Source organism: Triticum aestivum, chromosome 4A (assembly GCF_018294505.1).
Source record: "Triticum aestivum cultivar Chinese Spring chromosome 4A, IWGSC CS RefSeq v2.1, whole genome shotgun sequence".
NCBI lineage: Eukaryota > Viridiplantae > Streptophyta > Magnoliopsida > Poales > Poaceae > Triticum > Triticum aestivum.
Window position 1 is genome coordinate 748,399,557 of NC_057803.1, and position 70,873 is coordinate 748,470,429.

Here is a 70,873-nt window from a genome sequence, read left to right on the forward strand (position 1 = left end):
CATGGCAATGGGCACGGTTGGGTTACCCACATCCGTATTGATGAGAATCCCGGAATAAGGGGAACACGATCTCTGCTTCGACAAGACATGCCAAGGAAACTGCTTCGCTAAACGCGTGGAGATGGTATAATAAAAACGATTCAAGTAAAGGCTTGGTTGTGGTGTGACGTCACGCCACAAAATACGTCAGCAGATTGAACTTGTGTAAATATTATTCTCTCTACGGTGGTATGTGGAATTTATTTTGCAGAGCCGGACACTATCCTGGTGTTCACAATCTTCTATAAATTATTCGGAGGAGGAACCCTCCTTGCAATGCCGAAGACAATATGCGCGCCGGACTCATCGTCATTGAAGCCTGGTTCAGGGGCTATTGAGGGAGTCCTGGACTAGGGGGTGTCCGGATAGCCAAACTATCATCATCGGCCGGACTCCAGGACTATGAAGATACAAGATTGAAGACTTCGTCCCGTGTCCGGATGGGACTTTCCTTGGCGTGGAAGGCAAGCTTGGCGATATGGATATGTAGATCTCCTACTATTGTAACCGACTCTGTGTAACCCTAGCCCTCTCCGGTGTCTATATAAACCGGATGGCTTTAGTCCATAGGACGAAGAACAATCATACCATAGGCTAGCTTCTAGGGTTTAGCCTCCTTGATCTCGTGGTAGATCTACTCTTTTAATACCCACATCATCAATATCAATCAAGCAGGACGTAGGGTTTTACCTCCATCAAGAGGGCCCGAACCTGGGTAAAACATCGTGTCCCTTGTCTCCTGTTACCATCCGCCTAGACGCACAATTTGGGACCCCCTACCCGAGATCCGCCGGTTTTGACACCGACAATGTGACTCCAACACCAATTAGTGAGGAATCTAATGATGATGATCATGTAACTTCAGATCAAGTTACTACCGAACCTCGTAGGTCAACCAGAGTGAGATCCGCACCAGAGTGGTATGGTAATCCTATTATGGAGGTCATGTTTTTTGACCATGATGAATGTACGAACTATGCGGAAGCGATGATGAGCCTAGATTCCACGAAATGGCCTGAGGCCATGAAATCTGAGATAGGATCCATGTATGAGAACAAAGTGTGGACTTTGGCTGACTTGCCCGATGATTGGCAAGCCATAGAAAATAAATGGATCTTCAAGAGGAAGACGGACGCTGATAGTAGTGTTACTATCTACAAAGCTAGACTTGTTGAAAAAGGTTTTTGACAAAGTTCAAGGTGTTGACTACGATGAGATTTTCTCACATGTAGCGATGCTTAAGTCTGTCCGAATCATGTTAGCAAGTTGCCACATTTTATGAAATCTGGCAAATGGATGTCAAAACTGCATTCCTTAATGGATTTCATAAAAGAAGATGTATATGATGTAACAAGAAGGTTTTGTCGATCCTAAAGGTGCTAACAAAATGTGCAAACTCCAGCGATCCATCTATGGAGTGGTGCAAGCATCTCAGAGTTGGAATATACGCTTTGATAAATTGATCAAAGCATATAGTTTTATACAGACTTGCGGTGAAGCCTATATTTACAAGAAAGTGAGTGGGAGCACTACTGCCTTTCTAATAAGTATATGTGAATGACATATTGTTGATCAGAAATGATGTAAAATTTTCTGGAAAGCATAAAGGAGTATTTGAAAGGAGTTCTTCAAAGAAAGACCTCAGTGAAGCTGCTTACATATTGAGCATCAAGATCTATAGAGATAGATCAAAATGCTTGATAAGATTTTCAATGAGTATGTACCTTGACAAAATTTTGAATTAGTTCAAGATGGAACGGTCAAAGAAGGAGTTCTTGCCTGTGTTGCAAAGATGTGAAGTTGAGTAAAGACTCAAACCCGACCACAGCAAAAAATAGAAAGAGAATGAAAAATCATTCCCTATGCCTCAGTCATAGTTTCTATAAAGTATGCTATGCTGTGTACCAGACCTATTGTGTACCTCACCAAGAGTTTGGCAAGAGGGTGCAATAGTGATCTATGAGTAGATCACTGGACAGTGGTCAAAAGTATCCTCAGTGGAATAAGGAAATATTTCTCGGTTATGGATGTGATAAAGAGTTCATCATAAAGAGTTGCGTCGATGCAAGCTTTGACACCGATCTGGATGACTCTAAGTCTCGATCTAGATACATATTGAAAGTGGGAGCTATTAGCTAGAGTAGCTCCGTGCAGAGCATTGTAGACATAGAAATTTGCAAAATACTTATGGATCTGAATGTGACAGACCCGTTGACTGAAATTATCTCACAAGCAAAAAATATCACACCTTACTACTCTTCGGGTGTTAATCACATAGCGATGTGAACTAGATTACTGACTCTAGTAAACCCTTTGGGTGTTGGTCACATGTCTATGTGAACTATGGGTGGTAACCACATAAAGATGTGAACTATTGATATTAAATCATATGGCGATGTGAACTAGATTATTGACTCTAGTGCAAGTGGGAAACTGAAGGAAATATGCCCTAGAGGCAATAATAAAGTTATTATTTATTTCCTTATTTCATGATAAATGTTTATTATTCATGCTAGAATTGTATTAAGCGGAAACTTGATACATGTGTGAATACATAGACAAAATAGAATGTCACTAGTATGCCTCTACTTGACTAGCTCGTTGAATCAAAGATGGTTAAGTTTCCTAGCCATAGACATGAGTTATCCTTTGATTAACGGGATCATGTCATTAGGAGAATGATGTGATTGACTTGACCCATTCCATTAGCTTAGCACTTGATCATTTAGTATGTTGCTATTGCTTTCTTCATGACTTATACATGTTCCTATAACTATGAGATTATGCAACTCCCGTTTACCGGAGGAACACTTTGTGTGCTACCAAACGTCACAACGTAACTGGGTGATTATAAAGGTTCTCTACAGGTATCTCCAAAGGTACTTGTTGGGTTGGTGTATTTCGAGATTAGGATGTGTCACTCCGATTGTCGGAGAGGTATCTCTAGGCCCACTCGGTAATGCACATCACTATAAGCCTTGCAAGCATTGTAACTAATGAATTAGTTGCTGGATGATGTATTACGAAACGAGTAAAGAGACTTGCCGGTAATGAGATTGAACTAGGTATTGAGATACCGACGATTGAATCTCGGGCAAGAAATATACCGATGACAAAGGGAACAATGTATGTTGTTATGCGGTTTGACCGATAAAGATCTTCGTAGAATATGTGGGAGCCAATATGAGCATCCAGGTTTCGCTATTGGTTATTGACCGGAGACGTGTCTCGGTCATGTCTACATAGTTCTCGAACCCGTAGGGTCCGCACGCTTAAAGTTCGATGACGGTTATATCATGAGTTTGTGTGTTTTGATGTACCGAAGGTAGTTCGGAGTCCCGGATGTGATCACGGACATGACGATGAGTCTCGAAATGGTCGAGACATAAATATCAATATATTGGACGACTATATTTGGACACCAGAATGGTTCCGGGTGAGATCGGGATAATACCGGAGCACCGGGAGGTTATCGACCCCCCCCCCCCCGGAGGTATATGGGCCTTAATGGGCTTTAGTGGAAAGGAGGGAAAAGGAGCAAGGTAGGGGGCACCCCCCAGCCCAATACGAATTGGGAGGGCGGCCGGCCCCCCTTTCCTTCCTCCCTCCTTCCTCTTCCTTCCCTCTCCCTCTCCAAATAGGAAAAGGAGGAGTCCTACTCCCGGTGGGAGTAGGACTCCCCCCTTGGGCGCGCCTCCTCCTCCTGGCCGGTCCTCTCCTCCCCTCCTTTATATACGGAGGAGGGGGGCACCCCATAGACACAACAATTAATCTCTTGGATCTCTTAGCCGTGTGCGGTGCCCCCCTCCACCGTAATCCACTTCGATAATATTGTAGCGGTGGTTAGGCGAAGCCCTGCGTCGGTAGCAACATCATCATCGTCACCACACCGTCGTGCTGATGGAACTCTCCCTCAAAGCTCGGCTGGATCAGAGTTCGAGGGACGTCATCGAGTTGAACGTGTGCTGAACTCGGAGGTGCCGTGCGTTCGGTACTTGATCGGTCGGATCGTGAAGACGTACGACTACATCAACCGAGTGCTAACGCTTCCGCTTTCGGTCTACGAGGGTACGTGGACACACTCTCCCCTCTCGTTGCTATGCACCATGATGATCTTGTGTGTGCGTAGGAAATTTTTTGAAATTACTATGTTCCCCAACACCATGTGCATCCGCGGACGCCAAACTGGATCACTTATCGATCTTTGGGTTTAGCGCCCAGACATCTTCCAGCATTCACCCTTGGGCAATGTGCTAAATTCGTTAGAAATTTGTCCTTGGCAGGGGACTCACAGCCGAATTATGTCCGGTTCAAACTGGAGGCTGATGACGAAGGAGAATTTCGCTTTCCACCCAGCACCCACTTTGTAGCCACTATCGAAGACTTAACCAACGCACTTGACTATGACTCCGAAGACATCGATGGTATGGACGACGATGCCGGAGACGAGGAGGTCCAAAACCCACCGAACACTGGATGATGGACGGCCACCTCGTCATATGACGTCTACATGGTAGATACGCTGAAGAATAATAGCGGCGATGATAAGGAAAACCCAGCAAAGGAGGACCCTCCCAAAATACAACCAAAGCGCCGGCATCAGCGGCGCCGCTCTAAATCCCGCCGCGGCAGGGACAGCAACACCGGCATAGGCGACGACAACACTCCGGATGGTGCCGAAGACACAGAAGAACCCGATGAACAAACTGCTGAACAAGACAATCGAGAGTCAGGGCACGCCAGCCCTGACGAACAGGCCATAGAAGAAGACTCGGAGGACGGTAGTTACCATCCGCCCTCCGAGGATGAGGAAATCCTTGGCAATGAAGATTTTATCGTGCCTGATGAACCCCTCGAGCAGGAGCGCTTCAAGCGCCAGCTAATAGCCACCGCAAGGAGCTTGAAAAAGAAACAACAGCAACTTCAAGCTGACCAAGATATACTTGTCGACAAATGGACTGATGTTCTGGCAGCAGAAGAATACGGCCTTAGACGCTCAGCCAAGAGCTACCCAAAGCGAAGGTTGCTACCTCAGTTTGATGAAGAGGCGCCGGAGCCCATACCTTCCTTGCATAACGCGGCCAACCGAACATTACGCGGTCGGGACAGTGCGGCGGATCGACCACCTCGTGGTCGGGATAGAGCGGCAATTCAAGCCAAACAGTCCGCCCCGCCGCCACGGAAAAATGGAGATAAAACAGTTCGGGGTCATACATACGACCTCCGGCAAACCCTGGGCAGTAGAGCAGGACATACAAGATCGATCTACGGATCGAGAGGTCATGCCTTGACACATGACAACGTCTATCTGAAAGCACAAGTGCTCCCTAGGTGATTTTTGTAATTAATGTCAACATATCTCTTGTTGGACTAACACTTTTACCTAGTATATTTTTAGATAAGTTCAAAAATGAAGTGGCATGAACTAAAGGATGTGGAACCCCTTCAAGATGCTAAGGACAAATGATTGGCTCAAGCTTCAAGCTCAAGACTCTACATCTTATATTTTAGTGATCCAAGATCACATTTAGTCTATAGGAAAAGCCAATACTATCAAGGAGGGATGAGGTGTTGCTTAATGAGTCTCTTGCTTCATAGTGCTTAGTGATATGCTCCAAAACCCTCAACTACTTTCCCACATCCACATATTACCTAAACCTAAAGTCCAACACGGCCCCACCTATTCTTTCTATCCGGCGCCACCGAGTTCAGATGTCATAGCCACTGCCACAAACCCTAAGCAAATCGGTCTCACCGATAGGGATCTCGGTCTCACCGAGATGGGATTGTAATCTCTCTATGTATGTCCATTATCAAAATCGTTCTTACCAAGTTTGAGTAATCGGTCCTACCGAGATTACAATGCAAACTCTATGTTTCCTTTTTGTAACATTTTGGTCCCACCAAGATGAGCGAATCGGTCACACCGAGTTTGCCTGACCAACTCTCTGGTTAGCTTATTACCAAAATTGTTCTCACCGAGTTTGTGTAATCGGTCTCACCGAGATTACGTTATGCCCTAACCCTAACCATATCGGTCCTACCGAGTTGCATGTCGGTCCCACCGAAAACCCTAACGGTAACATTGTTTACTAAATTGGTCTGACCGAGTTTGTTGATTCGGTCCCACCGAGATTTGTAAATTGTGTGTAACGGTTAGATTTTGTGTGGAGGCTATATATACCCCTCCACCTCCTCTTCATTCGTTGAGAGAGCCATCAGAACAAACCTACTTCCAACTTACCATTTCTGAGAGAGAACCACCTACTCATGTGTTGAGACCAAGATATTCCATTCCTACCATATGAATCTTGATCTCTAGCCTTCCCCAAGTTGCTTTACACTCAAATCTTCTTTCCACCAAATCAAAATCCTGTGAGAGAGAGTTGAGTGTTGGGGAGACTATCATTTGAAGCACAAGAGCAAGGAGTTCATCATCAACACACCATTTGTTACTTCTTGGAGAGTGGTGTCTCCTAGATTGGCTAGGTGTCACTTGGGAGCCTCCGACAAGATTGTGGAGTTGAACCAAGGAGTTTGTAAGGGAAAGGAGATCGCCTACTTCGTGAAGATCTACCGCTAGTGAGGCAAGTCCTTCGTGAGCGATGGCCATGGTGGGATAGACAAGGTTGCTTCTTTGTGGACCCTTTTTGGGTGGAGCCCTCCGTGGACTCGCGCAGTCGTTACCCTTCGTGGGTTGAAGTCTCCATCAACATGGATGTATGATAGCACCACCTATCGGAACCACGGCTCAAAAATCACCGTGTCTCCAAATTGCGTTTGAATCCTCCAATCCCTTCCCTTTACATTCTTGCAAGTTGCATGCTTTACTTTCCACTGCTCATATACTCTTTGCATGCTTGCTTGATATGTATTGTGATTATTAAATTTGTGCCAAAACTCCACTTAAACTTGAGTAAATTAAAAACTGCTACTTTTAGCACCTAGTGTCTAATCACCCCCCCCCCCTCTAGACACCTCTTCTCGATCCTTTCACTATCTATTCGGACGTGACAAACCTAATCACGCTCGAGCCGATAACAATAGACGGACTCCACCGGAGCTACGTAGTGACGCGGCCCCCTACAGAGGCACCGCACACCCTCTTTGCTTCACTGATAAAGTAATGGACCATGAATTCCCCGAAGGGTTCAATCCCGTCAATATTGAATAATACGATGGAACAACCGATCCCGCGGTATGGATCGAGAATTTTATTCTCCACAATCACATGGCCCGCGGAGATGACCTCCATGCTATCAAATACCTCCCACTAAAACTCAAAGGGCCAGCTCGGCACTGGTTAAATAGCATGCCTGAAAATTCTATAAGCAACTGGGAGGACTTGGAAGAAGCCTTTCTCGACAACTTCCAAGGTACATATGTCCGACCGCCGGACGCTGATGACTTAAGCCACATAGTTCAACAGCCCGGGGAGTTAGCCAGGAAATTCTGGACTAGGTTCCTAACTAAAAAACAGATCGTCAATTGTCCGGATGCAGAAGCCCTATCGGCCTTTAAACATATCATCTGTGACGAATGGCTCGCCCGCCACCTCGGCCAGGAAAAGACGAAATCTATGGCCACCCTCATGGCCCTCATGACCCGCTTTTGTGCGGGTGAGGACAGCTGGCTGGCTTGTAGTAAAAATACGACCAGCAAGGCAGCCCCCTCTGAGGCCAAAAACAACAACAGCAAACTCCGACGCAGCAGACACAAACGCCGAAGCAATGGCGATAGCACCGATGAAACTGCTGTAAACGCCGGATTCAGCGGCTCCAAGTCCGGTCAGCAGAAAAAGGTGTATCAAAGAAGCAATCAGGGACCATCTAGCATGGACCACATACTCGACCGCTCGTGCCAAATTCACGGCACCCCGCACAAACCAGCCAATCATACCAACAGAGACTGCTGGGTTTTTAAGCAAGCCAGCAAGTTAAACACTGAGAATAAGGAAAAGGGATCGCAGAGCAAGGAAGATGACGAGGAGCCCCTGCAGCCAATCACAGGGGGACAGAAGAAGTTTCCCCCTCAAGTCAAAACGGTGAACATTATGTACGCTATACACATCCCCAAAAGGAAGCGCAAGCGCGCACTAAGGTACATTTATGCGATAGAGCCAGTCGCCCCAAAATTCAACCCATGGTTATCATGCCCGATCACTTTTGATCGTCGGGATCATCCGACCAGTATCCGGCACTGCGGTTCAGCTGCACTAGTTCTTGACCCAATCATTGATGGATTTCACTTGACACGCGTCCTTATGGACGGAGGCAGCAGCCTCAACCTGCTTTATCAGGATACAACGCAAAAAATGGGCATCAATCCATCACGGATCAAGCCCACAAAGACCACCTTCAAGGGAGTCATACCAGGTGTCGAGGCCCGCTGCATGGGCGTAATCACGCTATAAGTTGTCTTCGGGTCTCCGGACAATTTCCGAAGTGAGGAATTAATCTTCGACATCGTCCCCTTTTGAGCGACTATCACGCACTACTCAAACGAACCGCGTTCGCTCGATTCAATGCAGTGCCACGCTATGCCTCTCTTAAGCTCAAAATGCCCGGTCCACGCAGCAGCATCACGGTCAACGGAAATACGGAACGTTCCCTCCGTACAGAGGAGCACGCCGACGCCCTAGCAGCAAAAGTACAGAATGGCCTTCTCAAGCAGAACCGTAATCCGGCTGCCGAGCCACTCGACACTGTTAAGAAGGTCCGAATTACGCTGCAACAGGACAGCTTGGCTCGTCAAGAGCTCAATTAGCAATTTGGCCTCCGTCCCAGCCCCGATCAGGCAGTGGCATTTGTACCACGCGTACATAATTATGCACTAGAAATCCCATGGGCATCGACGGAGGCACAACTAACTTGCAGTCCACAGTTCGGCTTGACCAATCCCGGACACACATATACTGTCAATTTTTTTTCCTTTTCCAGGTTTACTTAGGCCTTTTTCAAACGGCCCGACCACCGATCCTGTTAAAGGACACAAAGACCAAGGAGGCAAGGGGCTTTGATGTACAAGGGAATCCCCAGGTGGTCTCTGCTAACGATTGCTATACCTGTTTTACATAACCGCATGCAGCTCGCTCTTGGTCATGGCATGTTAAAATAGCCTTATTTGCTTATCGCATTTCTTGTATAAGTACGCCTTAACGTATTCATCACATTACAATGGCAACATCAGCTTATTACTTGATTTTCTCCTGGACTTTGTACTTATTACTCATCGAACCCGTACACTCTGGTACGTATCACTTCGCCAGGGGCTTCATCACGCCCCGTAGTACGGCAATCAAGTCCGAACACTTTTTACAGTACGGTTCGGCACCCCAAACTTACAGCGTTATATGCATCGGCTCTAAATCATGTCTTTGGTCAATAGTTGGATTGCCTGGCTCCTGTGCTTACTACCTTACGTTCCGCTATATCGGCTAGGGTAGTAAAGGGAGAATTACTGCGATTTTGTCCTGGCTCTTCCAGACGAGCTCCTCAGTAGAGAAAGCCGAAAACTGACTGTCATGATGCAGCGAGAGCTGGTCAGCTGTTCGGGAGGATTCAAATCCTTAGAGATTTTTTTTCTGCTTTATGTGAGGAATCGGTTTTTATCCGATCAGGCGTGTATAGCACCCCTAGCTCGGTCTTCCGAATACCAGGGGCTTCGCCAAGATTCTTATTGTCAAACCCCTATGGCTACGTGAGGGCGATAAAAGCCGTATAGTCTGATTGCCTTGTTCGTCGCGATAAACACCTCCTTTAAGGACCAGAATGTGGAGTAAAGAGTGTTTAGGTTTATCCCGAACACCCCCGTAGTATCGACATGGGGCAGAAGCCGACGACTGGTTAACCCTCAGATTACATAAACGGCCGCACAGGAGGTCAAATTTTAAGAGTCACAAGCATAACGACTTGTTTCATGTTACAAGACAGGATAACATGAATGTTTTCAGGGGAATATAACATCCCTCGCACATTGCTCTGCCACAAGGCAGGATCCCTCCAGGACACCATCAAAATACAGCTCGGGTCACCGATGCTCCTTGCCCTCAAGCGGTCCTTCGGTCATCAGCTTCTTGGCATCCATCTTCACCGAGTGCATCTTGACGCGGGCGAAGGCCATCCGTGCACCTTCAATGCAGACCGACCGCTTTATAACTTCAAGCCGCGGGCAGGCACTAACAAGCCGCTTCACAAGTCCGAAGTAGCTGCTGGGCATTCGCTCGGCAGGCCACAGCCGGACTGTTAGGTCCTTCATGGCTAGCTCGATCGCTTTGTGCAGCTCGACCAGCTGTTTCAGCTGGTCGCTAAAGGGCACCGGATGTTCTGGTCCGAAGTATTGGGACCAGAACAGTTTCTCCGAAGAGATCCCTTCTTCGGCTCAATAGAACTCGGCAGCATCCAATATGTTGCGCGGTAAATCCGTGAACACCCCTGGAGAGCCCCCAACTCGGGTAAGTAAAAGGAATGTTTCCTTAACATACTTGCTTTGCATAATGAAAGCCTTACCCGCCTCGATCTTCTTGGCTGCCTGGATTTCCTGGAGGGCGCTCTGGGCATCTTGTGCGCTCTGGCGGGCCTTCGCAAGTTCGGACGCTTGCGTCTTAGAATCACGCTCGAGTGACTCGTACTTTTTGACGGCATCTTGGAGCTCTTGCTGGACCTCGCCGACCCGGGCCTCGTGCTTCTCGCATGCGGCGCGCTCCTTGGCCGCTTTGTCCTCAGCCTCGGCCAATGCCTTCTTGAGGGCCGCCACCTCGGTCGTGGCCCCTAACAAAGTTCATGACGCTTTAGTCCGCACGAAACATTCATTCTTCATAAAATATATGCGTAGGTTACTGCATACCTTGGTTGTCGTCAAGCTGCTTCTTTACCTAGCCGAGCTCTTCATTGGCCCGCTCCAGGCTCCGCTTCAGGCCGGAGACCTCCGCAGTATGAGCGGTAGCAGCCAGCAGCGATGCCTGCTTATTTAATATACATATTATGTTAGACTCCTGCAAAAATTGTTTTGATCCTCTGTTTGGCTTTTTTCTTTCCGAACACCGAACAGAGCATCAGGGGCTACTGTCTACACTGTGAAATTGTTTCTACGATTATTACCTCAAAGCCTGTTAGAAGGCTAGCACAGGCCTCGGTCAGTCCGCTTTTGGCGGACTGAACCTTTTCGATCACCGTACCCATAAGGGCACGGTGTTCATCCACAATGGAGGCGCCTCGCAGCGCTTCCAGTAGATTAATGGTGCCTCTGGTTGGACGGAGGTCACCGGCGGAACAGGCACACCTTCTCCTTTTGGGGAAGGCCGTTTACTGAATTCCGCAACCGTGTAGGTCTCCGGAATGGTATCCGGATGAGTGCCGAATGGAACTTGGACCCCATCACCAGTCCCCAGGGGGGCTTTTTTCCCATGTGTCCGGCGGCCGAGGAGTCATCCTTGGCCGCCACCCTGATGATCTCTGGAACCTCCCCCGGCCTAGGATGATCCTTTGGGACACCACCTCGTCATCACCCTTGAGCGAGACAGAGTGAGCGAGTGGCAGTGACATGCTAGCCATCTCATTTGAGTCTAGCGAACCCTCTGTTGAGGATCGCGGGGAGTTATCACGGGCCAAACTACAATGGCACGGATTAAACATATTAACATTGCAAAGCGGAAGGACTGAGCATCTGATGTGCATAAGATTTGGGGTTACTTACGAGGCAGCCCGAGGCTTGGTCCGGGGCATTCGCTCCGGACTGCTATCGACATCCCACTCGGAGTTATCCGCAAGGGAGTCCTTCCTCTTCTTAGGTGCCTTCGCCTCCAAATTTGCGGCGGCCCCCCTTTTCTTCCTTCCCCCCTCGGGAGGGGAGCTACTTTCTTCCTCCTCCTCGCCATCGTCTTTGGCGGCCGAAGAGTCTGTCTCGTCTTCGGACGACATGTCCGAAGCGCCCTTTCAGCGAGCCACTCCTGGTCCCTTTGGCCGTCTTCTTGGCCTTCTTCTCCGGCACATCATAAGGCGCCGGAAATAGCATCCTCGTCGGGAGTGGGGTTTCTTCATCTTCGGGTAGCGGAGCTGGACAATTAATCCGCTCTGCTACGTCGGTCCAGGCCTAAAAGAAATTGATAGGGAGGCTTAGACTCCTTCCTCAAGATATACTCGTAAAGGTTATAGCTTGAAATCAGGTGAGAACTTACCGAATTAGCCTAGTGCTTTAAGCTGAGCCCACGATCCTCGGTCGTAGGCGGTGGTGTCTCGCCGGCTTTGAAGAGCACTTTCCAGATGTCTTCGTGCGTCGTGCCGAAGAGCTCCAGCACCATCTGGTGCTTGGCCGGGTCGAACTCCCACAAATAGCAGCTCTGGTGTTGGCACGGAAGGATCCGGCGAATGAGCATGACCTGAATCACGTTGACAAGTTTGATCTTCTTAGTTATCATGTTCTGGATGCACGTCTGGAGCCCAGTTAGCTCGTTCGCGGAACCCTAGGTTAGGCCCTTCTCTTGCCAGGAGGTGAGCTGCATCGGAACTCCGGATCGGAATTCGAGGGTCGCCGCCCAGTTGGTGTCGCGCGGCTCAGTGATGTAGAACCACCCCGACTGCCACCCCTTCACCGTCTCTACAAAGGAGCCTTCGAGCTAGGTGACATTGGGCATCTTGCCCACCATGGCACCTCCACACTCTGCTTGTTAACCGCTCACCACCTTCGGCTTCACATTGAAGGTCTTCAGCCACAGGCCGAAGTGAGGTGGGATGCGGAGAAAGGCCTCGCACACGACTATAAATGCCGAGATGTTGAGGATAAAGTTGGGGGCTAGATCATGGAAGTCTAGCCCATAGTAAAACATCAGTCCGCAGACAAACTGGTGGAGAGGGAATCCCAGCCCGCGGACGAAATGCGCGAGGAACGCCACCCTCTCATGAGGCTCGGGGGTGGGGATGATCTGCCCTTTGGCCGGGAGTCGATGAACGATCTCCTTGGCCAGGTATCCGGCCTCTCGGAGTTCCTTGATATCTCTCTTCTTGACGGAGGAGGCCATCCACTTGCCTCCAGCTCCGGATCCGGGCATGGTTGGAGCGCTTTCTCGGGCGGGGAAGGCTAGAGCTTGGGCGCTAGAGCTCGAGAATGGATGGGCAGAGGAAGAAGAAGGCGTAGGTGAACGAGGGTGAATCCTTATCCCCTTATAAAGGCCGCGAATGTCAAACGCCTCCCCGCTCTCCCTAAAACTCGCCTATTCCCAAGGGCTGTGTAAACAGCACGGTTGGTTTACCCACACCCGTATTGATGAAAATCCCGCAATAAGGGGACACGATCTCTGCTTCGACAAGACGTGCCAATGGCAACCGCGTCTCGAAACGTGGAACGGCAGAACAAAACGGTCCGAAATTATGACCGGATAGGCGTGGTGTCACGTTGTAAAAAGTCGTCAGCGGATTGGACCCGTGAAATATTATATTCTCTCTGCGGTTGTGTGTGGTGTGTGTTACAGGTTCGGGTACAATCATCACGTCCGGAGACTATCTTGGAGTTCGGAAAGAAGGGAACCCGCCTTGCAATGTCGAAGACAAATCTGCGTGCCGGACTCCTCGCCATTGAAGTCAGGTTCAGCGGCTACGGAGGGAGTCCTGGACTAAGGGGTCCTCGGGCGTCCGGCCTGTTAACCATGGGCCGGACTGATGGGCTGTAAAGATACGAAGACCGAAGACTGCACCCGTGTCCGGATGGGACTCTCCTTGGCATGGAAGGCAAGCTTGGCGACCAAATGTGTAGATTCTTTTCCTTTGTAACCGACCTTGTGTAACCCTAGATCTCCCTGGTGTCTATATAAACCGGAGGACTTAGTCCGGAAAGGAGATATTCATTACCATAGTCATACAGGCTAGACTTCTAGGGTTTAGCCATTATGATCTCGTGGTAGATCAACTCTTGTAATACTTATATTTATCAAGATCAATCAAGCAGGAAGTAGGGTATTACCTCCATAGAGAGGGCCCGAACCTGGGTAAACATCGTGTCCCCTGTCTCCTGTTACCATCGACCTTAGACGCACAGTTCGGGACCCCCTACCCGAGATCCGTCGGTTTTGACACTGACACTCCCATTGACCGGCGGGCCCGGGGAGAGGAGTAGGCGCGCGCACGCATCCGTCTCGTGTCCGTGTCGAACCAAATCCGGCTCAAAATTGGGCCGGTAATGGGTCGCCCGCGGACGAAAACGGACACGCGTCCGTTTGGGTCGGCGCGTTGGGCCGACTTTTCTGTCCACGCCGATCCAAACGGACGGCGGCGGGCGAAATGGGTCGTCCCATTGGAGTTGCTCTTACAGCGCATTAGCCGCGACGCCGAAACGTTTTTTATTTTTATTTTTGAAACTTCTAAATACTTATTTAAAAAAAGGACCCATCATATGTTCTTTTTTTGGAACTTTCAAAAGCGTATTTCACGTTTTGGAAAACACCAGGCTCCATGGTGACCGGAATGGCACAACCGGGAAGGGGGGATTATCATGGTAGGTAGCCCACATTAAGCCACCAATTAGGTCATTAAACCATATATCATCATTAGTTTAAGATGTAGGCGTGTACAGACAGAGATCCATGACAATACATGATGGCACCACAAGTGAGAAGGGCGTATATTGCATGGACGGGGATCGCCGGTCGGCCAGTGGCCGCAATCTCGGCGACGATCACAACGGTGTCCTTTCTTTCGAAGCAAATATAAAACACGAGCTAGGGAACAAATGATGGTTGCCACCCTGCATGCATCATGCATGTGAAATGTGATCGACCCGACCTGGCCCCAGTACAGTACGTAGTAGCCTCTGTTATTCTCTTAAATGGATGGACGGGCGTACGCCTCCCTTCTGGTCATGGACACCGCCACATGCTTATCGCATTTTACTAAGCCAACTAGTGGGATTTTTCTTAGCTGCTACGTACATTGTTCGAAGAAGACACTGGCTCTGCATCTGCATTTCTGCACGCATATATATAATTGAGTTGGGGGCCCAACATGGATGCATGATAGCTACTCCCTCTGTAAACTAATATAAGAGCGTTTAGACCACTATTTAGTGGTCTAAACGCTCTTATATTAGTTTACAGAGGGAGTACTTAGTTAGCTACGTGCCTGCGTGCACGACAGAGGTCTGTGGGGTTGGTGATAGATCGATCGACGGAGGAGGATCCTGCAGGCAGCTGAATGCGTGGGTGATGGCCACACCAACGACGGAGGTTGATTCGTACTACTAGTACTCCTTGGCTGCGTGCCTACCTACCTGTCCACGATCGAGGAGGTACGTCTTGCCTTGCCATGGAGTGTGGTGACGCCGAGATTATTTGGAGGTTCGGTCGGCAAGGGAAACTCCTCCGGCCTCTCCAACTCTCCTGCCTACAGTCGTGCTAATCGCTCAAAGACTTTCGCCCCATTTTATAAATAAATAAAACGGTCCATACAATCATACTAATTCAAACAACAAATTACTAGGGAAAACAAATGGAGTGAGTGGTTATCACTGTGCGCTGTGATTTACGTTATGGCTTTGTTCTGGTCGCTCAGAGAGTGTGGGGGAGTAGGTAGGATGCCGGCCGCCATATACCAATGGGGAAAAAGTTCTCATAAACAACTCATATGCCCAAAAGCACGGTGGACCTATTCGGCGACCAATGAAGTAAACGATCTATAGATTGTTTAACAATAAGATGTAGGCGTGTACTACACAATATTCGGTCGATAGGGAGAGCTGCTCAGCCGCCCGCCACACAAATCATAATGGTAGCCTTACTTTTGATGCATATATAAACATGGGCTAGAGAACAAATGATGTTGCTCTGTGCTGATCTCACAGAGAAAACGACGCCTACCTGCACGCAACATGCATGTGATCAACCCCTCCGTTATCTTAATTAATGCATGTGTCGACCACAATCACAGGCCTGATCAGTCAGTCATTCAGAGCTTAATTCCATGGAGTAAAGAATCAACCGTACGTACGTCCCTCTCTTGGGATCTTGCCCCTTGGAGGCCACGACGATGCATCTCACTCACATGCTTGCTGCACTTTCATATGGAAGAGAAATACCACCTTGCCATGCAGCCATTGGATCGATGGCATCGCAAGATCAGTCAATTTGTCTCATGAGTTGTCGGCGACAAGCATAACATGCACGGACGGCGGAGGACGGTGCATGGCTGTATAGCCTTGCTAATTAAGAACTCACAAGGAACGACAGAGGGAGATACCAGTGCATCATACTCTCTTGTCGGTACCAGTGCAACCATGCAAGGCAGCATGGCAAATCAAAGTCTTCTTCTCTTCTGCTCCTTCGACCCGTCCCATTCAAGAGGGCCGTCAAAAGGCTTTCTCCCTTTGTCTCTCCGGCGAAATGGATTTTCCACACCTTCCACGCGTTTTTGTGCAACTGATTGCTCGCCATTAGCTTCGTGATGTCGGCTATTTAGTACTGGCGAAATGCGTCGACATTTATAGACTAGGCATGTCATGCCGTCGTTGTACACCATTCATACACATAAAGGCATAAAGCACAGATTGACACTTATGAAGATGATGTATTGTTTTTTCGCGGGAAAATAAGATGACGCATTCGACAGGACAAACAATGCATTTTGGGAGGGGGCTAATCACAGATTGACTTCTTTTGTTTTCGTTTTATAGTTCTCCTTTTCTGTTTCTTTTACGCTTTTTGATTTCACAAATATTTTTAAGATCATGAATATTTTAGTAATTGTATGTTTTTTCTAATTCGTGGACAGTTTTTCAAACTACATGTACATATTTTAATTTGAGAACTATTTTCATAATATGCAAACTATTTGAATTTTAGAATTATTAATTTGTAAACACATTTTTTTGATACACATTTTGTTAACACATGACAAACATTTCACAACATGGTCAACAATTGTCCACTACGGAATGAACACTTTTATAAAATGTTTTTACTTTTTCAGAAAATGTATGTTCAAATACTCGATGAACATTAGTTTTTTATACATGATTTCGGTTTTTCATATACTTGGCGAACATTTTTCAAAACCTAAGGAACATTATTAAAAATCCACAGTGAACTTTTCTTAATATATGATGACCACTTTTTATAAAATAATACTATTTAAACCTTTTTCATGCAATTTTCAAAAGAGTTCATGCAACTGGGAAAAAAATTCACACATGTGTTAAAAATATCTTATAATTTTTTCTCTATATTCTACTTAAAAAGAACGTAAGGTTCCCATTTCACCTTTCTTCCCACCACCCCTCGTCCAACCTTGCATGTACATGATAATCAATCATCTTAATTTATTTACCTACTGAACCAATTTCACTTTAATTTACTTACCAAACTTCTAATCAAAATATAAGGTAATTCATGGTCAGAATTTGATGAAAATTTACTTACACTATCGCATTATTATTGACAGGTAAATCACAAGCTAACGTACTAGAATATTTATATCCCGCTACAACAAACAGGCGCTAGAGAACAAGCGATGTTGCCCGGTGCCGATTTCATAGGGAAAACGGCGCCTACCTGCATGCAGCATGCATGTGACCCCTCCGTTTTCTTAATTGATGTATCGATGCAAATCACAGGTCTAATCAGTCAATCAGAGCTTAATTCCATGAAATAATCAACCGTGCGTCCCTCTCTTGGATCTTACCACTTGGAGGCCACGATGATGCACCTCACATGCTTATTGCATTTTTTATATATAGCAGAGTCAAATTGTTTCATGCATTGTCGGCGAGGTAAACTAACATGTACTAACATGTATTTCCTCCGTAAAGAAACATTAGAGCGTTTAAATCACTAAAGTAGGGAGTATGATGTATGCTGGATGGTAGCTGTAGCAATGGACGGTGGAGGACGGTGCATGGTTGTATAGCCTTGGTAATTAAGTATTCCCTTCATTAGAAAATATATAAGTGTTTAGATCATTTTTTTAATGATCTAAACGCTCTTATATTTTTTTAGGGCGGAACATGAATGGATGATGGCTAGAGGAACGACAGAGGGAGATTTGTGTCTGCTACTCCGTCTGGAATCTGATTGTACCAGTGCAACTATGCCAAGGGAGCATTCCGAATCAAACCCTTCCTTCCCTTCTGCTCCCTCAACGCCGTCCATTTCAAGAGGGGCGCGCGTCAAAAGATTTTCTCGCTTTATCTGGGATAACAGTTTTTTCACACCTTCCACACGTGTTGTGGGAGTAATTGCTCGCACTCAGTTTCGCGATGGCAGTTAGTTAACATTACAGCGTTGCACCGTACCATTTGGAGGTGCATCATGCTAGATTGTTTAGCGTCAATTTAGCACGCTAACGTTTTGACCACTAATTTGTCATGACCCCCTATTTAAAACTTTGGTCAGCGCAAGTAAGATGCATTGCGATGCATGAACTTTTTTTTCACACCTCCACGAATGTGATTTCATCGTGAACATTTGCATGCATGTGAAACATGAATGTTTGTTATGAAAAATAAATAAAAAATTTAAGTTTTTTTCTTCTATTTTTCTGGTTTAATTGTTCACCTGAGCTCCAAACGTTAGCGTGCAAAATTTAAGTCCTCTTCTTAGCTCGATGGACTTTTGGCCTCCTGGCTTTTTTTTTCTTGCTTGCAAAATATAGTACCTTTGGCAAAAAGAAATGGGGGGAAAATATAGCACCACATGTTTGATATGGCCTATTTCATGCCCATGGGGTGAAATAACAAGGAAATGCTACAACCCATGTGCCTAGTACTGGGCCTGGCCGTCTGGCCCAAGTATGGGAAAACATAGGGCATAGCCGTCGCTTGGGGCGTGCTGGCTCTTCCTTCGTTAATTGTAGCTACAGTAACAATATTATGTATTGTTCACTACTGTAGCTCTGCTGCCGGCCCGGTCATTGCTTCACCCTTGCTACGCAACTGAAACGCATCGATTTTTTTAGAAGGGTCTGGAAAGTTATTCAGCTTTATATATTGTATGTGTTTCTTTGCTAATTTTACTGGTTTGCTCGGGGTTTTTTTTCATTTCCTGCTGGTTTTTTGTTTCATTTTCATTTTCAGTTCTTTTTATATTTTTAATTTTTGTACCTTTCTAAATTTTAAGAACATGTTTTAAATTCATGAACAATTATAATATCAGAGATTATTTTGGAAAATAAATGAACATTTTTAACATGTAAACATCATTTCGAATTCATCAAAAACAATAATTTGTGAATAATATTTTGATAAGAAACTGGCCAAAAATGTCATTTTCTAATGAGCTGTTTTTTCTCCGAATAACCGGAAGAAATGAATCTAGGTGACTCACAAGTCAAGACAAAAAATTGAACTCCTCAGCAGACACACCCATCTCACATAGCTTTATTTTTTTTTCCTTTGTGATTATTTCACCGAGCTTCCCCCAATATCTTCACTGCCTAATAAGATCGTTCATTTTGCATCATGGGTGGTGTCGCAGTCATGGACAAGTACATATACTATAGCTGTACGTAGCAGTGTCGTCGCTTGTTTTTCTCTATTGTTTCACGGACACCTCTAAGATTGCTGTCTAGCTGAGCTGCCAAGATCTTCAGCTCTGAGAACATGGACGGTCCCTTGGATGCATGCTCCATTATCTTAATCCCCAGTTATTAATTAGTTTCCGAGACGCATAGACGCATATGCCTAGTTGCAGCATGCTTTTCCCAAACAATAATATTCCACGATAACTTGCAGTTTTATTAATCCTGTTGGTCGATGCATGATGCTTAGTAATCAAGTATTAACTTAGCGATCGATTGGCCGGCCAATTGAACTTCAAGAGTAGTTTTCTTTCACGTTCACCGTCCCTTTCACTGTATCTCTAGTATAGCTCAATTATCATTTAGAAAATACACATCAGGTGCATGCCTCGTCAGCTGCACGTGTAAAGGAAACATGGTGATTATCGCATGCTGTTAGAGTGATTTGTCCAGCTGATCACACCAAATCAAATCAAGGCTTTCGTATAATTGATTTCCACAAACCCCAATCTCTTGCTTCAAGTCCACACAACTGTGAATATCGTCGATGTATCACTTCACACAATTTGTTCTGTCTGAATTGTTTAAGATGCACGATGCTTAGTTATTAGTAGTGTTTACTTGGCTATCATACGCCGGTCGATTGAATTTCAAGGGAAGTTTTCTCTGGTCACCTTCACCGTCTCTTTCACCGTATCTCTAGTATGGCTCAATTATCATATACAAATATACACTTCATCTTCATGCCTCGTCACTTGCATGTGGAAACGAAGCCATCATGATCGATGCATAATGTTGGAGTGATTTGTCCGGACTAGCTAAACATACGAAATCAAGTCAGTGTTTTCCTCCTTAAAAAAATTTAAGTTAACTAGCTAACTGACCATGCGGTTCAACTTATCAACATATTCTAGTGCTTCAACATCAATCATTTGTGAAATTTAGCTTCCTGTTGAATCACTTGTCTCCCCCCCCCCCCTCTCTCTCTCTTATATTTCCCCGTAGCGCATGTAATTCTTGTGGCACATTACTTTTAGTTAGCCATACATGAATAGAATATTGTCATGGTTGCAAAAGGTGACATCAGTCATCCGCCTCCATTCCTCCTCTCAGTCTACTCTAAGTATCTCCACTCCATGATGCCATCGACCATTAGTATTGAAAGAAACCACATTTTTTCTTCAATTGAACATGAATAAATTCAAGTACACTTGGCCTCATCATTCTATTTTGCCATTTTCACATTGCCGACGAGATGAATAATTACCATAGACATATTAGAATCCTAGGGACGACACCACCAGGTTTGGGTATGGATGGAGCCACCCATACCCTTACCCGTCCCCATGTGCTTATCCATCACCCATACTCATATCCACCAACGGGAATTATTTTTTCCCATACCCGCCACCCGGCAGGGTAAACGGGTACCCACGAATAAAAATACTTATGTTTGTAACCCATCAACTAGAGCAACACATAGCCACGACAGGGTAAATGGGTACCCTAATAGTAGTTTTACCCACGGGGTACGCGGGTAATGGGTACCCATTGCAATCCCTATAAGCTCCGCACAATAGAAAACACATGGCACCTATTGTCTATTGTTATATATTGAAAATATATGATGCATTAAAAAGAGAAAATACAAAACCGAAGCATCTGGTGGGGAACAACACTTCCATTTTTAGAAGTGTGAAAAAATATTGCTGACGACTTATAATAATTATCAATATATAGATTTACATCTGTTGTGGACTCTAACCAGGAATATCTGACTCAAAACTATATATGTGTGGCCACAATTCAATAGTACTAAGAAATACATTCAACCTTTGTGTAGCGATTAAATAGAAAAACAATTATGCGATTCTTGCCTTGCTGATATGAAAATACACAGCTCTGGTTTTTTTCTATGTTTAACATGGAGGCAACAATGTGCGATTAAATGTCTTCTCATCTCATCTACATCGCCCATTGCAAGAATTGTCTTGCTCGTGGCCTTATTAATCTAATCAATTCAGTAAGCCTAAATAGTACTCCCATCATAATATATAATAGTAGAGAACAATGAGTGAAAATTGCATTCAACTTACGATAACATCCAAAGTGATGGAATCATCGTATTTATGCCCTTTAGATGATCATTCACTTTACTTGTCAAGTTTTTCAAAGACACGTCTTCCCTTATTCTACCCAGAAAATCAGTAAGCCACACATATGTGAATGATGTGTCTAGCACAGGAATAGATGGACATATGGGAGCATATATGAATTTGTTCCCTCGAAGCTAGCACAGATGCATGATAGGGTTGCTCATTGTCTCGTTAATACTGGTCATTCGGAGAACAACACTACATGTTGATTGCAGCATGACCCCCAATGTATTGATAAACTTGCATCAACAGACTGTAATCCTTCACTTATAGAACAAGACTCCCTTTTACCGTGGAAAAGAGGATTGCAAGTCATTAGGAAAAATTTACGTCCCATTTATGAAATGATCTCAAGAGCTCCTCAGGGGACCTTATAATAATAATAGTCTAATAGACCAACCAGAAAGAACACTTCAAGTGACAAAAGTAGTTCCTGTAGACATGTGCTTTATGCCAGTCAATTGGGTTGCATGCAAATAATTGGCCTCAGAACAATTTGGGGTAGCACTGGTCCGTTGGACTATTTTGGTTCAGGTCTTGCTTGCATCGAGACTCGTACTGTGTACCGGCCATTGTGAGCATTCGGCTCGAATCGCTCAAAGATGATACTAGTGGTTCATAATTTTTTTTCTTATTTCCATTTCATTAAATTTTGAAATAATATTTGTTTTATTAAGTGAGATTTTTTGGCTCACGGGCTCTATGAAGCCCGAAATTCTTAAAAATTCAAAATTTGACCTTTAAAGTTTCCACAAAAATTGAAAATAAATAAACAAGTATTTATAAATGTATACCGGATACGTGAAAACTTTAATTATTAAATACACTATGATGTGAACTATACAAAAACGAAAACACACACTTCTATAGTGAATTGTACACGTGCTAGCAATACATGATTGTTTTTTGTAGGTTACATAAAAATGTATTTCACCACTAAACTTCCGAGACAACTAGTATACATCCAAATTATGTGTGTATTTTTTCAAGAAGTTTCTGAATTTTCGGACTCCTCCATGTATTCTTTCATTTTATAATATTTTTATATTAAGGAAATTATTGATCAATTTAAAAGAAGTCTACACATAGGTTTGAAGTGATCATGTATTTTATAGTAATTGTTCCCCATTTCTTCATAAATGTCCATGCAATTTTAAAAGTGTTTCTTCCTGTTACACAAATATTCATGTAACTAAAGAAGATTATCACCTATACAAAAAAATGTTCATAAAAGTTCGAAACCTTTTCATAAAAACAAATATTTGTTCGCGTTTTTCCTAAACTATGTTTGTATAATTATATCTTCAGCTTAAATAAGAAAGGTGATTACATGTTTCTCAAATTATTCGTGCAATTATTGAAAAAGCGATTTAGCATTTAACAAATTATGTAATGCGTTGAAAAATATTATTTAGAAAAATGTTTGTCATGTATTTGAAGCGTGTGTTTAAAAGAATAAAATATCTACATGGAAAAATGTTTTCATGTATATAAAAAAATCAACTCGTATTTTAAAAATATTTAAATTGCACATGATTTTTTTCCTTTGTGTATTAAAAAATATTCATCGTGTATTTAGAAAAGCTTCAACATATTCTGAAAAAATTGCCATTAAAATGTGTATTTCTTAAGAAGTGCTTATAATTGTTTTTAGAAGTATAAAAGTGAAAAAACAAATATAGATTGAAGATAGGGAAAACGAAAAAAGAAAAAGAGAGTAAGAAAACAAGAAATATAAAAAGACCAAAATGAAAAAAAGAAGCAAAAACGGAAATATGAACAAAAAGGGAAATGGAAAAGAAGAAATGTAAAAGAAACAAATACTCTGGAAAAAGGGAGTGCATATAATTATAAAGAATAAGAACTTCTCCGAGACATAAACAGTTCGCGTAGACACTGGCTTTATGCCAATCAATTGGGCTCAAAATAGTTGGCGTTTGCACTGGTTCATTGGGCTGTTTTGGTTGCAGGAACTGCTTGCATATGGACAAGGGTAACAACCATTGTGAGCATTAGGGTTGCATCGCTCAAAGCCTATACTGGTGGCTGGGCTCCATGCGGTCCACTAGTGCATATAATTGTCTTTATTTATGTATTCATTATTAAATATTCAAATAATATATTTTATCAAGTGAGCCTTTTTGGCCCATGTGCTCCTTCAAGCCCCATTTTTTAGTTAATTAAAAAATTGACCTCTTAAGTTCCTTCAAATTCTGGAAATAAATACACATGTACTAATTGATGTATACTAGCTATGTAATTTCATTATGAAATATGCTTTGATGAGAAGTGTACAGAAAAAACACAATCATGTACTTCTGTAGTTAATATTACATGTGCTACAAAGACATGATTTTGTAAATTTTCTTTAGCTTGCATAAAAATGTATATTTTTCACTAGGAAACTTTACACACAGGTAGTATACATTGTTACGTATGTGTTTATTCTTTTCCAAAAGTTTCTAAAACATTAAAAAATCGATTATATATTTTTTAAAATTTTGGGCTCGTTTGAACTCAGGCTTTATTAGCAATCTTTGCGTATTGTTTAATGCTAAAATATTTTAATATTAAGGAATTTTTGATACATTCAAAGGAAGTCTTCATTTAGTTTTGAAGTGATAATGTAATTACTAATGATTGTTCTTCATTTCCTTATAAATGTCCATGCAATATTAAAAAGCCTTTCTTTCATTTCAAAAACATTACATGTAACAAAAACTATTCACCTGTACTAAAATGTTCGTATAATTTTCATAAAATGAAATATACGTTCACATATTTGTGAAACTGTATTTTTATACTTAAAATTTTGATTAAATAAAATGGGTTTATGCATTTCTAAATATTATTCTTCGAAATTTTTAAAAATTGTTTAGGAATTTAAAATCATGCATAATATTCAAATTATTAACATTATTTAAAAAATTATGTTGTAGTTGAAAATGTTCAACGTGTGTTTCAAAAAAATGTTCATCATCTATTTGACAAAATGTTGTCGTGCATTAAAACGTGTTCAAAATGCATTTGAAAAATATTTAATTGCACCAATTTTTTTTGTTGTGTAATAAGAAGTTCAACATGTACTTAAAAAAGTTTCAATGTAGCATGAAAAGAAATTTATATTCAAAAATTGTTTATTTCTGAAGATATGCTAACATTTTTCTGAGAAAAGTAAAAAAGCAAAAAATAAAAGAGAGAGAAGGAAGAAATAGCAAAAGAGGAGACATGAACCAAAAAGAAAGAGAAAGGAAGAAATAGGACCAACTAGCTTGGGAAAAAATGATTGCTCGTCATTAAGTAAATCACATCAGAAAGAACACTTGGAGTGACAACAACAGTTCGTGTAGACTTCGGCTTTATTGCAGTAAATTGGGAGTCAGGCAAATAGTTGGACTAGTTTGGTTGGAGGGACTTCTCGCGTATGGACCGGTTCCGTGTGCCGCGCACAGTGAGCATTATGCTCGCGTCGCTCAAAGCCGATACAAAATGGCCAGGCTTGGTGTGGTTCATTAGTGCAGATAATTATTTTTATTTAGTTTTTACTAAATCTTGAAATAATACTCTTCTTATTGAGTGAAGCTTTTTCATCCTCGAGCTACCCAGAGCACAAATTTTTGAATAATTCAAAATTGACCTTTATTGTTTCCCATTTTTTTGAAATATAATACACGAGTAACTATAGGTGTACACAAGTTATGTGTAAAATTTCATTTTGAAGTAAGCTTTGATGCAAACTACACACAAATTATCTTGTACATTTGTAGTGAATATTACATGTGCTTGAAATACATGATTTTGCAATATTTGGGTAGTGTGCATAAAAATGTATTTCACCCTCAAACTTCACACACAAGTAGTGTACATCCGTAAGTATGTCTTTTTCCAGAATTTTTTAATGCACAAAAATTAAATCTATGATTTTTTTTCAATTCCAGGCTCCTTGGAACTAAAGCTCCATTAGGAATTTATGTGTGCTCACACAGGTTTGAAGTAATCATTTAATGATAAATTTTCCTTGTTTTCTTAGAAACTCCATGAAAATTTAAGAAGGATTTATTGCACTGAACAAAATCATCATCTAACTAAAACCATGTTCAAAAAATAAATTATGTACAAATGTTTGTAAACTGTTTGTATAATTACCAATTTTGATTAAAAGAGGTGTTTACTTATTTCAAAATATTATTCGTGAAAGTTTATAAAAAATAGCATTCCGATATTAAAAAATTACGTTCTGCATTATTCAAACATTAACCCTATTAATAAAATGCATGTCATGTATTTGAAAATGTTTAATGTTTGCCCCGAAAATTATAAAAATTAGTTTATAAAAATGACATGCATGAAAAAAGTTATTAAAATCTAAAAATGCATGTCTTATATTTTCGAAATATTTAAATTGTAGTTAATGTTTTTTATTTATTCCAAAAGGTTCAACCTAAAGAATTGGCTGTTAAACAAATTGCGTATTTCTCAAGATATGCTTGCATTTTCTTTTAAAGATAGAAAAATAATAAAAGCAAGTAGAAATTAAAAAGAGGAAAAAAATAAACAGAAAATAAAAAGTACAAAAAAGGAATATAAAATGCAAGTAGGGAAACGTGAGCAAAAAAGGAAAGGGAAAATAAGACATAGAAAAGAAACAAACACCCTGGAAAAAAGGACTGCAAGTCATTAGAAATAAAAACACATGTGAAAGAACACCTCAAGTGATAAAAATAGTACACGTGACAGTGGGCTTTATGCTGAGCAATTGGGCTGCATACAAATAATTGGGCTCAGATCATTTGGAGGTGGGAATGATCTCTATTGGACTGTTTTGTTTACACGGACTGCCCGCATACAGAATGGTATTGTGCATAATTGTGGTTGGGCTTAGTGCGGTCCATTAAGGCGTATAATTGCTTTTAATTATTTTATTTTGTAATAAATTGAAATAACATTTTTCTTGTTGAGTGATGCTTTTCGGCCCTTGGGCTCCCTAGAGCCAAAAAAAATCAATAACTCAAAATTTGACCTTTTAAGTTTCCATTTTTTGAAAATAAATAAGCAAATACTTATAGTATAATAGGCATGTTTAAAATTTGATTATGAAGTACGCTTTGATGCGAACTGTACAAAAAAATCATGTACTTCTGCAGTGAGTATTACATTTGCTAGAAATACATTATTTTGCTAATTTTGGTTAGCTTGCATAAAAATTTAATTCACCATGAAACTGTACACCCAAGTCTAGTATACATCGATAAGTACGAGTGTTTTTTTGTAGATGTTAGTGAAACCTCAAAATTCAATTTTTCAAATTTCAGTCTTATTAGAACTCAAGCTCCATTAGCAATCTCCATGTATTATATTGGAACAAGTTAGGTACTGCATTTAGAAAATTTAGCAGCATTTTTCAAAAATGGCTGCCATGTATTAGAAAACTGTTCAATGTGTATTTTACAAAAACTGTTCAAAATTTATTGGAACAAATGTCATCATGTATGAAAACGTGTTCAACATGTATTTCATAAATATTTAAATTGCACTAGATTTTGTTTTGTTGTGCATTAGAAAATTTTCAACCTGTACTTCAAAAAGAAAAGAAATGGCTATAAAAATCGTGTATACCTTAAGATATGCTTACATTCGTTTTTGAAATAAAAAAATAAAAAACGGAAATAGAAATGAAGAAAAGGAAAAACGAAACTGAAAAAGAGAGTAAGAAAAAAAATGGAACTATAAAATAAAAGGAAAACAGAAAAAAGGAAATGTAGAAAAAAATATGAACCAAAAAAGGAAAGGGAAAAGAAGAAATAGAAAAGACACATCTATCCTGAAAAAAAGACTGCACACAATTAGAAACAATACACATAGAAAAGAACACTTCGTGTGAAGAAAAACAGTTCGCGTACACATGGGTTTTATGCCAGTCAATTGGGCTGCCTGCAAATAATTAGACTGAGAACGTTTGGGGTTGCATACGGGCTGGTACCGTTGGCCGCCCATTGTGAGAATTAGGCTCGTGTTGCTCAAACCGATACATTAGCTGGGCTTGATGAGGTCCATTAATGCATATAATTGTCTTTCTTTTTATTAATTTTTTTAGTTTTCCTAAAAAAAGTTAACATCGTAAATTATGTCCGTTTATTGAGTGAGGCTTTTTGGCCCCCGGGTTTCATGTAGCCCAAAATTTTAAAAATTTAAGATTTTTACCTTTAAGGTTCCAAATTTTCCAAAAAATAAAGACAATGGTTTACTAGATATGTGTAAAATGTCGTTTTGCACTATGGTTTGTGAACTATAAAAAAATCATGAACTTCTATAGTGAATATTACATGTTTTAGGAATATTCTTTTATTTTTGTGTAGCTTGCATAAAAATGTATTTCGCCACAAATCTATACACACAAGTAGTATCCATTCATAAGCATGCGTGTATGTTTTTCTCAGAAGTTTGGAAAACCTGAAAAATGCTATTTTTGAAAATTTCAAATCTTGTGCTCCATGGAGCTCGAGCTCCATTAGCAATTTCAGCATATTATTTAGTTATATAAATAGTTTTTATATTTGGGAAAGTCTTGATTTATTTGGAAATATTCAGACAGTTTGAAGTTCATCTAATTAATAAAAAGTGTTCCACATTTATTTTAAAATGTCCATGCAATTTGAAAAAGTGTTTCTTTCATTTGAAGAAATATTCATGCAAATAAATAAAATATGTTCATATACTTTTGTACTCGTTATGTTCGCCACTCGCCAGCACTTTTGTTGTACGATCTAATGAGTCGTGGAAAGCATGGTTTTCCATCTCAGAAAGACACACACGGGATGAAAAAAAGAGAGCAAGTAGTTCCAAATGGAGGGAGTGACAAAGAGCAGCTCCGGATTGAATTGTGGATCACGGCGGGAGTCATGGAGACAGATAGCAAAATTAGGAGATAAGGACAAGGTTTTGTTGTGCTCATTCGTAAAATAAAAGTACAAAAAATGGAAAACAAAAAAAAGTAAAAAATGAAACATGAGTAACAAGGAAAGAGAAAAAAAAGAAATACTCCCTCCGTTTTTGACACTACACTAGTGTCACAGACGCTCCTATATTATGGGACAGAGGGAGTAGAAAAGAAACATATACCCTAGAAAAAGGACTGCACCCGCAAAAAAAAAGAAAAAAATAACATGAGAAAGAACGCTACAAGTGCAAAAAACGTTTCGCGTAAACATGTGCTTTATGCTGGTCTATTGGGCTGCACTCAAATAATTTGGCTCTGAACATTTGGAGATTGCACTGGGTCATTGAAACGAGCGCTCCTTTAGGAGCCTCGCAACAATTACCGCCATGTGTCACGCTCTGGGTGTTTCCTCTGGATATTGTTTTTTGTTTTTTCGCACGTGTTTTTGGCTTTTTAAATGGTTTTTTCTCGATTTTTTTGATTTTTCGGTTTTGCACCAGTCTTCCTTAGCCTTTGGACAAAAAAAATAAAAAAAGTTGCGCAAAACAAATGTGTTTTTTTTGCTTCCGCGAAATGCGCGGTTTTGCTTCCGCGAGAGGCACGGTTTTGCTTTCGTGGGAGGCACGGTTTTGCTTTAGCGAGAGGCATGGCCGTGTCTCTCGAAAACGAAAAATAACAAATATATTGTTTTTTTCTTCCATGAGAGGCACGGTTTTGCTTCCGCCAGAGGCACGGCCAAAAACTGAAAGATAAACGGGTTTTCTATTTTTTTTATTCTACCATAAGAGGTATGGTTTTGCTTCCGCAAGAGGCACGGTTTATCTTTCGCGAGAGGCACGGCCGTGCGTCTCGGAAACGAAAAAAATACACGTTTTCTATTTTTATTTCTTCCGCAAGAGGCGGTTTTGCTTCTGCGAGAGTTACGGTTGTGCTTTCGTGGGAAGGGGAAAAACTATACTCCCGGTTTGGTATTTTTGTCTGATTTTTTTCATGAAAAAAGTCCATGAAAACCTATCAAGATGGGATCTAGTTTTGATGATCTCGACGCAAGAAATCCAATGGTGAAAACGGTTCAAGATTTAGATGCACGGTTTATGAGATTATACGTTTTGAATAAAAGGTTATATGAAAAAAGGGAAAACTTCCACATTGCGACAAGTGACACACATATAGCACGCCACATGTCACAGCCTGAGGAGGTGGGAATGACCTTTGCAAGAAATACTCCTCAATTACTGATTTCGATGCTTTGTTTGCAGGGCCTGCTTGCATACACACTATCTTGCATACAGATTGGTACTAGGCTTGTGTCCGTCAAATCCGATACTAGTGGTTGGGCTTAGTGTGGTCCATTAATGTGTATAATTGTCTTTATTTATTTTGAAATAATATTTTCTTATTGAGTGAGGCTTTTGGCCCTTGGGCTCCGTAAAGCCCAATATTTTCGATAATTAAAAAATTGACCATTTCAGTTTCTGTTTTTTGAAACTAAATACATAAATACTTAATTATGTATACTAGGTATGTGTAAAATTTGATTTTGAAGTACACTTCGATCCGGACTGTACAAAAAAAGATCATGTACTTCTGTAGTGAATATTACATGTGCTAGAAATACATTATCTTGCATAAAATTGTACTTCGCCATGAAACTTTAAACATAAGTCTATACATCCATAAGTATGTGTGTATTTCTTTTATCTAGAACTTTATGACAGCTAAAAATTTCCGTTAGCAAATAACGTGTATTATATTAAGCATATTGTTGACCTATTAAAAATAATTCTTTACATAGTTTTCAAGTGAACGTCGACTTAAAAATAAAGTTTCATCATTTCCTTTCAAATATACATTAAATTGAAAAAGTGATTATTTCATTGAAACATGTATTAATGTAGCCAAAACAAGGTCACATGTACAAAAAATGTTTGACTTTCTTAAATTATTTGTAAACGTAAATTTATTTTCACGTATTTATGAAACAAAGTGTTTTCGTTTCTTAAAATTTGTAATGCAATTTTCAAAAATGTGTTTTAGTATTTCCAAGATTATATGCTGCATTCCCGTAAAAGATTAACAAAACAATTCTTGTCATGTGTTTGAAGTTTTCAATTGTATTTGAAAAAAACTGTTCAACTTCTATTAAAAAATGTTGTAATGCATTAAAAAGTGTTCAGCATGTATTTAATAAATATTTACATTGCATTTTATTTTGTGTTGTGCATTAAATAATAAACATGCACATAAGAGAGCTTCAATGTACAATGGAAATAATTAGCTATTAAAACTTGTGTATTTCTCACGATATGCTTACATTTGTTTTAAAAATTAGAAAATCATAAAAAAGGAAATCGAAATGGAAGATAAGGAAATATGTAACCTTAAAACGAGAGTACGAATCTAAAGAAAAGGAAAACTAAAACTATGAAAACAAGGAAAACAAAAATGCAGCAAATAGGGAAACATGAAAAAAAAGGAAAGAGAAAATAATGACAGAGAAAAGAATCAAATACCCAAAAAATGACTGAATGTCATTTGAAAAAAAACAGATTGTCTGGACATCAGCTTTATGCTGGTCAATTCGGCTGCGTGCAAATTATTTGGCTCGGGACATTTCGAGGTTGCACTGGTCCATTGGACTTTTTTCATACGGACTGGGACCATGTAGAGCCCGCTATGAGAAATAGGTTCCATTAATGCATATACTGAGCTTGTTTATTTAATTTTTTTAAAATTTTAAAATAACATTCTTCTTATTGAGCGAGGCATTTTGTCCCTAAGGCACCCTAGAGCATAATTATTGCAATCAAGAAAATTTCAGCCTTTTAAGTATTCAAAATTTTCAGAAAATAAATACACTGGTACTTATAGATGTATGCTAGGTATTTTTAATTTTTTTATATAGTGAATACTACATCTGATAGAAATACATGATTTTGTTATTTTTCGGCAGCTTGCCTAAAAATTTACTTCTCAATAAAACTTTACACACAAGTAGATACGTCCATAAATACGTCCGTATTTTTTCTAGAAGCTTCTGAAACCTAAAAATTCAATTTTAAACTTTTCAAGTTTGGGCTCCTCGGAACTCAAGTTGCATTAGCAATTTCTTCATACTATTAAAGTATGTATTTAATATTAAGGAATGTGTTGACCTAGTGAAAAGAAGTCTTCGACAGTTTTGAAGTGATGCTCTAATTTAAAAAAAAAGTGTCCTCATAGCCCTACAAATGCCCATGCAGTTTTATAGTGTTTTACTTAATTTAAAAACATATTCATGTAACTAAAACAATGTTCATGTATATAAAAATGTTCACATAATTTCTGAATTTATTCTTAAAAATAATATATGTTTACATACTTTTGAAATTGTGTTAGTATAACTAGAAATTTAGATTAAATAAAAAAATGTGTTTAGACATTCCTTAAAATATGCATGCAATTTTTCGAAAAAATGTTTCGGTATCTAAAACCTGAGGTACTGCATTTGGAAAACAATAACATTATTTTTACAAAAATGTCAATCATGTATTTCAAAAAGTTTCAACGTGTATTTCCAAAAATTCTTGAACATCTATTTGCAAAAATTTATCATGTACTCAAATGTGTTCAACATGTTTTGAAAAATTATATAAATTGCACTATTTTTTGTTGTGTATTAAAAAATGTTAAACCTGTACTTATTAAAGCTTCAACAGATAATGAAAAGAAATGTCTATTACAAGATTCGTTAATTTCTCAATATATTCTTACATTTCTTAAGAATTATAAAAGGAAAAGGGAAAGAGAAATAAAGATATGGAAAACAAAACCGGAAAAGGGGGGCAAGAAAACAAAAAATGGAAAACCAGAACTACAAAACATGAAAAAAAAACTAGCAAAAAGGGAACATGAACAAAAAAGAAAAGAAAAAGTAGAAATAAAAAATTAAAAAGAGACATATACCCTGAAGAAAAGAGTGCATACCATTAGATAAACACACACACAAAAAAGAACACCTCGTGTGATAAAAAACATTTCGTGTAAACATTGGTTTATGCCAGTCAATTGGGCTGGATGAAAATAATTGAGCTGAGAACATTTGGGGTTGCATATGGACTGGTACCATGTACCGCCCACTGCGAGCATTACGCTCGCGTCGCTCAAAGCCGATACAGTGGCTGGTGCGGTCTGTCCATTAATCTATACTCTATATCTATACCTACTATTAAAAGAAATAGATATTCTTAGTCCGTCATGTTATTTTGTAGAAAGCCCCCTAATGTTTTTGCCATTAAACCCGCAGTACATATCAAACATTTTTTTTAAATACTCGTATCTTTTAAATAACATGAACTCCAAATTTAACATATTATATATGAATTTTGATTAGAAAATTATGTAGAATCTAAATATGATGTTATTTTACCTGTTAACATTTAAAAAAATTACTATCTAGACTGCAATGTTAACCAATAATGCATTATCCGTCTTTTTTCATGTTTGGGGATGAACACCTCAGAAAAAGCAGGATTGGACATTATTCTTAGTCCGTCATGCTATTTTATAGAAAAACCCCTGATGTTTCTGACATTAAACCCGCAATACATATCAAATGTTTTTTAAAATACTCGTATCTTTTAAACCGTAACTCCAAATTTAACATATTATATATGGAATTTGATTAGAAAATTATGTAGAATCTAAATATGATGTTATTTTACCTGTTAACAATTTAAAATAAATTACTATCTAGGCTGCAATGTTAATCAACAATGCATTATCCGTCTTTTTTCATACCGATACTGATTCAGATTGGGGATGAACAACTCAGAAAAATTAGTATTGGAGATTAGATTGAAGATAAATTTGTTAGAGACACCTAATAAATAAGGACATGCATGCCAAGAAATAAAAGGACCCAATAAAGCTGGGATGTTCGCTATAAAATAAATAAAAGAGAAAATGCAGAGGAGATCCGATAAAGATGAGATGTTGCGCTGTTCTCCTATATGTAAGAAGAAGAAAAATAGAACATGCATGAAAAAAGTAAAAAGGAGGCATGCATGAAAAAAAACAAGTTTGATAAGAAATAAATAGTGATGAAACAGGGACCAATAGCTATGACATGTATGGCAAGAAATAGTGATGAAATAGGGGCGCAAGTAAAAACCTGTTTTTATGATTAAAAAATCATGTATCTGTTTAACAACCTTTTTAACTCTTCATTTCTTTAAGAAATAGTTACAAATTCTCAGATTATAAAACATTTTTTGTAAATTAAGAGCGTGTGGTATTTTTTTTCTACCGTTGCAACGCACGGGCCTTTTTGCTAGTGCATATTATTGTCTTTATTTTTTATTGAATTTTGAAATAATATCCATTTCATTGAATGAGGCTTTTCGGATCTCAGTCTTCATGAAGGCTGAATTTTTTTAAAATTAAAAAAAATGACCTTTGAAGCTCCCAAAATTTCTAAAAATAAGTATGCAAGTACTTATAGATGTTTACTACATACGTGTAAAATTTCATTATGAAATATGCTTTGATGTGAAATGTACAAAAACAAATCACGAAATTCTATAGCGAATATTACATGTGCTACAGATACATTTTATTTATTTTTGTCTAGTGCGCATAAAAATGTACTTTCGCCACAAAACTTTACACACAAGTAGTATACAGCCATAAGCATGTGTGTGTTTTTCAGAAGTTTCCAAGACCTAAAAGAATATTTTTGAATTTTTCATGTTCTGGGCTCGATTAAGCTTGAGCTCCATTAACAATTTTAGTCTATTAATAACTAAAAAATCTTTATTATATTTCGGAAAGTGTTGATCTATTTGGAAATATTCATACAGTTTTGAAGTGTTTCATGTAATTAATAAAAAGTGTTCCACATTCCTTTTAAAATTTCAATGCAATTTGAAAAGTGTTTCCCTCTTTTGAACAAATATTCATGTTACTAAAAAAATGTGTTCACATAAGTGTTCATAAAAATAATATATGTTCACATATTTTTGTACGCGTTGTGGTCGCCGCACGCCAGCGATTTTGCTGTGCACTCCAATGAGCAGTGGAAAGGCGGCGTGCGGCGATGAAAGAAAGAAGAGCAAGTAGTTCGAAATGAAGGGAGTGACAAGGAGCGGCTCCGGATTGAACCGTGGATCACGGCGGGAGTCGTGGAGACAGATAGCAGGACAAGGACCAGGTTTTGTTGTGCTCATCATCTCTTTGATCCACAAATCCGTTGCAGTTTTTGATCGTTGTGTGTACTGGCCTGACCACATGGATGCATGTGCATGTTACTGTCGATTCGCATGTGATCTGGTGGATGGATACACGGAGCAGAGGTCATGGTCAGGTTTAGGTATATCCGTCCAGGTCAAACCATGTGCACGCTGCAGAGTACAGCCATAGGCAGGCTACAGTACGTCCAATGTTTGCTCAGAAAAGGGAAAAAAAATGATAAGTACAGCTATACGAATTCCAGCTATATCTTTCTCAAGACGTACGGATTAACTTTTTATCAAGAAATTTTTTGATTTATTTATCCACGGTCAAAGTAGTACGCAGAACACCAAAAATCTTTATCTTTACCTAATACTAAAGAAATTTGGGTTTCTGTCGTCCGTCATAACAATTACCCCCGTAGTTGCTAATAATTACCCCCTTGCCACCGGTAAGTGAAAAAAAAAATGATCTATTTTTTCCTTTCTCAAGTCGCCGCTGGCTTTAGTTTATTACGGGTGAAAGTCCTTTGTATGCCAAAAGCGTTTGTGTAGCACAATGGCATGTGCGTCACGGCTGCAAGCGGGAGTTCTGGGTTTGATCCCTGGTTCTTACATGTATTTTTTTGTTTCTATTTTTTTATACTTTGCTTTATTTGGGAGTCAACCTGCAGCTCAGAAAAAGAGAGCCGAGAAAATTAGTTGCAACACGCTAGATGTTTGCAAATGCATAAATTGGCATCATTTTGTTAGCCATTTTGATCGATCTCACATTTAACTGATAGCTTCAGTTTAGTTTATACACAACTGGAAAAAAACACAATGCATGATGAACACAAAAGGTGGTATCATGCATCAGAAGAAGATTCACTTACTTTCTCAAGTGAAATCAAAATATTGGCCCTGTAGTTAATCAAACAAGCAAGCAGTAGCAGTATTATGCTACAAGAATAATACAAGTCAGCTAGCACCGTTATGGAATTGTGTTTTTAGTACTTATCTTCAATGTATATATTGTAATTTACGTTCTTTTGCATATTTTGGTTCCAACATTAGCATATTTTTGATCTAGATTATCAGATTAGCACATGTGCTCTTAAAAAGGGGTGTTAAGGCAATCATGTAGTGCTGCATATATAACATGGAATTCAAGTTCTGACCAAATCACTAGGAACATATAGCAGTCTTTCTTCCAGATGATCGACAGAAAAGTAAAATTAGGAGGAAATACTCAAATCACATAGCAATCGCATTTCGACCCTAATAACAGTTCGTCAATTATGATTCATTTGCAGAATTTTTGTTTTGCCACGTTGAGTAAAAATCGAGCACAATTCCATATATGTGTGTGTGTTAATTGATGGTGGTCTGATCTATTTTTATTGACGTTCGTATCAGATCCCGGTAAAATATCCTTCATTTTTATTTCAGTTGTTTTACTGAGATTATTTTTCTAGGAAACTACCATTGTATGTGTAGAAAACATAACATCATAAAACACAACATCTCGTCTTTATCTTGGCGAGTCCGATTATGCATATATTATTTTGAGATTATATGACGAGCAATGGTAGCGTGAACAACTTTATTCGAACCATGATCTTACTTCTTACAGAAGATATATAGATGAAAAATATAATGTACAATACTCCTAAGGCGGATATGATATTAGGCAATGGTATGTACACTTTCATGTCATTGTACACAATAGTAAAAAAAGGCGTCAATCCAGATACGACGAGGACGTAAAAACACATACTCCATCCGTCCCAAAATAAGTGTCTCAACCTTAGTACGACTTTGTATTAAATTTAGTATAAAGTTGAGACACTTATTTTGGAACCGAGGGGATATAATCCTTTCATTTTTTTTCATGCATGTTTTCACACCATGACAATGTTTTACTAGCGTGTTCCCCGTTGCAACGCACGGGCAATTTTCCTAGTATAAAAAAAAGTATCTAGATCCATAGACCACCTCGCAACGACTACAAGCACCGGAGCAAACTGAAGGTGCGCCGCTGTCACCACCCCACCCTCATCAGAGCCAGACAAATCTTGTTGTAGAAGACAGTCGGGAAGTCGTCGTGCTAAGGCACATAGAACCAGCGTGTCTGAACAAATCGGAAGAATCTAGCCTAAAGACACATGAACACCGATGAACGAAGGCCTGATCCAGGTGTACCCACCAAAGACAAACGCCGACTAAATCCCGCGAGATCTGTCGGAGCCAAACCTCCACACACCCTCTGACGACGTTAGAAGCACCGCCGGACGGGGGCTAAACGGGGAGAACATTATTTCATCTTCATCTTCAGAGAGCAGACGCCGCCTCTTGTCTTTGACCAGGACACAAACCCTAACAAAACATGAAAAAACATAAAAAAGATGGGGCCCTCCTGTCTGTAAAGGGCCGGGATCCAGCACGCCTCCATGGCCCTAAGAGCATCTCTAGCCGCGCCCCCAACAGGCCCCTCCCAGGCGAATTTTTAGCGCCGGTGGCCGAAAATCGGCCCAGTCGCGCCCCCAGGACCTCATTTAGCGCTGGTTTGGGCCAGATCCAGAGCCGGTGATCCCGCCCCGAACCCAAGCGTCTGGGTGTCGCCTGGGGGCGCCGGCAGAAGCAAAAAAGGGTGTGGGGCCGCTCTGTCGGTGAGAGGAGGCCCTTTTCCCGCCATTTCCTCCCGCTTCCCCATCGGCTTCCCTCTCATTCTCCATTCCTCCCGCCAAACTCCGCCTCCTCCCTTCCAAGCCGGCCACCATGCCGCCGAAGAAGTACGTGATCCCCCACGCCGTTACGGATCCCACAACCGCCACTGTCGCCCAGCCGAAGCAGGGGAAGCAGGGGAAGCAGAGGGCGCCGCCGTCCAAGACCCCAGGCATGACCAATGCCGACTGGAAGGCAGAAGTGCATCGCCAGGAGGCTGTCACCGCCGATAGGCGCAACAGGGCCAAGAAGGCCAGAGAAAGGGCGGCACACGCGGCCGCGGCGGTGGTGGAGCAGGCGGAGCGCGTGGCTGCCGAACAAGCCAAGGCGGCTCGCGCGGGGATGATGAATTCATCTGGTGGCCACGGCCCGCACGCGGCCTGGAGCCAGCAAAGCATCGGATCTCTGGCCGGCTTCTCACCGTCGCCGCACCCATGGAGCACGCCGCCGCCGGGCTATGCCGATGGCGACGTCCACGGCAGTTTCAACCCCAACATCACCTTTTCCCATGGGTGCACGGTCCAGCACACGCCCTCGCCCGCGTTCGCCGGCATGCAGTACCCTCCATACACGTACTCGCCGCCGGACTACGCAACTTCCCCGACGCCACCTCTCCGACGCGGCCTCTACTCGCAAGCCTCCTCCTCGTCGCATCTTGGCGATGCCGACGCGATGGAGGCCGACATGGAAGACATCATCGCAGCCGGCTCGGCTGCCGCCGCCGCTTCTCCCGGGTTCACTACCCAAGACGGCTTGATTGATCTCGACGACATGGACAGCGAGCTCGACTATGGCGAGGAAGAGACGGAGGAGGATGAGGAGGAGGAGAAGGAGGAAGAAGAAGAGGAGGAGCCGACATCGACCAGGAAAGGTAAGAAGAAGAAGAAGAAGGAGAAGAAGAAAGGGGCGGCCAAGACCGGCGAGCCGCGCATCAAGTGGGCGACCAAGGAAGATGAGTGCCTCGCCAAAGCGTGGAAGGTCGTCTGCCTCGACCCGATCACCGACACGAACCAGAACATCGACACGTATTGGTACCGCATCAAGGCCGAGTTCGACGAGCGCAAGCTCGTTGACCCCTACTTCAAAGGCGTCCACATGCAGCGGGGGTCGAAGGCGATGGCGAACCATTGGGGGCTCATCAAAAGGCGTGCAACAAATGGCATGGGATTGTCGAGGAGGTCGCGGCTCGCCCGGAGAGCGACACCAGCGTCGAGGATCAGGTACAACACGCCACCCTCTCCCTATTCCTCTCGCTGTGCGCGTGCCCATTTGCGCGCCCGCGCCGACTGATGCCCGCTCTTCGGCGCAGCTGCTGCGCATGTTCGCCATGTACCGCGACGATAACAGCGACCAAGTGTTCAAGTACCTCCACGTCTTCAAACGGATCGACAAGTGCGAAAAGTGGGCGGATATCCGGCGCACCCTCGCCAAGGCCAAGGAGACGTACAAGCCGGACGCGCCGACACCGGGCGCGGCAGACGGGCGCCCGAACGACAACAAAGGGGCTAAGAAGGCGAAACACGCCGAGTCGGCTACCGCACGCGTGCAAGAGTCCATCGAGCATTGCCTCGCCGACGCCAAGACCAGGGCCGCCCAGCGAGAAGAGAAAACTGAGGCGAGGTGCGCTGCTTTGATGACGAACAGCGCCGTCAAACTTGACTTGCTCCGGACCAACGTCGCCGCAAAGCTCAAAGCTCAAGATGCCAAGAAGAGGAACAACGACCTGGCTTTCTTGATGGGCGGCGCTGACATGCTCCAGAGCGGTAATGAGAAGCTCAAGGCGTGGTTCCTGGTGGAGCGCGGCCTCATCCTAAACCAGATACCGGCGACTCCAATGCCGACGCCGACGCCGACGCCCAGCCCGACTGACGATGTCTCCGTGACGCCCAGCAGCACAGAAGCCGCGCCGACTAGTCCAGAAGCCGCGCCGACTCCTCCCAGCCCGCACGCCGAAGACGCCGCCGGAGGTCGACCTCGACGTTTGATGCATTCCTTTCGCGTCCTTCCTTTTTTTTGTGCGCTGAACTACTGCTTATCCTTTCATTTGATCGCCGAACTGTGGCTCTGAATCGCCGAACTATTGCGATGATCACCGGATTATGGCCTTTTTCTGGAGCGGGAACCATCAAGTTTGAATATGGGGCGCGTGTCTGGGGCCTTGGGGGCGTGGCTGGGGCCTTGGTCGCCCCCAGGGTCTAAAAATTGTCGGGTGGACGTCCGAAAAAGCGCCGACCTATACGCTGGGGGGCCGAACGAGTGGAGATGCTCTAACACCACAGGAGGCGAGATAGACCGGCGCCGGCGCCGCCAGGAGGCACAAGAAACACTAGCCGTTGGGCACATACGCGTAGGAGCGAAGGGGTACGGCTTGGTTTGGCATAAATTAAATCAAAGCTGATATCTAAACTAACTTCAGCCCAAGTTTTAAGACCGGGCCCTGAATTTCATATACCCATTCCATACTTGATTTTTCAATAAAGAATGGATTTTATTAGTTCAAAATAAAGCATGAAGCATCAAATGGATACAAACACGATAACCGTTCGAATCTAGAATCCCAATTCCAGATTGCATCCATGTGCAAAATTTCCTTTTTCTTTTGGCACGTAACTGCATCCATGTCCTTGCTATGGGACTTTGAGTGAGCCATAAAAATGCAGGTAACAACAATTGTGCTGCTTAAATGTGGCGTGGGTACTGATCTCGATGGGTACGTCTACGTGATGGATAGACACTGACAGAGTGTAGGTATATCCATGATTGGGATGGGGGAGGCATGATCCATCCATCCATCCATCCATCACCACCCAGGTCAAATATACCATGTGCAGGCAGGCAAGCAAGCATGCTAAAAAAAGGTGTCTGTCCACAAGAGCTCAAGGTACTACAACGATATCCACCGCACACCATAACGGCCACGGCCAAGGTAGGATCAGGAACATTAATTTCAGCTCTAGTGCAGTCTAATTATCTGCTGGCGGAGAAGGAGCATCTCAAAGAGATAAACACACGGAATGGAAAAGAAAACGGATGAAGTGAATATCTACACACACACACACACACACACACACACACACACACACATTGAAAAAGCAGCTCCCAATTGAATCGTGGATCACGGCGGGAGTCACGGAGAGACATGAGTAGACAAGGACCCGGTTTTATTGCTGTTGTGGTATACTATATCCAGTTCCAATAAGGCATCGGTATGCTCACTCATTGAAGCAATACACATACACTAGAGAGTAGAGTACGTACATTGGTCCCTATCTGGCGCTGCTGGCGGGGCAACATGAAGAGTTCCACCACCCAATCTATTGATCTAAACTGCCAAGTTGAAATGCAGCAACCGGGAATTGGGCTTTGATTGATGGGTACGCGGAGTCGCCCAACAATTTCAATTTCAACTGTCTGTGGATCAGCATGTGATCTGATGAATGGATCAACGGATGGATGGAGGTGATGGTGATTGGTCAGGTGAAACCATGTGCATGCTTCGGAGTGCAGCAATAAGTGCCAACGATTGCTCAAAAATGGAAAAAGGATAAGGTACAGCAAACCGGCTCATCCGGCGAGGTCCCAGCGCCAACCATGTCTGTCTTCTCGCCAGAGGAGCAACGCTTAGCGGCACACGCCCCCAAGCAAAACGTCCCCAAATTAAACTACCGCCACGCCGGCAAAATCCTATCTGAATTCAAAACCGACCGATCGTCCACGCATTTTGTCTGCGCGCGTCCACTTGGGTCGAAACGGACAGAAATCACAGCCCAACGCGCCGACATAAACGGGCAGCCTTCGTTTTTCCTCCGCTCGCGACCCATTTTCGGCCCAAATTTGGGCCGGGTTTGCGCCAACGCGGACGCACGTCATGCCAGCCCTTGTCCTCCCACTGGCCCGCCTGTTGGTGGCACAACGTCCATTCTCCCCCTCCACAGTCAACACTTCCGGTCACGTCGCCATCACCGTCGCTTCCCACTTCCAGCCGCTTGGACGCTGTCCAGCATCCACACACTTCCCCCCACCTCGACGCCGCATCCGATGCCCGCTCATGCCCGCGTTGGTGGCCTCTTTTCGCCGCCGTCGTAGCACCTACACGGCCACGCCACCCGATGGCCACCTTCATAGCTCCAATCCGACCGTCTTCGCTCCATGACCACATCCACTTCGACAGGCCTGCCACCTATCCGGGAGAGAGGCGTGGGGCTCCTCACCGGCCAGCTTCTCCAACACGCCCGCAAGGTGTTCGACGTTTCTCTTGCAAGGTACCATGGATAGTGGGGATAAGTTCTTTTTCAGTAACTTCATATGTTGATGGGATGATTTATCGTCGAGCGATGAGGATCTTGTGGTTACGACTATGGTCATTAGTGACAACATTGCTAGGCAGCGGCCGGGGTTTAAGGGATTGATCCCAGGCCATGTCCGGCGTTGAATCATAACAGAGAGACCAACCATTGCCTACTCTTCGCTGATTACTTTCAGTGCACATCCCCACTTTCCAATCCCAAGCTTTTCTAGCGCAGCTTTCAGATGGCTAGACATGTATTCGACCATATTCGGGAGGGACTGATGGAGTATGATGATTATTTCGTATCCAAGGAGGATACCCTTTGAAAGGCTGGCTTCTCCTCTTATCAGAAATGCAGTGCAACTATTCGGATGCTTGCATACAGAATTCCCAGTGATCTTGTTGATGAGTAGGTCCACATGAGTGAGTCCACATGCCTTGCATCATTGTACAAATTCTGCAAGGTTGTCATACCAGCTTTGGCCCGGAGTACCCAATTGTTAGCAATCAATGCAGGAAGGTGCTTTTTGAGGATGCTTGGTAGCATAGAGTGTATGCACTAGACGTGAAAGAACTGTCCATGTGCTTGGCAAGGGCAGTATAAGGGAATGTCAAAGGTTGCACTGTCATACTTGAAGTTGTGGCTTCACAAGATCTCTGGATTTGGCACTCTTTTTTTGGCATGGCAGGTTCTCACAATGACATCAAATGTGCTTCAGCGCTCTCTGGTGTTCGGAAGGCTTGCAGAAAGCAATTGCCCAGAGGTCAACTTTGAGATCAATGACCACCACTACTACAAGGGATACTACCTAGCTAATGGCAGTTATCCTTAATGGTCAACTCTTGTGAAGACAATATCCAATCCTATAGGAGAGAAGAGGGCTAGGTTTTCTCAAGCACAAGAGAGTGCATGGAAGGGTGTGGAGTGTGTCTTTGGTGTGCTTTAGTCTCGATGGTCATCATTCGGTATCCTGCGAGAACTTGGAGCACCAAGAACTTGTGCCATCGTCTGTTGCCGCTTCTTTACAATGCGAACGTAGATGGTTCCTCCTCCGCGGTAGCACGCACCACCGCATTAGCCGCCTTCTCCATCGCTATGTCAGCAGCTGATACGTCTCCAACGTATCTATAATTTTTGATTGTTCCATGCTATTATATTACCCGTTTTGGATGTTTATGGGCTTTATTTTACACTTTTATATCATTTTTGGGACTAACCTACTAACCGGAGGCCCAACTCATATCGCTGTTTTCTTGCCTATTTCAGTGTTTCGAAGAAAAGGAATATCAAACGGAGTCCAAACGGAATGATGCCTTCGGAAAAGTTATTTTTGGAACAGAAGCAATCCCCGGAACTTGGAGTGCAAGCCAGGGAAGCGTCGAGGAGGCCACGAGATAGGGGGCGCGCCCACCCCCCTGGGCATGCCCTCCACTCTCGTGGGCCCCTCGAGACTCCCCCGACCGACTTCTTTTGCCTATATATTCCCATATACCCTATAACCATCGGAGTAGAATATAGATCGGGAGTTCCGCTGCCGCAAGCCTCTGTAGCCACCAAAAACCTCTCGGGAGCCCGTTCCGGCACCCTGCCGGAGGGGGGATCCCTCACCGGTGGCCATCTTCATCATCCCGGCGCTCTTCATGACGAGGAGGGAGTAGTTCACCCTCGAGGCTGAGGGTATGTACCAGTAGCTATGTGTTTGATCTCTCTCTCTCTCTCGTGTTCTTTCTATGGCACGATCTTGATGTATCGCGAGCTTTGCTATTATAGTTGGATCTTATGATGTTTCTCCCCCTCTACTCTCTTGTAATGGATTGAGTTTTCCCTTTGAAGTTATCTTATCGGATTGAGCCTTTAAGGATTTGAGAACACTTGATGTATGTCTTGCCGTGCTTATCTGTGGTGACAATGGGATATTCACGTGATCTACTTGAAGTATATATGTTTTGATGGTCAACTTGCAGGTTCCGTGACCCTGGGAATCTAGGCATAGGGGTTGGCACACGTTTTCGTCTTGACTCTCCGGTAGAAACTTTGGGGCACTCTTTGAAGTACTTTGTGTTGGTTTGAATAGATGAATCTGAGATTGTGTGATGCATATCGTATAATCATGCCCACGGATACTTGAGGTGACAATGGAGTATCTAGGTGACATTAGGGTTTTGGTTGATTTGTGTCTTAAGGTGTTATTCTAGTACGAACTCTATGATAGATTGAACGGAAAGAATAGCTTCATGTTATTTTACTACGGACTCTTGAATAGATAGAATAGAAAGGATAACTTTGAGGTGGTTTCGTACCCTACCATAATCTCTTCATTTGTTCTCCGCTATTAGTGGCTTTGGAGTGACTCTTTATTGCATGTTGAGGGATAGTTATGTGATCCAATTATGTTATTATTGTTGAGAGAACTTGCACTAGTGAAAGTATGAACCTTAGGCCTTGTTTCCTACCATTGCAATACCGTTTACGCTCACTTTTATCGCTTGCTACCTTGCTGTTTTTATAATTTCAGATTACAAATACCTTTATCTACTATCCATATTGCATTTGTATCACCATCTCTTCGCCGAACTAGTGCACCTATACAATTTACCATTGTATTGGGTGTGTTGGGGACACAGGAGACTCTTTGTTATTTGGTTGCAGGGTTATTTGAGAGAGACCATCTTCATCCTACGCCTCCCATGGATTGATAAACCTTAGGTCATCCACTTGAGAGAAATTTGCTACTGTCCTACAAACCTCTACACTTGTAAGCCCAACAACGTCTACAAGAAGAAGGTTGTGTAGTAGACATCAGCAGCGAGACGGGCCTTGGCCACCCTGATCATCTCCTTCTCACGGCGGGCATACCAGTCCCGGTAGCACTCATATTCAGGTGGACTGGCGATGGAGAAAGGGAGATTGGAAGGTTCCCGAGAGGATCGCGATGATGCAGCTTCTAGCACCAGATGTGCCGATGCAATGTACTCGCGCCAGACAGATCCCGTCATTGGTCGGGTGCAGTGTAATGCAGATGACCATTGCCTCCTCCAACTTGCGCGGGACGACACCCCAGTCGACGGATCCAGACTGTTCGGAGTCAGATCCGCTGCCCGCCATGTCGGAGATCGCTGGACGGGAGCTTGGGTGGCAGAGTGGAGGGGGTGGCTAGGGTTTGGATTGAGGAGCGGATGTGGATGAATATATGCGTGGTCGGGTGGGCCGGCATGGGTCAGGTCCAATGTGGCGGACGTGCCCGTATCCATCCCATATTTGGGTTATGAGGGTTGTCGATCAACCGGGATGCTTGAGGCACCCGTCTGGGTCGTGATTTTTACCCGTCACTGACCGGGCTATCCCCCTGAGCGTACGAGGGGCTGTAGATGCTCTTATGTTGCTCCCACTATGGATAGTTTGACGCTCATCTCCAATCCAACCCAGGGGTGTACTTGGGGAATTTTGTCTGTGATTCCCTCCCTTTCCTCAGGCCAACTCCAGCGCACGACCCCAAACGGACGTCCGTTTTGCCCGGATTCTGTCTGCTTGGGGCGGCAATGGGGTAGCTCATGTCCGTTTGGGGCCATTGCCGTGTCGGTGAGCCCAACGCGCGGCTGCACCTCAAATCATGTCTGGGGTGGACATGATATAAAAATCACAAAACTCAAATAAATGCTGAAAAAACCAAAAACTACGCAAACATAATGATTAAAACATAATGAAACATTATAGTCTTCACGGCCTCCAAAGTGCTTAGAACATAATTAACATAAAAACTAAAACAAAAGACAAGTGTTGCCCGTCGATGTCGTACCCGTCGCCGTGCCCGTCGATGCCATGCTCGTCGCCGTCTCACGCATCGCCGTTGTCGTCGTCGTTGCCAGTGAGGTCGATGTAGGGCGGTGGCGTCCAGAGGTGGGATGGTGGTCCCTGGAAGGTGTGAGGCGCCTCCAGCACCCCTCTCGTGGCGACTGCTCGCGCTCCGGTGACTGCGGCGGCGTGGGGCACCACCCGCCCCTCACGGCGCCGGCCATGTCCGTGGCCGTGCATGACCAGCTCCATCGCTGGTCCACCAGGTCTGGGTGGAACGCGGCGATGGGCTGCTTCTCCAGCACCTCCTCCTTGACATCCTCCTTGACGTCCATCATCTCTAGCTCCGGTACGGCCACGTCGCCGGCCGCAGAGAGGGCCAACATGGTGTCCAGGCCCTCCTATTGGCGCTCACCGTGCGTGTTCATGGAGTCTTTCATGACACATTGAATGAGCCGGGCCTCCTCCTCCTCGCCTGTCATGCGAGGAGTTGGTGGTGGTGACGGAGAGGGCGAAGGGAGAATCGGCCTCGTGGTCGTGCGCCCCCTTGCGGCCGGTGCTCCATCGCACACCATGATTACCGGCGGCCGGCGAGCTCGAGGAAGGGGAAGGGGGAAGTAGGGTTTGCGCTGGAAATGGGTCGGGCCGGACACGAAACGGACAAGATGGGTCAAGGCGGCCGCGCGCTGGGCCGTGGGGTTTACCCCAAACCGACGAGGCTGGACGGGGTGGGGTCGTGCGCTGGAGTTGGCCTGAGGCTATTACACATGGGACATGGTGGTAGGAATAGGATAGGCTAGCATTGAAGATGGATGGTGTGGGGCCCACGCGCAGAGAGGGGATGCATCGCGACGCGTCTCGGCCCATGCCCCCACACTGTCCGCGTCGACACAGCTGTTGCCCGTTGGGGTTGGGGTCGATGCTTTCCCTCAAAACCCTCCCAAACCCCCATTCTCTCTCCCCGCACGCCACGCCGCGGCTCCCATCCGACACAAATAGCCAGCGAGAGAGAAACGGCAGGCAGCGAGCGAGCACCGAGCAGTGCGGAGAAAAGGGGCAAAAGAAAAGGGAATCCCAAGAATCAGCAGCAGACACCAGTGTGGACTCGTCTCCACCGGGGAGAGCGAAAAGCGGAGGCAAGGAAATGGCGTGCCCGGCGGCGGCGCTGCTCCTCCTGCCGCTACTGCTCGGCCTCCTGGCGCCGGCGCCGGCGCGGGCCACCGACCCCTACGCCGCCTTCGACTGGGACGTCTCCTACGTCACCAGATCCCCGCTCGGCGTCCCGCAAAAGGTCAGTATGCCCATCCCTCCCTCCCTCCGTCTTCTTCCATTCCCAATCCAACCAGTCTCCAGTCGCCGCCGCCGCCGCCGCGTGCTCCGAGAGAGCGAACCGCCGCAAGATTTGGGTTTCCGCGCGCGGGGACCGTCCGCTTGCCCTGCCCGCCGTCAAGATTCAGTTTCACCCCCGTTTCACGCGTCCCTCGGGGCGCCGTCCGCGCCTCCGCCCCCTCCCTCCCTCCTTCCTCCGGGGGACGAGATGCTAGCTACCACTGCAGCAGATTTCCGCAAGGAAACCATGCCGCCCGTCGATTCTTCGGGGGATTTCCCCGGCCCGACACGCGCAAAAGTTTTGAATTTTTCGCCCCCCTCCCGCTCCCCACCTTCAAAAGTTTCGATTCGTTTCCATGCCGGCCGCCCCCAAAAGCCCAGATCCCCCGGCGTGCTACTGCTCCCGTGCGCCTCCCGACTAGGAGAGATCTGACCTCGCGGCACCGGTTTTTATTAATGTCTGAACCTGAACCCGTTTGTGCGTGTGTGTTTCTGAATTTTTTCGTTTTGATTCAGGTAATCGCAATCAACAAGGAGTTCCCGGGTCCCGTGGTGAACGTCACCACCAACTACAACGTCGCCGTCAACGTCCTCAACAGCCTCGACGAGCCGCTCCTCATCACCTGGCATGCACACTCCCTTACCACCATCCAAACTTCAGTCATCTCACTGCTCTTGCAGGCTTCAGTTGTTACAGTTACAGGTTCAGTGTTCAGTGTGATGACAAGCAGGCCTTGCTGTGATTTTCTGATCGATGCAGGGACGGCATCCAGCAGCGGAAGAACTGCTGGCAGGACGGGGTGCTGGGCACCAACTGCCCCATCCCGCCGGGCTGGAACTGGACCTACAACTTCCAGGTCAAGGACCAGATCGGCAGCTTCTTCTACTTCCCGCCGCTCTCCATGCAGCGCGCAGCCGGCGGATTTGGGGGCATCACCGTCAACAACCGCGCCGTCATCTCCGTCCCCTTCGACACCCCCGACGGCGACGTCAGGCTCTTCATCGGCGACTGGTACAACAAGAACCACACGGTACGTTAGACCCTATATATGCAGGGAACCAAATGTGTACCGATGTATAGATGGATAGTCGAGGGTGTTGACTGTGGCTTTGTCTTGTGTGCCAGGACCTGAGGAAGATGCTCGATGATGGGAAGGAGCTCGGGATGCCCGACGGCGTTCTGATGAACGGCAAGGGGCCGTATCGGTACAATGACTCCCTCGTCCCGGCTGGGATCGAGTACGAGACTATCGATGTTGAGCCAGGTAGGGTGATTGCTTCTCTCACTTTCATCACAATAGGCTGCATTACTAGTATTGAATTCCTTGTGACTTTTGTGGGTATGTTAATAATAACAAAACAATCATGGTTGCAAGTGCTGTTGCTGCAAATACTTGAAATGTTACACTGTTGCTGCAAATATGATGGGGGAAGTGAGGTTGATGATTAGTTACTACCTTCATGACAAGGCCACTACAAATTCTTTGAACAATGATTACTGCAGTATAGTATAGTACGTTACCGTTATCGTGGAAACTAACAGGCTCAGCTCCACGACAGGCAAAACTTACCGCTTCCGAGTGCACAACGTGGGCGTCTCCACGAGCTTGAACCTGAGGATCCAGGGACACAACATGGCCATGGTCGAGACGGAGGGCTCCTACACGATGAAGCAGAATTTCACCAACCTCGACATCCACGTGGGGCAGTCCTACTCCTTTCTGGTCACCATGGACCAGAATGCAAGCAGTGACTACTACATCGTGGCCAGCGCTCGGTTCGTGAACGAGTCGCTCTGGACCAGGGTTACCGGCGTTGCAATTCTGCACTACTCGAATTCAAAGGGCAAGGCGTCTGGTCCGCTCCCTGACCCGCCGAACGATGAGTACGACAAATCTTTCTCCATGAACCAGGCACGGTCAATCAGGTTTGTATAAAATAACTCCTTTTTTTTGCCTAAGCTCTGACCACCCAAAGTGTCACCAGCTTAATTTTCTCTTCACTCAATCCTGATATTACTTTTATAAGCATGATGTTTGAAATGGTTGACCCATCATGTGCTGACTGTTTTATAATAATGACAGCGCTCTCCCATCATGTGCTATGATTCATACTTTATGAAAACAGTGTTTGGCTACACCTAACTAAACTTAAGCAGTAATCTTGTATGATTTAATTGACTTTCCCTCAACTTTCAGTCGCCATTTGGCTATGAGGCTTTCTCACAAATTTATTTTATGCACCTCTGGTCTGACCTTGATCTTCAAGAGACATTGACTAAATATGCTTGGCTCTACAAATTCTGAATGGGAAAAAATAAGCGGGTTCTAATAAAAGAGCCAATATACACACAATAAGGCATTTCAAACCAAGCATAAAAGTGAGCAATCTCTGACTAATTTTTTACCTAAGCTCTGACCATGCAAATGACCACCGACACAATTTTCTCTTCACGCAATTCTGAAATAAAATTTAATAGCCTGATGTTAGGAATTGCTGCCGTCATGTGTTGACTGTTTAGTAATAATAATCTTGTTCCTCAGTACCCATCATGTTCTATGATGTGTACTTTATGAAAAAAAAGTGTTTTGCTACACCTAACTAAACTTAAGCAGTACTCTTGTATGAAATAAATAATCTAGCTCTGATTTACTTGCTTTCCCCTTAACTTTCCATGGTCTTTTGGGCTTTTGGCTATCGCAAAAAAATATTTTATGCACCTTTTTGTTCGATGTTGATTTTTAAGAGATGTTGACTAAGTATGCTTGGCTTTACAAATCCTGAGAGAAAAATATGTATTGGATATGAATATAATAGTCACCTCCTTTCTTTCATCACGATTGTGTACTCAAACGGGAAATTGTCTGCTGAAATATTGGCCCTTGTACTTGAGCATTCATATCAGGAATATTTCTTAGAGAAATACTGTAAATTTTTGTCATACCAACACAATGATTTCTAGAAAGCTTTGTGGTCATTAGTAAAGTGTAAAGACACCTGGTAATAGTGGTAGACAGTAGCTACATTTTCTCATGTGTGCACATTGGTCATGGATAATGTATCCATAGTTGCATACATACTTGAGCCTACTAAAATACCTTCTGTTTGTCAGGATGAATGTGACCACCGGTGCTGCTCGCCCGAATCCTCAAGGATCATTTCACTACGGCGAAATCAACGTGACCCAAGTGTACAAGCTGAGGAACATGCCACCTGTTACCATCAATGGCAAAAGGCGGACCACACTGAACGGCATCTCTTACTCCCCGCCTGCTACTCCATTGAGGCTTGCGGATCTCTATGACAAGAAAGAAGTCTACACACTGGACTTCCCAACCATGCCGTCTGATGGACCGCCGGCGATCGGATCTTCTGTCATCAACTCGACGTACAAGAACTTCATGGAGATTGTGTTCCAGAACAACGACACGAAGGTTCAGACCTACCACATCGACGGATACGCCTTCTGGGTCGTGGGGTGAGCACAGCCTGAAACTATTCATCTCTTTTAGTAACCGGTTTGGTGGAGTCCTGTGTGCTGAACTGTTTGCGCATTGCCAACAGAATGGACTATGGTGAGTGGAAGAACGAAAGTCGTTCTACGTACAACAAGTGGGATGGCGTTTCCCGATGCACCACTCAGGTATGTACTGTAGGGTATCACTTGGATAGAACATTTCTGTGTGTACCTGTTTGTAGCTGTTTGTAACTTGGATAGACAATATCCGCCGAAAGTGACCTATAAAGTGTTGCGGCCCCGTAGTTAACACCGTCTCACTGGCAACGCAGGTGTTCCCCGGAGCATGGACCGCCGTCCTGTTGTCGCTCGACAGCCCGGGGTTCTGGAACGTGCGCACGGAGAATCTGGACACCTGGTACCTCGGCCAGGAGACGTACATCCGGGTGGTGGATCCTGACGGAGGCTACAACGTGACCGAGTCGGTGTTGCCGGACAACGCCCTCTTCTGTGGCCTCCTCAGGGAAAAACAAAAGTAAGCTGCTACTTTTGGACTTGCCTGTGTGCTGTGGCTTTCTTATGGTCCTTCTTACAATATGGTCACAGACTTGCAGTTACTAACTGATGCTTGGTCTGATGTTGCTGTCTTGTAGGGCTCAGAAGCCACACGGGTCAACGTCGAGCTCGGCGTCCCCCGCGCTAAAACAGAGCGGCTACCTGCTGGCGGTCCTGGTGTCGCTGGTCGTGTTTTCGGTCATCGGACACTGAACTGAAGTGATTGCCAGCTAGTGGCACTAGATCTGCTGCTATCTGTGAGTTGTTAGGAAATTGGAAATGTAGGTTGAGTTTGCGGGGTGATCCGTCGATTGGGTGGAGATCCTGCTGCCATTATTTGCGCATCGGCGAATTCGTCGAAACTTGTTAACAGAGTTGTGTGCAAGCGTGTCGCATTGTTCGTGTGTGGTACTTGCTGCTGCCTGTGGCCCCGCAATTGGGGGCGCTGTGCCGCCTTTGAGGATGATGATTTTTAGCTAGCCCTGTCCTGTCCCTGTGAAAGAAGACTTGGATAACTGGTTTGCAAGAGCACTTTTACCTTTTATGGTCTGCTAGCCATTCTTAAGGTGGAAGGTTGTTGTTGGTTGACCTGTCGAATCGCAGCCGTTCATCCTGGAGGGAGGGACGGCTGTGATTTTGCGGGTAAGCTGGGCATGGTACCCTAGCAACGGGCATGAGTGCAGCAGAGTGATGGTGACGGAGATGGCTTTCAACTTTCACTCTGATTCTCCGTGCCAGGTGTACATGCAATGACCCTTTGAAACCTTTGGAACCATCTACGTATGTCTGTAGATCTCCAGGTGCAAAGGTTTTGCTGAATCTGTGGGGGGTAAAAAAGCTGTCTGAAACAAACTAGCCTAGGTGGACAGCGTAGGGTGGTGCGGTCGTCGACACAACTAGTTACCGCAGCCGTTGAGTCACCATCATCATCAGATCACGCGGTTTATGATGATGATTAGCGCAAAGCCAGAGAATTTCCTCCAGTTTACCAGCGAAAATTCATGGATGACTGACTGCCAAGCACCGTCAAAAAGGGTGTTTAGTTAATTATCATGATGCTGTAGGATTTGCACCTACTGTACGTAAGTAGTAAGACATATGGAGGAGCTTGACGGAGAAGCGTTGACATGGAGATCTTCATTCCGCGGATACGCGGACTACTTTGCGCGCCATTACGATTGATTAATAGGGAGGAGTAGTTGACATGATCTTGAGCGCCAAGATGATTTGGTAGCTGGAGGGCCCAGCGATGAGGCCCCTCGTATGGTAAGTTTTTGTACTACCTCCGTCCGGGTTTATTGGTCCCTATTGTATTTCTTTTTTTTTTGAGAAAACTTTCAATCTATTCATCTTCCATCACGGCAGTACAACGAACACTAGAAATAATAAAAATTACATCCAGATCCGTAGACCACCTAGCGACGACTACAATCACTGAAACGAACCGAAGGCGCGCCGCCGTCATCACCCCTCCCTCGTCGGAGTCGGGCACAACTTGTTGTAGTAGACAGTCGGGAAGTCGTCGTGCTAAGGCCCCGTAGGACCAGCGCACCAGAACAGCAACCGCCGCTGATGAAGAATAACGTAGATCGAAAGGATCCAACCTGAAGACACACGAACATAGACGAACCACAACCAGATCCGAGCAAATCCACCGAGGATAGATCCGCCGGAGACACACCTCCACACGCCCACCAACGATACTAGACGCACCACCGGAACGGGGACTAGACGGGGAGACCTTTATTCCATCTTCAGGGAGCCGCCACCGTCTCGTCTTCCTGAATAGGACACAAACCCTAACGAATTTTGAAGGAACGACTAACAACGGAGCCCTCCCGCCGGCCCTTGCCAGGATCCACCACGCCTCCATGGCCCTAGGGCCACCAGAGACGAGGCGGACCTGCGGCGGAGCCGACGAGAACATTATTTTATTTCGTGCCAAATTATGACCATAGATTAAACTAACAAAATGTTCACGTATGTCAGCAAACATTATATTTTTGAAAATTATGTTCAAATACGAATCCAATGAGATAATTTCTCTTGACATGCATTAACATTTTGTTAGTTAAATTTTTAGTCAAAATTTGGCATAAACTATAAAGGGGACCTATAAACTAGGACGGAGGTAGTACTCTATTTCTTGACTGGTTTCACACCCTGGGTGGCACCGGGCAGCCGATCGTTATGTTGAAAACTTCTGAATCTAGCATCAACGCCAGGGACTGGTTGGATGGAGCCCAACTACAGCAGATAAAAAACACACGCGCACTATACTATACTAGTAAATGGCACGTGCCATGCACATGTAGATTTTACGATTATTATGAAATATTGTATGTTGAAATGTTGTAAATATGTTTTCTAGGGCAGTACAAACACAAATACTCATATAGACGCAATAGTATGAACACACACATAGACACCCTACGCTATGTTTTGGAATTGAACTCTATTGGTCTACCACAAGGAACCTGGAAAAATATATGCTGGAAGAATTGGTGGCAATCTAGCATATAATTCGATTTTCTATATTTACTACTTTCTTTTTTTAACAAATTCCATACACTTGCCGCCTACTCCCTCCGTTCCAAATTACTTGTCTCGGAAATGGATGTATCTAGAACTAAAATACATCTAGATACATCCATTTTCGCAACAAGTAATTCAGAACGGAGGGAGTAATAGATTAGAGTTGTACACATATAAATTACTGGCAAAAACAAAGAAAAGTCCAGATTGTAATATTTTTAAAATAAAGGATTTATAAATGAAATTAATGTCTATTTTTTATTTTTATTTTGCAAAAAGAGTCTTGTTACAACACATATATTAGATTGTTCAATGTACTTGTTTTTATCTACTCTGGTAAATTGTGCATTTGTCCTTACGTGGCTGAATTGGTGCATCCATTCTCTCTCTCATCTCCGTTTCTATTCTTTTATACTAAAGTAGCTATCTTACCGTAGGGCTATGGGCTACTAATTGCTTGGTCGATTCTAGTCTAGTCTATAGTGCAACAATAGGCTGCATGTACTACAGTACTCATGTCACATGAGCATGCTAGAATTTTCTAGTCAGCGAAAGAATCACCGCCTGCTGTCTTCATGAGGTGGCAGCCTGGCAGGGGAGTGATGCGCCCCCACCGCGAATCCCAGCCACGTGGGCCGTTAGATTGTCCTATCCAATGGTGCATATTCGGCCACGTAGTTGCAACAAAAAGAATCATGCACCCCGAGCCCCTCTCCCGAGCGTCACCAACCTACGTCGCATCGGCCAGCGAGCTCGCCGGAGTAGCACGCTACCGTGCCCTTCTCCTTCCTTCCCTCCTTATTCTCCTCTCCATCATCCTCTCTCCTCTGTAGATGTCTAGAACTGCCCGAGCTGTTGTTGCACCAGGCCATGGCGCCGCCGCATGCCGGCAACCGCCCTACCATGCCCTGGACGGTCTGCACCATACCTCTTGTTGTGCTCGAAGGGATTGCAACAAGGGTCATGCTGCAAAAGCTATCATGTGGTGGGTTGTTGCGGGCCGTCCAATGAAAGGCGGATCTAACCGCGGCCGCAAACGACGTGAGAATATCAGTCGGTTGAGCGGAAGCGTTTTCGCAAAATTATTGAGGCGGATTCTCAATAAACAATCCCCAATAACTCATTTACTCCATTGCTCTATGTATTTGTGCAAACGCCATGGACACTTAATTTTCATATCATATAAATTCAAAATATAGATTGTGTAGATGGGTGAGTCATGTTTATTGTGTCCCTAAGAAGGGAGGTATTACTGTTGTTCCTAATGATAAAAATGAATTGATTCCGCAAAGAATTGTTACAAGTTATAGAATGGTAATTGATTTTAGAAAATTAAACAAAGCAACTAGGAAAGATCATTATCCTCTACTGATCAAATGCTAGAAAGACTATCAAAACATACACACTTTTCCTTTCTAGATGGTTACTCTGGTTTTTTCCAAATACCTGTGTCACAAGAGGATCAAGAAAAACTACTTTTACATGCCCTTTTGGTACCTTTTGTTTATAGACTAATACCTTTTGGTTTATGCAATGCACCTGTTACCTTTCTAAGATGCATGACCGCTATATTCTCTGACTTTTGTGAAAAGGTTGTTGAGGTTTTCATGGATGATTTCTCCGTCTATGGAACTTCTTTTGATGATTGCCTAAGCAACCTTGATTGAGTTTTTCAGAGATGTGAAGAAACTAATCTTTTCTTGAATTGGAAAAGTGCCACTTTATGGTTAATGAAGGTATTGTCTTGGGGCATAAAATCTCTGAAAGAGGTATTGAACTTGATAAAGCTAAAGTTGATGCTATTGAAAAATGTCGTGCCCTAAAGATATCAACGGTATAAGAAGTTTCCTTGGTCATGCTGGTTTCTATAGGAGATTTATTAAAGACTTCTCTAAAATTTCTAGGCCTCTTACTAATATTTTGTAAAAAGATGTTCCATTTGTTTTTGATGATGATTGTGTAGAAGCATTTGAAATCCTTAAGAAAGCCTTAATTCTAAACCTATTGTTCAACCACCTGATTGGAACATACCCTTTGAAATTATGTGTGATACTAGTGATTATGCTGTTGGTGCTGTTCTAGGAGAAAGTGTTGATAAAAAATTAATTATTATCCATTATGCTAGTAAAACTCTAGACAATGCTCAAAGAAATTATGCTACTACCGAAAAAGAATTTCTAGTAGTTGTATTTGCTTGTGACAAGTTCAAATCTTATATTGTTGATTCTAAAGTAATTGTTCACACTGATCATACTTCTATTAAATACCTTATGGAAAAGAAAGATGCTAAACCTAGACTCATTAGGTGGGTTCTCTTGCTACAAGAATTTTATTTACATATTATTGATAGAAAGGGAGCTGGGAACCCCGTAGCAGATAACTTGTCTTAGATAGAAAATATTCTTGATGACCCACTACCTATTGATGATAGTTTTCCTGATGAATAATTAGCTATCATAAATGCTTCTCGTAGTACTCCATGGTATGCTGATTATGCTAATTATATTGTTGCTAAATTTATACCACCTAGCTTCGCATAGCAACAAAAGAAAAAGTTTTTCTATGACTTAAGACATTACTTCTGGAATGACCCACATCTCTATAAAGAAAGAGTAGATGGTGTTATTAGACGTTGTATACCTGAGCATGAACATGAACAAATCCTACACAAGTGTCACTCTGAGGCTTACGGAGGACACCATGCTGGAGATAGAACTGCACACAAGGTATTACAATCTGGTTTTTATTGGCCTACTTTTTTCAAGGATGCTCGTAAGTTTGTCTTGTCTTGTGATGAATGTCAAAGAATCGGTAACATTAGTAGACGTTAGGAGATGCCTATTAATTATTCACTTGTTATTGAACCATTTGATGTTCGGGGATTTTATTATATGGAACATTTTCCTTCCTCTAATGGGTATACACATATTTTGGTTGCTGTTGATTATGTTACTAAGTGGGTAGAAGCTATTCCAACTAGTAGTGCTGATCATAACACTTCTATTAAAATGCTTAAAGAAGTTATTTTCCTGAGGTTTGGAGTCCCTAGATATTTAATGACTGATGGTGGTTCACACTTTATTCATGGTGCTTTCCGTAAATTGCTTGCTAAGTATGATATTAACCATAGAATTGCATCTCCCTATCATCCTCAGTCTAGTGGTCAAGTAGAATTCAGTAATAGAGAAATAAAATTGATCTTGCAAAAGACTGTTAATAGATCCATGAAGTATTGGTCTAAGAAACTTTATGATGCATTATGGGCTTATAGAACTGCTTATAAAAACCCTATGGGTATGTCTCCATATAAAATGGTTTATGGAAAAGCATGTCACTTACCTCTTGAACTAGAACATAAAGCTTATTGGGAAATTAAAGAGCTCAACTATGATTTCAAACTTGCCGGTGAAAAGAGGTTATTTCACATTAGCTCACTTGATGAATGGAGAACCCAAGAAAATGCCAAGTTTTTTAAAGAAAAAGTTAAAAGATGGCATGACAAAAGGATACAAACGCATGAATTCAATGTAGGTGACCATGTCTTGCTATACAATTCTCGTTTAAGATTTTTTGCAGGAAAACTTCTCTCTAAATGGGAAGGACCTTACATTGTCGAGGAAGTTTATCGTTCCCGTGCCATAAAAATCAACAATGCCAAGGGCAATAACCCGAGGGTGGTAAACGTGCAAAGAATTAAACATTATATCTCAGGTACTCCCATAATGTTGAAACCAATATTATTAATACCATAACATCGGAGGAGTACATAAAGGAAACCTACCAGAACCCTGAAAAGGAGTAAGTATGATACGGTAAGTAAACCGACTCCAAATTTTTTCCAAAAGCAATTTTACTCCGTTTTGGGATAATTAAAAAATTACAAAAATAAAAAGTAGTCCGAATAGTGCACGAGGAGGCGACAAGCCGTGGGGGCGCGCCCTACCCCCCAGTTGTGCCTCCCGGGCTTGTGGCCACCTCGTGTGCCCTTCAGACTTCGTTTTCTTGCAGGATACTTCTTCGGTAAAAATTCATTATATAACCTCCCAAAGGTTTTGACCACCGCACCACGGCAATATCCTCTATTCTCATTTCGAGATATTTTTCTAACATATCTAGATCGTCATGACGTCCCCAAGCGCTCCGAAGGACAAGTTCTTCGAGAAGGTCATCAACCCCTACCTTGCAGAGGTGCTGCAACACCCTCAAACCATTGAGATGCGTGAGGGAGTGCTGCAGATCTGCGATGTACAAGGACCAAGGAAGACCAGAAGTGTGGAGACCAGGCTCGAAGCAATGGAGCAGCAAGTCTTCAAGTGCCAAGGGATGGTGGAACGTGGACTCAACGCCAATCACTCCATGATCAAGGAATTTACCCGTGACCACAAGCTGGACGTCAAGAACATCGGGGAGGCCATCCTCAAGCTTCGTGAGAAAATCGAGCATCTTCAAGCCCAGATCTATGACCTACAAAACCAAAACTGTGAGTACGAATACAAATTTAAGAGGATGAGTTTGGCTACAGATTTTAGGATCCCGGAGACCCGTTCATATTTTTACGATGGTGAACCTATGCCTTGGAAGATGGATGACAAGTTTCCTACATCATCAACCTCATCACCACCACCACCTACGGAGAAGGAGACTTGAGTACATGGGTATGGGCACTCCCCTTGGCTAGTACCAAGCTTGGGGGAGGTGCCCCGATATCGTATCACCATCACATCTTTACCTACATCGTTTTTCTTTGTTCGGTCCTTTTGGTTATATCTTAGTTTAGTGGAATAAAGTTTTTCTTTAGTATGATCTAGTTTTTGAGTTTTGCTTGGTGTTCACTCTATGTAATCGAGTCCAAGAATTATATAATAAAAGATTAGTTTTGAGTCGAGGGCTTTGCTTTCCTGCTATGATCTTAAGAAAAAAATATAGAATAAAAGAAATAAAAGAGTATATAATAATCTTATGGAGAGTGATGACTTCACGTATAAGAGGTATGAGGATTGAAACTTGTTGTGAGGTTATAAACATAGTGTTGGTCATTGCTGCAATTAAAAGGAAGTAATAAACAAAGAAAAGTTCACATATAAATATATTATCTTGGACATCTTTTATGATTGTGAGCACTCATTAAAATATTATATGCTAAGAAGTTGATGTTGGACAAGGAAGACAACATGATGAGTTATGTTTACTTATTTCCGAATAGAAGTTATATTGTCATGGATCCTCTAACATGTGACGCTTGTTTCCACCTCATACTAGCCAAAACTTCCGCACCAAGTAGAGATACTACTTGTGCATCCAAACACCATTAGACCAGTATTGCCATGAGAGTCCACTATACGTACATATGGATTGAGTAAGATCCTTCAAGTAAGTTGTCATCGGTGTAAGCAATAAAAATTGCTCTCTAAATATGTATGACCTATTAGTGTGAGGAAAATAAACTTTATACAAACTTGTGATATGGAAGAAATAAAAGTGACGGACTGCATAATAAAGTTCTTTATCACAAGGGAAAATATAAAATGACGTTCTTTTGTATTAAGATTTCGTGTATCCAACCAAAAACGCATGTCAACCTATGCTTCCCTTTGCAAAGGACCTATCTGTTGGGGATCGTAGCAGAAATTTAAAGTTTTCTACGCATCACCAAGATCAATCTATGGAGTAATCTAGCAAAGAGGGAAAGGGGAGTGCATCTACATACCCTTGTAGATCGCTAAGCGGAAGTGTTACAAGAACGCGGATGAAGGAGTCATACTCGTAGCGATTCAGATCGCGGTCGATTCCGATCTAAGCGCCGAACAACGGCGCCTCCGCGTTCAACACACGTGCAGCCCGATGACGTCTCCCGTGCCTTGATCCAGCAAGGGGAGAGGGAGAGGTTGGGGAAGACTCCGTCCAGCAGCAGCACGACGGCGTGGTGGTGGTGGAGCGTGGGACTCCAGCAGGGCTTCGCCAAGCACTACGAGAGATGAGGATGGAGAGAGGTAGGGCTGCGCCAAGAGAGAGTTCATCTCGTATGTTTTGCAGCCACCAATACCTCAAGTATATATAAGGGAAGGGGAGGGGCTGCGCCCCCATCTAGGGTTCCCTCCCTAGGGGTGGTGGCAGCCCCCAAAACCCATCTAGGGTGCGGCCAAGGGGGAATAGAAAGGGGGGCACCCTAGGATGGGCCTTAAGGCCCATCTGGACCTAGGGTTTGCCCCCTCCCACTCTCCCTGCGCCTTGGGCCTTGGTGGGGGGGGGTGCACCAGCCCACCTGGGGCTGGTCCCCTCCCACACTTGGCCCATGCAGCCCTCTGGGGCTGGTGGCCCCACCTGGTGGACCCCCGGGACCCTCCCGGTGGTCCCGGTATGTTACCGATAGCACCCGAAACTTTTCCGGTGACCAAAACAGGACTTCCCATATATAAATCTTTACCTCTGGACCATTCCGGAACTCCTCGTGACGTCCGGGATATCATCCGGGACTCCGAACAACATTCGGTAACCACGTATATCTATTCCCTATAACCCTAGCGTCATCGAACCTTAAGTGTGTAGACCCTACGGGTTTGGGAACCATGCAGACATGACCGAGACAACTCTCCGGCCAATAAACAACAGCGGGATCTGGATACCCATGTTGGCTCCCACATGTTCCACAATGATCTCATCGGATGAACCACGATGTCAAGGATTCAATCAATCCCGTATACAATTCCCTTTGTCTAGCGGTATAGTACTTGCCCGAGATTCGATCGTCGGTATCCCGATACCTTGTTCAATCTCGTTACCGGCAAGTCTCTTTACTCGTTCCGTAACACATCATACCGTGATCAACTCCTTGATCACATTGTGCACATTATGATGATGTCCTACCGAGTGGGCCCAGAGATACCTCTCCGTCACACAGAGTGACAAATCCCAGTCTCGATTCGTGCCAACCCAACAGACACTTTCTGGGATACCCGTAGTGCACCTTTATAGCCACCCAGTTACGTTGTGACGTTTGGTACACCCAAAGCATTCCTATGGTATCCGGGAGTTGCACAATCTCATGGTCTAAGGAAAATATACTTGACATTTAGAAAAGCTTTAGCATACGAACTACACGATCTTGTGCTAGGCTTAGGATTGGGTCCTGTCCATCACATCATTCTCCTAATGATGTGATCTTGTTATCAACGACATCCAATGTCCATGGTCAGGAAACCGTAACCATCTATTGATCAATGAACTAGTCAACTAGAGGCTTACTAGGGACATGGTGTTGTCTATGTATCCACACATGTGTCTGAGTTTCCTATCAATACAATTCTAGCATGGATAATAAACAATTATCATAAACAAGGAAATATAATAATAACTATTTTATTATTGCCTCTAGGGCATATTTCCAACAGTCTCCTACTTGCACTAGAGTCAATAATCTAGTTCACATCACTATGTGATTGTAATGAATCAACGCCCATGGGATTTGATCATATCTCGCTTGTGAGAGAGGTTATTAGCCAACGGATCTGGACCTTTCAGATCCGTGTGTGCTTTGCAAATCTCTATGTCATCTCCTAGATGCATCTACCACGCTCTATTTGGAGCTATTCCAAATAACCGTTCTACTATACGAATCCGGTTTACTACTCAGAATAATCCGGATTAGTGTCAAAGCTTGCATCGGCGTAACCCTTTACGACAAACTCTTTTACCACCTCCATAATCGAGAAAATTCCTTAGTCCACTAGTTACTAAGGATAACTTTGACCGTTGTCTTGTGATCCATTCCTGGATCACTCTTGTACCCCTTGACTGACTCATGGCAAGGCACACTTCAGGTGCAGTACATAACATAGCATACTGTAGAGCCTACGTCTAAAGCATAGGGGACGACTGTCGGTGTTAAAACCGGCGGATCTCGGGTAGGGGGTCCCGAACTGTGCATCTAGGAAGATGGTAACAGGAAACAAGGGACACGATGTTTTACCCAGGTTCCGGCCCTCTTGATGGAGGTAAAACCCTACGTCCTGCTTGATTGATATTGATGATGTGGGTATTACAAGAGTAGATCTACCACGAGATCAAGGAGGCTAAACCCTAGAAGCTAGCATATGGTATGATTGTTATTCGTCCTATGGACTAAAGCCATCCGGTTTATATAGACACCGGAGAGGGCTAGGGTTACACAGAGTCAGTTACAATGGTAGGAGATCTACATATCCGTATCGCCAAGCTTGCCTTCCACGCCAAGGAAAGTCCCATCCGGACACGGGATGAAGTCTTCAATTTTGTATCTTCTTAGTCTTGGAGTCCAGTCGATGATGATAGTTCGGCTATCCGGACACCCCCTAGTCCAGGACTCCCTCGGTAGCCCCCGAACCAGGCTTCAATGACGACGAGTCCGACGCGTATATTGTCTTCGGCGTTTGCAAGGCGGGTTCTCCTCCATATTCCATGTGTTTGCCGAATAGTGTCTGGTTTCCTTATAAATGTTGCGCTCCTTGGCTTCTACGTCCAATAATGGCCCTCTTCCACGTGTCGTATGAGTGCGAAAAGCTAGGGTATTTTTATGTTTTACCCCCTAGCTGCGTGAATAAGCTGCCTATAAGAGAGGCGAGGATCCAGATCCAAATCACACCATCCTCCTTCCACAAGTACTCATCGAATGGCATCTGACAAAAATCCATTCCAACATGGACAGTCGACGCGGCTCCTCCTCTCGCGCTCCTAGTCCTCAGCCAGGATATTGGAGGAGATGTTCAGTCCCGCACAGCAAGTTAGTGACGCTCCAAGCAGAGGGATACCTTCCCCCAGCCTTTATGGTTTCGGTTCGAGCCGGACTGGCCACCTACAAGGGTGGGAAACAGGCGGAGAGCATCCCCAATCCCTCCAAAGGAGAGCGGGTATGTTTCGTCCCCTACCTAATAAGGGGACTCGGATTTCCCATACATCCGTTTCTCCGGGGGCTCCTGGAGTTCTATGGACTCCAACTTCACCACCTCACACCTGCCTCCATCTTGCTCATCGCGGGCTTTGTAGCTCTTTGCGAGCTGTTCTTGGGCATCGAGCCCCATTTTGCGTTGTGGAAGAGATTGTTTTGCCTCGTACCCCATTCTCACAAGGGGTCGATATATCAAGTGGGCGGAGCCAAAATATGGCGCATCGCCGGGACCGGATATCTATCCGGAACCCCGAAGAAGGCGTCCGAAGACTGGCCTTCGGAATGGTTCTATATGGAAGACGCCCCGCTGCTGGATCCAGTTCGGATCGGCCTCCCGGAGTTTAGTAACGCTCCTCTGAAGAAACGCCTGAGTTGGCGCCCGCGGAGCCCTCAACGGGAAGATGATAGGAGCGTCCAATATCTGATGGGCCGGATAAGGTTACTGGCCCATTCCGGATTGACCATGATTGGAGTCATGGCCATATGCATTATGCGAGGGGTGCAGCCGCTCCAATATAGGGGCCGCCCCATGTGGGATTTCAACGGGGAGAATGACGCCACCCGTCATGGCCGCAAGGGGCCGGGATCGACCGGCGATCTGGTGAATATCCTGTCTGGCTTGTACAAGGGGAGAAGGAGGACTTCCTCCACACGAGTCCATTGAATGGATTCTCCATGAATAACCCTCGGAGCTGGGTAGGCGGACGTTTATATATACGATCCGTGCTTTCAAAGTTAAGTGTCTTACTTTATGATTTCGACGCAGGAACTGCGCCGGGATGTGGAGGGCATACAAAGCCCGACTCCACAACCCGAGGATACGGTAAGATCCCTTGATCCGGCCTCCGGAGAGGATCCGGACATAAAGGTGGAGCTGATTGATGGGGTGTTCCACCAACTCAGCATAGACAATGCTCTAGTCGCCATTACGGCTGACTACCCCGGTTTGTCTCCGGCTTCCCTGGTGAGTACAACCGAAGTCCTGACACCATTACTTTTTTAATGCTTATTTCTGACCACCGTATATCAACGGTGCTTCATAGGAGGTGCCTTTGCGGCGGGAAGCCGAGCCCGCGGCGACTGACCAACCAGGGTCAGTGCGGCCCAGCAGGCGGAACAGGAGTGCGGCGCGAATCGAAACGTCACCGCAAAGGTATGGCGCACCATTGTCTTTAAGGGAAAGACTCCTGGGAGGTATATTAATGCTCATGATTCTTCCAGGAGAAAGAGCGCTCGCCGGACTGTGCCCGGAGAGGTTGCCAACCAAGCCTTCGCCAGCCAGGCTCCAACACCTGGTCCGGATGGGGAGGTGAGCGCAAGGCGCGAGCCGGATGCTCCTCCAACGGAGGATGCCGACAGGCTGTCCGCCACCAGGTCTGAGGTGGAGAGCGCCATGAATCACAGGCGCCGTCGGACAGTTCTTCGTGACGCGTGTTTCTCCCCAGAGGCATTGAATGCCTTTAATGCGGGAGACACGCACCTCCGTGCTGCTCAAGATGGTTTAACCAGAGCCACGGAGCAGTATGTGAAAGACATACGGGTGAGGAATTTTAATAGTTATATATGCCAGTAGCCCCCGAGACTTAAAATAGTTAAACTAACTGATTTAAGGATCATTTGTTATGCAGGATCTTACGAAGAAGAATACCCACCTGTCCCAGGAGCTTCAAGAATGCAAGGCCCAACTTGAGTTTATGGATAAGTAGTTTATGAAGTGCGGCGTGTGCGTTTAGTCTGACAATAATATTGCAGAGGGTGTCGGACTAGATCCGGACAAGCAACATCTGCTGTGCCAGCTGAAGGCCGGCGAGAAGGTGCTTATGAGGGTGCAGCAGGAGAGGAATAAACTCCAAGATGCCAACACCCAGCTGGGCGAAGAACTAAATGATGTTCGGGTCCAGCTGTCTAACTCCGTAAAGGAGAATCGGCGGCTTCGTCGCGGCATCTACAGTAAGTGCTTGAGCAAACTCCTTTGAAAAGAATAGTTCGGCGAGGAAGTCGATTGACAGAAATGTGTTTGTAGGTGTGCTCATGGGTCGTCCGGCGGAGGAAATGCCTGGTTCCACGGGTGACCTTCTTCCCGAGCTGCTGCAACTGCACGAACATGTCCGGCAGGCGATGAGCGGCGTCGTTCAGGCCTTATGGCCATCCGTCTCCCTACCGAGAGTCTTGGAGGGCTTACTGAGAAGCTCCAGGTAGTACGGCAGCGATTCCGTCTATGGAAGATATCGGCCTGCCGTCAAGGCGCCAGGGAGGCCTGGGCCATGGTGAAGACGCAGTACACGAAGGCTGATCCAAACCACATGGCCGAGGTCGGACCTGTGGGGCCCGATGGGAAGGAGATCCCTGTGAGCCTGATGTACGGCCAAGTAGAGTTGGCCGCGAAATATTCCCAACGGGACTGTAAACTAGACAGCCTGTTAGATGGGATTGAAGAAGAGTACAATCAGTCAGTTTGACAATGTAATTTAAAATGACATGTAAAATGCCTTCTAGCCGGATTGTAGATCGTTTGTCTTTGCGGACCTTTTCGCTTCAACCTCGGAACCCAACAGTCCGGAGTGTGTCCGAATACCCTCACGGTTATACAAAAACCGGGGCATGCATGGAGACCAGGCGTAGGGGTCATAAGTGCTTTATCAGACAAGTGCCCAACTAGTTATGTTATATTACATGGTTAGTAAGAAACATCTTCCAGGGAGAATAGTTCCGTTAGGGGTTCCTTTCCCTGGGAGGCATGCCCTAAAGTGCATGTCCGGACTGCGAAAAAAGCAGAAAAAGCATCTGGGGGCAGATAAATAAATAAGTAATAAATCATCTTTCAAGTCACCGACCGAATATTCCGTTAAGAATGCTAGCCTTCGGCTTCACCCAGTCTGAGGTACACATCCGGCTGACCCGGCAGTAACAATCGCAGAGGTGCTCCCTTTACCTCCTAGCCGAACAATCGGGAACGTATGGGTAAGCACAGGAGCCAGGCAACCCAGCTTGGCCAAAACTTAAGTCATATCAATGCATATAATGGTGAGTAAAAGGTACATGTGGAAGTATGACACATGTGTTGGGCATGAAACCCGTATAAATAAGCTTCTGTTAAAGAAGCCCCCAGGTATAACGAGTGCGAGTGACGCAGCAAGTGTGTGTGAACAATGCGCAGATCAGCCCTCAAAGGCTTTTACTGAAAGAGGGAGGAAAAAGGAGGGAAACAAAAGACAGCGAAAAAATATGAAAGGTGGACGGAGGAAGGAGACGAACTCTGAGTCCGGCGCTAGGCGTAGAAGCTTCGGAGACGGGCTGCGTTCCATGGGTTCTGCTCGAGTCGGTTGTCAGATGCGTTGCGTAGACGGTATGCACCGCCGGTAAGGACTTGGTCGACGAGGAAGGGACCTTCCCATTTGGGCTTAAGTTTGTCCTTTTTCTTGTCCGGCAGGCATAGAACTAACTCGCCAACATTGTAAGTTTTGGCCCGTACTTCTCTGCTTTGATATCTTCGAGCCTGCTGCTGATAGAATGCGGAACAAGATTTTGCCACGTCGCGCTCCTCCTCTAAGGTGTCCAAACTGTCCTGCCGATCCAACTCGGCTTCTCTTTCTTCGTACATGCGCACGCGAGGTGAGTCATGAATTATATCACAGGGCAAAACTGCCTCTGCGCCGTATACCATAAAAAATGGTGTGAATCCGGTAGTGCGGTTTGGCGTGGTCCGCAGCCCCCAGAGTACAGAGTCGAGCTCCTCTACCCAGTGCGTGTTAGATTCCGTGAGGGACCACACTAATCTGGGTTTAATGCCGCTCATGATTAGACCATTTGCTCATTCGACGTGACCGTTAGTTTGAGGGTGATAGACTGAAGCGTAGTCGAGCTTGATGCCCATGTTTTTGCACCAGAGTTTAACCTCGTCGGCCGTGAAATTCGTGCCGTTACCAGTGATGATGCTGTGGGGGATGCCAAAATAGTGTACTACCCCGAATATGAAGTCTATCACGGGTCCGGATTCTGCCGTTTTAACTAGCTTGGCCTCTATCCATTTGGTGAATTTGTCCACCATGACCAATAAGTATTTTTGCTTGTGGGTTCCCCCTTTAAGGGGTCCAACCATGTCAAGCCCCCAGACCGCGAACGGCCAAGTGATGGGTATAGTTTTGAGGGCGGTGGGTGGCATGTGGCTTTGATTAGCAAAGAGCTGGCAACCGACGCATCGTTGGACTAAGTCCTGAGCATCTGCCTGGGCTGTCGGCCAATAAAATCCTGTACGGAAGGCCTTGCCTACAAGGGCCCGAGCTGCGGCGTGGTGCCCGCCGAGTCCGGCGTGAATTTCAGCCAGGAGATTTCGCCCTTCCTCTTCGGAGATACACCTTTGAAGGACTCCGGTTGTGCTTTTCTTATAAAGTTCTCCCTCATGGACCTTGTAGGCTTTAGATCGCCGAACTATGCAGCGGGCCTCATTTTGGTCTTCGGGAAGTTCCTGCCTAATTAAGTAGGCTAGGAATGGTTCCGTCCACGGGGCAATTACTGCCATTATTTCGTGGGCTGAAGGTGTTATTTCATTGGCTGAGCCACCGATTGTGTCAGAATGTTCCGTGTTGGGTGGTGTAGTTGGTTCCGGGTTGTTATTTCCGGACCCCTCTTCCCATAATACGGATGGCTTAAAGAGCCGCTCCAGGAAGATGTTTGGAGGGACGGCGTCGCGTTTTGCGCCGATGCGTGCCAACACGTCTGCTGCCTGGTTATTATCCCGGGCTACATGGTGGAATTCGAGTCCTTCGAACCGAGCTGACATTTTTAGGACGGCGTTACGGTAGGCTGCCATTTTTCGGATCCTTGGCGTCAAAGTCTCCATTTACTTGGGATATTGCGAGGTTTGAATCCCCGCGCACCTCTAGGCGTTGAATACCCATGGAGATTGCCATCCGGAGACCATGTAGAAGGGCCTCGTATTCGGCTGCGTTGTTGGAGTCCGTGTACATTATTTGAAGTACGTATTGGACTGTGTCTCCGGTTGGGGACGTCAAGACGACGCCAGCCCCCAAGCCGGCCAACATTTTGGAGCCGTCGAAATGCATGATCCAATTGGAGTATGCGCCGTACTCTTTAGGGAGTTCGGCTTCGGTCCATTCGGCGATGAAGTCAGCCAAAACTTGCGACTTTATAGCTCGCCGTGGTTTGTAGGTTATGTCAAATGGTAAGAGCTCAATGGCCCATTTTGCAATCCTGCCTGTCGCGTCGCGGTTGTTTATAATGTCGTTGAGAGGTACTTCGGAGGCCACTGTTATGGAACACTCTTGAAAGTAGTGTCGCAGCTTCCGGGATGCCATGAACACTGCGTACGCTATCTTTTGATAATGTGGGTACCGGGACTTGCATGGAGTTAAGACAGTGGATACGTAGTACACTGGTTTTTGAAGAGGAATTTGTGCCCTTCTGTTTCTCGTTCGACGACGAGTACCGCGCTGACAACTTGATGTGTTGCCGCGATATATAATAACATCGGTTCGCCCAGGTTGGGCGCGGCCAGGACCGGATTTGTTGCCAATATGGCCTTAATTTCTTCGAGTCCGGCCGTGGCGGCATCCGTCCATTCGAAGTGTTCGGTGCGCCGGAGGAGGCGATAGAGGGGCAGTGCCTTTTCTCCCAAATGGGAGATGAAGCGGCTTAGAGCCGCCACGCATCCAGTTAGTTTTTGTATTTGTTTGAGGTCTTTTGGGATATCCAATTGTGACAGAGCTCGGATCTTGGCTGGGTTTGCTTCAATTCCTCTACCGGATACAATGAAGCCCAAGAGCTTTCCGGCTGGTACGCCGAAAACACATTTTTCCGGGTTGAGCTTAATGTCATATGCTCGGAGGTTGTCGAATGTAAGCCTCAAATCGTCTACTAGAGTTTCGACGTGTTTGGTCTTAACGACCACATCGTCTACGTATGCCTCCACTGTTTTGCCTATCTGGGTAGCCAGACATGTCTGAATCATGCGCTAATATGTGGCGCCGGCGTTTTTGAGTCCGAAGGGCATTGTGTTGAAGCAGAATGGTCCGTATGGAGTAATGAATGCCGTTGCGGCCTGGTCTGTTTCCGCCATCTTGATTTGATGGTATCCGGAGTATGCGTCGAGGAAGCACAATGAATCGTGCCCTGCGGTAGCATCGATGATTTGGTCGATGCGGGGGAGGGGGAAAGGACCCTTTGGACAGGCTTTGTTAAGGTCTTTGAAATCGACACAAAGGCGCCAGGATTTGTTGTTTTTTGGTACCATTACCAGGTTTGCTAGCCAGTCCGGATGTTTTATATCTCTGATGAATCCGGCTTCTAAGAGTTTGGCTAGCTCCTCTCCCATTTCCTGTCTTTTGGGTTCGGAAAATCGCCGAAGAGCCTGTTTGACTGGCTTGAATCCTTTTAGGATATTTATGCTGTGTTCTGCCAGCCTGCGTGGGATTCCTGGCATATCTGAAGGGTGCCAGGCAAAAATGTCCCAATTTTCCCGAAGGAATTATCGTAGTGCGGCTTCTACATCAGGGTTTAATTGTGCCCCAATGGAGGCCGTCTTTGTGGGGTCTGTTGGATGGACCTGGAATTTGATTATTTCGTCTGCTGGTTTAAAAGAGGTGGACTTAGATCTCTTATCGAGTATCACATCGTCCCTATTCACCATGGAGCGCAGCGCAGTGAGTTCCTCTGCCGCTAGGGCTTCGGATAGTGCCTCTAGGGCTAGTGCGGCTGTCTTATTTCAGCGCGGAGTGCTATATCTGGATCACTGACAAGAGTGATGATTCCATTGGGCCCGGGCATTTTAAGCTTCATGTACCCGTAATGGGGTATAGCTTGGAAAATTGTGAATGCCTCTCGCCTTAACAAGGCGTGATATCCGCCGCCGAACGGGGCCACTTGGAACGTGACCTCCTCGGACCTGTAATTGTTCGGTGAGCCGAACACTACATCTAGTGTGATTTTTCCTATGCAGCGTACTTCCTGACTAGGGATTATTCCTTTAAAGGTTGTGCTGCTTCGCTCAATGCGGCTCCAGTCTATTTCCCTTTTTTGGAGGGTTTCCTCGTAGATGAGGTTTAATCCGCTGCCGCCATCCATGAGTACCTTGGTAAGACGAAAGCCGTCCACTATCGGACTGAGGACCAATGCGGCTGGTGCTCGGGCTGTTCGGAATTTAGGTTCGTCGCTGGCATTGAAGGTGATAGCCGTGTCGCTCCATGGATTTGTTGTTGCTACTTGGTAGACTTTGGCGAGGCTGCGGATTGTTCGTTTCCGCATATTATTTGATTCGGAAGTCTTGAAGACTATTAATACCGTACTGGTACTGTTGGGCTGGTTACCCGGGGCTAGAAAATCTTCGCCACTTTTGGCCACCTGCCATAGTATCCAACATGCTCGAAGGCTATGTGTTGGAGTGGTGCCCTCTGTACTATGGATTTTACAGGGTCCGTTGAGCCATCACTCCAGTACGGTTTCGTGCCCTTTAGGTTTTTTTTTGCTTTTTGGTTTTTGACCCAGGTGCTTGAGTATGACGCACCCTTTTATTTCGAACTAGGGTTATGTTCAGGGCCGGATTGTCCCAAAACCTGGTTTCGGTTTTCCAGGCACTTTCCATCGCACAGTATTTTTGTACTATGGTTGCCAAGTCGGTGAAGCGTGTAACTTCGCGACGACTTATGGCGTTCATGATTCCCTTGTCCGTGCAATTGTTGCAGAAAATTGAGATTGCGCTTTCCTCACGGCAGTCCTTTATCCTGTCCATAACCAGGAGGAATCTGGCCCAGTAATGATGTACTGTTTCATCGGGCTCTTGCCGTATTTGAGATAGATCTCTTATGTTTGGGTGGGCGGGCGGAATTAAATTCGGAATCCCACCCAATCCGAGGCTCAAAGGCCGAGAAGATTCCGGATTTGGAAGCTTGGATTGCTGGATGTTATCCAACAAATCTGGTCTGATGCCTGACTTTAGGTTCAGTACTCTATTGATGTCCATCCCTCCGCGGGAATCCGGACATAACTGGTCTTTAACGTAGAAGAAGAGTCGCCGCGTTGTTCCTCTACCACAGTAACGTGGTGGCTAGCCTGGGGAGAGTTAATTTCTCTCAGATCGGTTTTAAGCCCAATCTGATCATAGTCTGTAGCGACTCCCAGGGCGGCGATGCGATTCAAGAGCTCATTTACGGAGGAGAGCTCCATCGGATCTAGCTGCTCGGCGAATTCCGAGTTGACGTGAAGATCGCTTTTGATGACCTGAGAGGTCATTGTCGGAGCGGTGGTCGAATAGGCGGTCATAAGAAAACCACCAAGCCGGATAGTTTGGCCGGTGGCCAAAGCTCCCTTGGCGACGGTGCCGTCTTTAGAGACGGGAAGAGGCATCCCTCCTGATTGCGACGGCACGGAGGAGCTCTCAATGAAAGCACCAATGTCGGTGTCAAAACCGGCGGATCTCGGGTAGGGGGTCCCGAACTGTGCGT

At 44.6% G+C, this 70,873-nt stretch overlaps 1 protein-coding gene across 1 annotated transcript; it reads left to right on the forward strand.

Moving 5' to 3' along the window:
- Positions 1–46,581: 46,581 nt before the first annotated feature.
- Positions 46,582–51,506, forward strand: LOC123088590 (monocopper oxidase-like protein SKU5). Its single transcript, XM_044510810.1, has 9 exons — positions 46,582–46,912; positions 47,467–47,576; positions 47,711–47,981; positions 48,077–48,215; positions 48,511–48,877; positions 50,063–50,428; positions 50,515–50,593; positions 50,740–50,942; positions 51,061–51,506. Exons 1-9 carry the CDS (start codon positions 46,766–46,768, stop codon positions 51,173–51,175), a joined length of 1,797 nt encoding a protein of 598 aa, XP_044366745.1. The 5' UTR covers positions 46,582–46,765; the 3' UTR covers positions 51,176–51,506.
- The last annotated feature ends 19,367 nt before the right edge of the window (positions 51,507–70,873 follow it).

Excerpts from the sequence above, each read along its gene's own strand:
- LOC123088590 (XM_044510810.1), top strand. The coding sequence starts at position 46,766 with ATGGCGTGCCCGGCGGCGGCGCTGCTCCTCCTGCCGCTACTGCTCGGC. Across the intron at positions 47,577-47,710 it reads GAGCCGCTCCTCATCACCTG|GGACGGCATCCAGCAGCGGA; the intron begins GCATGCACACTC and ends TGATCGATGCAG. Across the intron at positions 50,943-51,060 it reads CTCCTCAGGGAAAAACAAAA|GGCTCAGAAGCCACACGGGT; the intron begins GTAAGCTGCTAC and ends GCTGTCTTGTAG.